Below are 72,089 nucleotides of genomic sequence, written 5' to 3'. Positions count from 1 at the left end.
AGAAAGAATGACATTTCCCCATTTGTTAGGAAATGGAAAGGCTTGGAAAAAATTATATTAAGTGAAGTAAGCCAGGCCCAAAGAAACATAGGTCCAATGGTTTCCCTTATTTGCAATACCTAGTATATGTCTGAGTCAAGAAGAAAAGGTCAGATGAGGTGATGTTAGGAAAATGAACCCTTAGATATGTATTTTAATGCTTTTTTATTTCATGCATTTGTTTCTAACGCATTTATAAGATTATCTCTTTGTTGCTTTGTATGTCCCTCCCCCACAGTATAACCCCTGCTTTCACTATATTTAATGTCAGTATAACTTGTGGAGGAGATGGGGAAAAACAAGTCGTTTAAGGATACAGGTGGACCTGTTGCAACAATGAGAAGTACAAGGTCATGTCGAAAATGAGCTTTACAATGTTGGTGGGGGGGGGGAGGGGGGAGGATTGGGTGGGGGGAGAGGGGGGAGGCTGGGAAGGGATGTGAAGTGTAAACAAAGGAGGAGGCTGCAATGCTTGATAAGAAATGTATGCATTATCCTGCCCCTGTAATTGTAACCCCTCTGTACAGTATGTTCACAAAAAAAATAAAATTAAATTAAAAAAAATGTGATAAAAGAAATGCAAGTCACAACAACATTGAAATTCCACCTCACCCCAGTTAGAATGGCCATTCTCAAGGAAACTAACAGTAACATGTTGGTGACATTATGGCTAAAAGGGAATGCTAACGGGGAGGGAGATACAGTTACATAAGGTGATGAGTACATTTCTTTTTGGACAGTTATTCCCTCTCTCATTTTTCTCCCACTTTCCTCTCTTCACTCCACATCCTTCCTAACTTAGTGTCTAGTGAGTATCGTTATTGTATTAGTTCATTCTTTGTCCGGCTGTTTCTGTGATTCCCTTTTCCTTTGGTGGATCAGATAAACTTATTTATATATGGGACAAAGTGTACAGAAAACAAAACAAGCAAAAAAGAGAAAGAAAAAGAACTGCACATAGTGCCTTATTATTTCCAATTATTGGAATTCATTTTTATATACTTTGTTATATATCTTGTAATTAGGCTATTTTTATCATCTGCTAAGAATTTCATAGACATAATCTAATTATTACAAAGGAAGTAAGCCATGCAACCTACATTTCTTTAAGCCTGGTTTTCTTCACTTAATATAATTTTTCCAGGTCTTTCCATTTCTAGGAATGGGGCAACGTTATTCTTTCTGATGAAATTCTCTCTCTCTCTCTCTCTCTCTCTCTCTCTATATATATATATATATATATATATATTACGGATTCGTTTTTTTTGTCGGTTGTGGGGCTTGAACTCTGGGCCTGGGTACTGTCTCTCAGCTCTTCAGCTCAAGGAGGATTTATACCACATATTCTTGATCCATTCATCTACTGAAGGGCATCTTGGTTGGTTCCATATCTTAGCTATGGTAAATAATGCTTCAATAAACATGGTTGTGCTGCTGGCTTTAGTATGGCCTTATTTGTAGTCATTTGGGTAAATGTCCAAGAGTAGGATTGCTGGATCATAGAGAGGGTTTATGTATAGACTTTTGAGAAACCTCCATATTGCTTTCCAGTGTGATTCAGTAAGTTTACACTCCCACCAACAGTGTAGTGTTCCCTTTTGGCCATACCCTTACCAGCACCTGTTATTATTAGATTTCTTGATAATGGCTATTCTAACTGGGGTGAGGTGGAATCTCCATGTTCTTTTGATTTCCATTTCTTTTATAGCCAGAGATGTTGAACATTTCTTCATGTGTCTATTTGCCATTCTTATTTCTTCTTTTTTTCTTATGGTTTTTATTGTAACAATACTGTACAGAAGGGTCAGTTACATGAGCAAGGTAATGAGTACATTTTCTATTAAGCATTCTTGCCTCCTCCTTTGTTTTCCCCCTACCATCCCTTCCCTCCCTCCTCCACAACTACACTCACCCCTCTCCCCTCCCCGACCCCACCTAAATTGTTTGTTTTTCAACATAGTGTCTTGTACATCTCATTGTTATAATGGGTAACCTGTATCTCTATTTAAGCATTTTGTTTTTTCCCTTTTCCCCACCCCAAATTAGAGAAGTGTATATACAAGATGCAGGGCACCGACATCAAATACAGTGAAAAGGGGGGTTATACCATGGGGGAGGAACATGCAAAGAAACAAAAAAATCACACGGTACATTATAAATACGTTAGAAACAGTAGCAAGAAAGAAAAGACCACTTGTGTCCCTATCTTGGGATTCATTTCGCTTAACATCATAAAAGAAGTTTCTCTTTAAGTCTCTAGCCCACTTGTTAATGGGGTGGCTGTTTCTTTGAGGATTTGTTTTGGGGGGATTTAGGTTTTTGAGCTCTACGTGTATTTTAGGTCTGAGGCGCTTGTCTGTTGTATAGTTGGTGAAGATTTTCTCCCAATCTGTGGGCTTTCTATTTATCTTTCTAGCTATGTCCTTTGCCATGCAGAAGCTCTGAAGTCTTATGCAATCCCATTTATCCAATCTTTCTATGATTTGTTGTGTTTCTAGGTCTTTATTAAGAAAGTTTCAATTGTGCCAAGGAGCCATAGTGTGTCTCCTATTCCTTTCTGTAGTATTCTCAGGATGCCTGATCTTATGTTGAGGTCTTTGATCCACTTGAAGTTGATTCTGGTACAGAGTGATATATAAGGATCTAACTTCAATTTTCTACCTGTATATAGCCAATCCTGCCAGCACCATTTGTTGTAGAGGCTGTCTTTCTTCTATCCTGAGTTTTTGGCTACCTTCTCAAAGATTAGGTGGCCATAGGCCTGTGGATTCATTTCTGGGTCTTCAATTTCATTCCATTGGTCTTCATGTCTATTATTGTGCCAGTACCAAGCTGTTTTTATTATTATGGCTTTGTAATAGAGCTTGAAGTTTAGTATTGATCTTCCTCCTGCACTGTTCTTCCTGCTAATAACTGCTTTTGCTATTCAAGGTCTTCTATTATTGTTTCTTCTATTTCATTAAAGAATGATATTGGGATATTGGTGGATATTACATTGAATTTGTAGATAGCTTTTGGCAGTTTGTCATTTTCCTGATGATAATCCTCCCAATCCAGGAGCATGGGAGGTTTGTCCAGTTCCTTAGATCTGCTTTAATTTCCTTTTTCTGGTTTTTAAATTTTTCATTATGGAGGTCCTTCACATCTTTGGTTAAGTGAATTCCTAGGTACTTTTTTTTGAGGATATTACAAAAGGAGTTTTACTGATTTCATCATCACTCTTCTCGTTCTTGGAATACAGAAAAACTATTGATTTGGGGAGATTAATTTTATACCCTGCTACTTTGCCAACACTTTGAGTTTGAGTTTGAGTAATTTGGGAATGGAGTCTATGGGGTTCTTTATACTTCTATGAATCCAGCATAACCCTCATCCAGACAGAGACTCATCAAGGAAAGACAACTATAAACCCATTTCTTTCATGAACATTGATGCAAAACTTTTCAATACAATTCTGGTCAACTGACTTCAACAACTAAAAAAAAATATACACTATGATCAAACAGGATTCATTCCAGGGATGCAAAACTGGTTCAATACATGCAAGTCAATTAATGTAATTCAACACATCAACAGGAGCAAGGCCAATAACCAATAAATCATCTCAATAAATGCAGAAAACCCTTTATGGTGAACCTAGGAACCCATGGAACATTCCTCAATATAATAAAGGCTGTATATGACAAACCTACAGCAGGTATTATACTTAATGGCAAAAAGTTAAAGCCATTTCCTCTAAAATCAGGAACCAGACAATGATGTCCACTCTTCCCACTTTTTTTCAATATAGTATTGAAATTCCTAGCTAGAGCAATAAGGCAAGAGGAAAACATAAAGAGGATCCAAATAGGGAAAGAAGAAGTAAAACTCTCCTCTGATAACATTATTCTAGATGTATACTAATGATTGCAAATAAGGGAAACCATGGGACCTCACAAGCTATGTACATATAACTTTATAAGACAATGCTAAGTGAAATAAACCCCAAGAGATGGACACAAGAGGTTTTTCTTTGTTGCTGTTGCTTTAATGTATATGCCAATTTTTTGTTTCTTTTGCATGTTCTTCCCCCTATGGTATATCCCATGTTGTCACTGTATTTGCTTTTGGTCCCCTGCAACTTGTATATACATTTTTCTAATTTGGGAAAGGGAAGGGGAACAACAAAATGCTGAAACAAAGACACAAGATGACCCATTGCAACAATGAGACTCACAGAAACTATGTTGGAACTGAACCTTACAACTTTGGAGGGTGACCGTAAAGGGGGAGGTAAGGGAAAAAAAGGGAAAGTAAGAGAAAACAAAGAAGAGGGTAACAATGCTCAACAAGAAATGTACTCATTAACTTATGTAAATGTAACCTCTCTGTACAGCATCTTTACAATAAAATAAAATTAAAATAACAGAAGTAAAATTTCCCTCTTTGCAGATAGCATAATCCTTTCTCTTTCTTTCTTTCTTTCTTTCTTTCTTTCTTTCTTTCTTTCTTTCTTTCTTTCTTTCTTTCTTTCTTTCTTTCTTTCTTTTCTTTCCTTCTTTCTTTCTTTCTTTCTTTCTTTCTTTCTTTCTTTCTTTCTTTCTTTCTTTCTTTCTTTCTTTCTTTCTTTCTTTCTTTCTTTCTTTCTTTCTTTCTTTCTTTCTTTCTTTCTTTCTTTCTTTCTTTCTTTCTTTCTTTCTTTCTTTCTTTCTTTCTTTCTTTCTTTCATTTTTGGGTCCGGTCGTGGGGCCTGAACTCTGGGCCTGGGCACTGTCCTTCAGCTCTTCAGCTCAAGGCTAGTGCTCTACCACTTGAGCCACAGCGCCACTTCCGGCTTTTTTCTTTTTGCTTATGTGGTGCTGAGGAATCAAACCCAGGACCTCAGGCATGCAAGGCAAGCGCTCTACTACTGAGCCACCTTCCCAGCTCCATAATCCTGTATTTAATGTACATTTTGTCTTATATGTAAATTTATCTGTTTGGGGCGGAGGGAGGTAGTGGGGAACACAGAAGTTGTGGGACAAAGAGAGAACAAATGCAGCAGTGATATTCACTAGACACTAAATTGAAAATGAACTATGCAACTTGTAGAGGAAGAGGGTTGGAATGGAAAAAACTGGGAGAAAAAGAGAGAAGAGGTAACTGTTCAAAAACAAATGTACACATTACCTGACCTACGTAATTGTAACCCAACTGTACATCACCTTTACACTAAAAATGAATAAATAATGTTTAAAAATATGCCTTAAAGCCGGATGCCGGTGACTCATGCCTGTAATCCTAGCTACTGAGGAAGCTGAGATCTGAGGATCATGTTTCAATGCCAGACCAGGCAAGAAAGTCTGTGAGACTCTTATCTCCGATTAACCACCAGAAAACCGGAAGTGATATTGTGGTACAAGTGATAAGAGTGTTCACCTTGAGCTGAAGAGCTCAAGGTCAGCGCCCAGGCCCAGAGTTTAAGCCCCATGACAGACAAAAAATAAAAAAATAAAAATAAATAAGAATGCCTTATGGTCTAAGTGCATTAAATTCTAACTGAATTAATCCTCTAATAAAGAATATGATCTCCCTTTTACAGATGAGAGAGCCTCATCTCAGAAGATTTAAGTGACTTATGTGTGTGGTTCACACACCCAATGAAGTAGGGTAGAAACTGGATTTAAGCCCAGGGCAGAATAATCTTAATTCCAAAGCATTCCAATCACTTCAGCACATTTTCCCCCTAACCCCCCCCCTACCCCCCCCCCCCACAAATTCATAGTGACCCATAATGCATACATCTTTTGCCTTTTAGAATTATATCTTCATGCCATACGAATGATTGGTTGTGAGTTCCCTAACTTGTCAAAATGCTTCCTTGGCTCCTTTCCTTCAAACTACCAAAGAAATTAAAAACAAAGCCACAAGAAGCTAAAATGTGGAGTTCTCGGATGAATGGGACTAATTCTGGGCTAGCCAAAGAGAGTAATTCGTGACTCCCAGTATGGTACTTAGAAGCTTTCTTGAACCACCCAACAAGAGCTAATGCCTGAGTACTTACTTCTCTTGACTACTTTTAGTTACCACTTGGATCCTTATCAAGCCTGAATGACTGACCCCAGGTCATTCATTTGCGTCTCCTCACAGATTCAAGGCCCTTCTTGTCTCATCTAGAAACATTAAAGAAAGCTGCCGGTTGCTGGGACATCAAATTGATTTCATGCCAGGATCTCACTCAACCACGGGTGACAAACATTGATGTGTCAAAGCCTTACAAGAAAAATAAACATGTCGGAATGCAAAGAGTCCTTTGTTTTTGATGCCATGTTGAATTATGCACCTTCTCTCAGATCTGACACTGGCTGTGACTGCTTGCTGGCAGCAGAGTGGAGGCATGTAGGGTCTCAAATTGGAATGGCAGAGAAAGTCAAAGGACAGTGCATTCAAAGGTGACCACCAATTTAATGCTGAGGGAGAACCCCTCTCTCCCCCCATATCTTCCTTTATTTTTGACTGCACTTCATAATTCTCGGGCTCCTGCATCTGAATGCTTGAAGTCACTTATTTGTCTGTCTTCCCCAGAAAACAAGCCTGCTGCTTAGGAATAGCTGAAAATCACCCATAATATTGTTCTCTTCAGTCATGTTTGTTCAAGGTGACATTCATCTCAGTACAAGCATTTTTAGCAGGCATCCCAGCTGTTTGGGCTTGGCTAAAAGAAGAGATTGTCCAGAGTTAAGGCTTTTGTCTGTGACTATTTCCTCTCTGTCTCCCCAGTCCTCAGGATGCAAAAATCTTCTCTGATGAGTTTGCTAGCTTCTAGTTTCCTTGAAATCCTTTCATCCAGCTGTGTTTACTCTTTTTTTTTTTTGTATTCTGTCTGAAGAAGATGGAGAATTTGCATAATTAAGAATGACCCCAGCAATCTCTCGTAATGCTTCCACTAAAACCTCTGACTATGCTTGTTAACTAATTACATCTATCATTGTGTCAGACAGGTAAAAGACTCCTTCAGTCTGTTGAGACAACATTATTCACCTGGGATTCTCAAAGGTTTCAATTCTGGCCATTAGCTGAAATTGCTAGGGTCATTCATTATAGCAAATACTGCATCCTTTCCAGATAGAGCAAAGTAAATGCAGAATCAGGAATAGATTAAGTAGCCCCGTATCAGGAGCCTAATTCAGAGCTTCAGCATCTTCTGTTCCTGAGAGTATAAGGTTGAAAAAGGAACAGAAAGACTGGGTGATTCACTCTCTTAAAGCTGTAAATATTCAAATTTTTGTTTTGGTGTATGGGAAGGGACTATTTCTTCCCCCGTTTTATCTGTGAATATCTGGTTTGACCAATGAAAAAACACAGATTTGCAAATAATTGTAATTTGTTATTCAATCCCAAAGAAGGCTATCACCTTAAGTCCCTATTTTCAGTTGCCACCACTAAGTATGAGAGACATAAATAGGACCTTATTTCATTATTGGGCCAGGGATGTGTAGGGTAGAGGTAGTCTTTCAGTTAAAATTGTTCAATCTACACTGGAAATAAGACAAAGAGAGGCAGAGTAAAGGTTAAACTTAGACAGAAACCATGAGTAAGAGAATGATGAACACTTCATTGAAATGTACGCATGATTGTTACCGGATGGGGTAGATGCAGAAAGGGCAAGGCAGTGCAATTAATTCTTCCTATAGATGCCATTCATTTTCTGAATGGCATATGGCTGCATTTTGTCCTCCTCCAGAGAATTCAGCATTCTTGTCACAAGTCGATGAATATATGTTTATATTGATCAGAGTCCATTATGTACAAAGCTAGTGTGGACTTGGTAAAAGGCTATCCATTGATGTGTTAAAACATAGGTAGTTTACATTTGATTGAAAGGACAAGTTATACAAAAATAAAGGTAATTAGCAATTAAATCATTTTGTTCATGAATGGTATGATATGACAATTTCTTGGGAAAAATTCACAATAGAGTCATAGTGTCCAATTGGTCCTTTTTAGACACATTTGCATGAGGAACACATGTGGGCACTGTAATCATTCCATGTGTGCTGGTCTTGAAAAAGACCAAACTGAGAGATGGTAGACTGAATCATTAGTGAACCCCAAGTATTGGTCAGTGAAAATGTCTATATAAATGACTAAATGTCTATATAAATGACTATGGCTATATAAGTGACTAAAATCAATTTTTTCCTTTAGCTTTTGGAAATCTAAGCTAAGATCTATTTTTTTCTATTTTTCAAAGAAGTTTTCAGTCAGAAGGAGAAAGGAAAATAGAAATTTAGAGTCAATAAAATGCTCCCCTACAAGCATTCATTTAACAAACATCTATTGAATTCCTATTATGAGTCCGTCAGTTGGATATCACACTAAGGATATATGAGTCAACAAATGAACAATAATCCCTACCTTTTCTGAGCCTGCTCTTTATAATTTGGAGAGGCACACCAAATCTTTGATATAATAAATTAAAGAAAACTACCCAGTATATTAGAAGATGACAGATCCTAAGAAAGCACATACATGGAGAATGGGGCTCAGGTATTCCAAAAGGTACAAATAATGCAGGGACAGAAGGGACAAAAATACAGTTAGAACCAAGGGCATCATTGAGATGGTGGTATTTGATCAGTGACTTGAATCTGATGGAGAGGGAGAGTCATGTGGCTCTGTGAAGGAATTGTCCTGGCAGAGGAACTAACCAGTGATAAAAGCCCTCTGATCAAAATGTGCCTGACCTACTCAACCACCACCAAGCAGGCTCGTTTTGAAGGCTGGGATGAAGGAGGATGGGCAAGGTTTTTGGTAAGACATGTAGTGAACAGTCAGATCCCATGGAGCCTTTCAAGCCATTGTAGGAACTTTGGCTTTTACTGAAGTAAAACCGGAAGGCATCGGTAAGTTATGCTCATAGAAGTAAATGCATTGATTTTCCTTCCTTCCTTCCTTCCTTCCTTCCTTCCTTCCTTCCTTCCTTCCTTCCTTCCTTCCTTCCTTCCTTCCTTCCTTCCTTCCTTCCTTCCTTCCTTCTCTCTCTCTCTCTCTTTCTTTCTTTTCTTTCTTTCCTCTTTCTTCTACTTTTGGTGCCACACAGCTGGATTTTGCATATGAGTAGTTGTCTACCTCACCAAAAAGAGACACAACTACATGTTATGTGCCATCTTTGTAAAAAAAAAAAATACTCCATACCTACAGTCTTGCTGAAGAGATCAGACAGAGTGGAACTACATCAGGCTGTACGTGCAGGAAAAGCAAAGAGCAAAAGCCCCAAAATGTTGAGCTGGCATCATGAACATGCTATCCATAAAAACCAGGCTGTTGGAAAAGTTGAAGGAAGACGCCCTTAGGTTTTTCACTGGGGATGGTGCATGTTGCGTATTGCACGGCAAACAATGTTTGATTTGTGAAGGAGAGCGAGCAATGGCCTGTTTGTAAACTGGTGACAGTGATCAAGTAGAGAAGGGAAGCTAATGATACAGGTGCCATGAAGACATTTGCAGGAGCGTTGGAACTTCAGATGCAAAGCAGAGGATTAGGAGGTGGTGTTGGCTTAGCAAGGAGGCTGACAGAGAGAGACAAAGGAGACACACAAGCATGCATCTGTGCTACGTTGTTCAAAGTGCCTCTCTTTCCTCAGTGAGGTAGAAGTGATCCTCAGTTGAGGATGGAGAAGAAATGTGGAGTAGAAGAAGTGAAATTAATTTGGGGGAAAGTAAAAGAGATTCTTAGACTAGGGATATATTGTATGATTTTTCAAAAAAAAAAATTAAAGCTCTGTAAGCTTGGATAGCTGTTGGTAACATATTTTACTAGTGAAAGAATTTTTAAAAAAACAAAACTATTTTAGTCTAAATCCTGCCAATATTTCTCCAGAACTCGGTCATCATTGAATGCCACCTCTGGTTTGTTCCGTATTTGCATGAAAGAAATCATCATTGCTACAAAGCCATTGTATTTAATGTGTGTGTGCATGTGTGTGTGTGTGATTTGGTTGGTCAAGGGGCCAGAACTCAAGGCTTGGTCTCTGTCACTGAGCTATTTTGCTCAAGGCTAGTGCTCTACCACTTTGAGCCACAGCTCCCCCTTCTGGTCTTCTGGTGGTTAAGATAAGAGTCTCACAGACTTTTCTGCTTGGGGTTGGCTTTGAACTGCGATTCTCAAATCTCAGCTTCCTGAGTAGCTGGGATTATAGGTGTGAGACAATGGCACCCAGCTAATGTGATATATATATATATATATATATATATATATATATATATATATATATATATATATATATGCCTTTGTACAGTGTTGAATTATCTAGACGGGAGCATTTCTCAGAAGCCTCTTCTTATATGGCTCTTGTAGTGTGACCATTGAAAGTCAAGAGATTTGGAAGGTAGAAATGAGACATTGGTTATGTTCACTCTCTAAAATGGCAGGGCAAGTTGATGTTGACCTGTTGGTTCATCATCTTCAGGCAGCCCAGCTCCCAGGCCCCAGTTCCTCGAGAACATCCAGATCTTCAGTTTTCCTGTGTCTTCAGCCAAGCGCACACACATATCCAGGTTCAAGGCTAGCAATCTCCACTTGTCACTTGTGGTACCACATTTGGAGTAGTAAGGAATGAGGATTTTCATTTGTTCTTCTGGGTTGTAACTCATCCTCATGGATTCCAGTTTGCTTCTGCTCTCATCCACATCCTGCTGGTCTATTCCTTCAATAGCAAGTTCAGACCTCACAGCAGCTGCAAGACTCCTAGGACGGCATGTGATTCAATCCCTTACTCTATATCCTTGAAAGCAATTTTTTGCTGCTCTAACCAAAACTTCACTCATCCTGGCTGCTGCCTACTCTGTCCTTGCTGTTATGTTTGCGGTATATTGGTCCTGCTGGCCTCCAGTAATGCCACCCCAATCCAAATGTGGGCTCCTTTTGGCAGTCAGCATAATGTGAGGGACCACTGGCCTTACAGATTCACTCATCTTCTGGCAGCTAGAGGCCAAGGCCTTTGTCTCTGTGGATGTCTCTTTCCTCGAGTGAATCAGACATGCAATTCCTAATATCAGAACAATGTAGTTGCCATGGCTGGGCCCGAGATGAAATGCTTTTTATAAGAGCTAATCAGATTCTACATTAATGAGAGAAATATGAAGCTAATCAACACCACAGAAGGTCTCTAGGCTCAGGCCTATTAAACTTCATAAAAAATTAATGACTGAAAGAGCAGACTCTTTTGTAAGGGGTCTCTTGTGGTAGGATAAGGGCCTGAAGTCCCATTCACCTCTCATTACATTGAATTAGCCTCACTTTCCAACCCAAAATATAATCCATCAAGTGGCGTTTTCCACTGGGTGTTAGATGGCCAGTGTTTGAAAACACTTGTAAAATATTTATTGCTTTTTTTCCCCCCTCTTTTGCTTTCTTCATTTCCTCTCCCCTCCCCTTCCACTGTCAGCCAACCTCCTCCCATTTCATTTGCTATGGCTTTTCCCATTTTAATTAAAGAGATTTGTACTCCTAAAGCCTTCTGGGAAATGTCTTCAGTGATTGTAGTTTGTAGCTGCCTCTGCAGCTGCTTGCAGGAAAACCCTAGCCCTTTGCTCAGAGCATCCACGGCAACTGCTGGCAGTAGCCAAAAAGGGTGGAACAAAGATTGGGAATGACCGGTTCCGAAATAATCCCAGCACTCTCCTCCCAAACTCAGGCACTCTTTTATTCATGTGCTTGGTGACTGGAAACATGGAATAAAGTCCAAATCAAAGACATTATCCACACAATAGGGGGCTCTTCAATTAAATCCAAAGGCACACCTCTATGTCCTGCTACCTTTGCCACACTATGGCTCACCTACCTCAGATGGTTGTTTTAGGTTAGAGACGCTCCATTTGTTCACCTGGCAAAGATATTACAGGAAGTACTTGACTCTGGGAGTGAGGAAGCAGGTAATTATATACACTGGGATAAAAGGGGGAATTCTATGTGAGGTCTAAACACAAAACAGATGACTATAAATGCAATTCTTTACAATATTAAGGTTTTTTTTTTATCTTTAAGTAATTGTACAAATAGGTTTAGATTCCATGTATCTGTTTGTAAGTGCTTTGCATCCTAATCAGTATTACAAATCATTCTCCTTCATCTCTTCCAACAATTTTTCCTTACTGGTGAGACTCCTGTAAACATGACACTCCACAGAAGGCATCCTACCTTTAAGGATAACTAGAGGATGCCATCCAGGAGGCTGTTACTGGAGGGCTAACAAGACAAAGTCCCAGGGAAATCTGAGAAAGTGTGTTGGCTGAAGATAACTGGAAGAGATAGAAGGGGAATGAAGTGAAAAATAGAAGCAAATGAGACAAAATCTACCAGCATATTTTGGCAGAAAGAAAAATTATCCCTTGCTCAAAGCCTCCCTGTATTCACTTTTCTGTCCAGGATATATCCACCATAGCTCTCCTGTACCTCCACACATGTTCAAATCTTGTTTTGTCTTTCAAGATTCTAAACTTGAACTTAGCTCAGGGGATTCTTGTAATACAAGCTATTAACAGGTCCCTGCAGCATGTGCTGGAAGAGGTGTAAAAAGTGGAGGTCAGGCTCCATTGGCAGAACTTTTGTCAGGGTGTGTGTTTCCCTGATTGCAGTGTCAGCTCACATTTCTGTTTCCCTGCTGACATGTGCAGGAGGTCAGGAGGGAGGGTGGTTCAATGCATGAGTTCCTGCCCGTGTTTCAGAAATCACAGTACACTAAAATTCAGTGTGTCTCTCAAAGGGCTCGTAGAACACACATGGCTTGCTATGACAGTCCCTAACATTACACTTAGCTGTTCCGTTGATGCAAGAACAAATATGTATGTCCTTTGTCCTCTATATGCAACAGTCATCTTTCTAACAACCAAAATCCGCCAGAATATCGAACTTGGACTTAACAGGAAATACACAAAAAATACCATGAAGTCTATGCATTTTAAAAGAGAAACAGTAGGCCACTTTCAGGAGGGTTAGCTTAAGATCACATAAGCTATTAACAGTGTTTAATTTCTTTTTTTAATTTTATTTTGTTGTAAAGATAATATACAGAGGGATTACAGTTAGATAAGTAAGGCAATGAGTACATTTCTTTTTGAACAGTATTACCCTCTCCTCTCCCATCCTCCACTCTCCTCTCCTTCAAGTTGTAAAGTACATTTCCCACATAGTACTTAGTTAGTATTGTTTGCATTGGTTCACCCTTTGTCCCACTGTTTCTGTGATTTCTCCTTCCCTTTCCCAAATCAGATAAACTCACATACAAGACAAAGGCGCAGAAATTAAAAAGAGTGACAACATGGAATCAAACAAAGGGAAAAAATTAGAACGAAAGAAAAAAGAAATAACTGTAAACAGTACAACAGGAAAACCTCTTTTTTCCATTTCTTGGAGTTCATTTCAATAAGCATCCCTTTATATGGTCATGACCATGCAGCCTATGTTTCTTACTTTGCTTAATTTTTTCCCCAAGTTTCTCCATTTTCTTACAAATGGGGCAATGTCATTCTTCTCATAAAAGCATAGAATTCCATTGTGTGTGTGTGTGTGTGTGTGTGTGTGTGTGTGTGTGTGTACCACATTTTCTTGATCCATTCATCTACTAAGTGGCATGTAGGTTGGTTCTCTATCTTAGCTATGGTAAATAATACTGCAATGAACATGGTTGTGCTGGTAGTTTTAATTTGGCCTTGTTTGTGGTCATTTGTGTAAATGTCCAGGAATGGGACTGCTGGATCATAAAGGAGCTCTATGTGTAGTCTTTTGAGGAACCTTCATACTGCTTTCCAGAGTGGTTGAACAACTTTGCACTCACACAAACAGTGTAGTAGCATTACCTTTTGGCCACATCCCTAACAACATCTGTTATTGTTTTCTTGATAATGGTTATACTAACTGAGGCAAGGTTGAATTCCAATGTGGTTTTGATTTGCATTTCTTTTATAGCCAGAGATGTTGAACATTTCTTCATATGCCTATTGGCCATTCTTATTTTGTCTTTGGAGAAGTCTGTCTTTGAGTCTTTAGCATATTTATTAATGGGGTTGTTGTTTCTTTGAGGATTTGTTTTGGAGGTAGAGGTTAATTTTCTAAGTATATTTTAGATATGAGGCTCTTCTCTGATGTATAGATAGTAAAAATCTTCTCCCAATCTATGGGCTTTCTATTTATCTTGATAGCTACGTCCTTTGCAACACCGAAACTGCAGTTTAATGCAATCTCATTTATCTAGCCTTTCTTTGATTTGTTGTGTTTCTAGATCTATGCATGGGAAGTTTTGACCTGTGCAAAGGAGCTCTAGTGTTTCCCCTATCTCTTCCTGTAATATCTTTATTTTCACTGAGGTCTTTGATCCATTTGGAATTGGTTCCAGTACAAGATGATATACAAGGATCTAACTTCAGTTTTCTACATGTGTTTAGCCAAAATGTTTAGCCAAATCTTCCAGCACCATTTATTGAAGAATCTCAAAGATTAGGTGGCCATAGGTCTGTGGGTTCATTTCTGGATCTTCAATTATATTCCATTGGTCCTCAGGCTTGTTCATGTGCCAGAACTTTATAATAGCTTGAAGTTTGATATTGATATTCTTGCAGTACGGTTGTTCCTGCTAAGGATTGTTTTTGCTATTCAGGATATGAATTTGTGGATTGCTTCTTCTATACCATTGAAGAATGTTGTTGGGATTTTGAATTGAATTTGTCAATAGCTTTTGGCAGTATTTCCATTTTCATGATGCTAATCCTCCCAATCCAGGAGCATGGGAGGCTTATGCAGAGCATTTAAATATGAGGAGGAAGATGTTCCCAGAATTTAATACAATATTCAATAATAGCTGACAAGAGCAGGGTAGGCTCTAGAAGAATTTCTAAGTGTTACTAGACATACAAGTATTTGTGGAGGAAGGATTAGGGAAGAAGATAAACTCTATCTTTTCTTGCTAAAATAACTTTAGAAGGTAGTTATATTAATGGCCAATAGGTTAACTGATGCATGTGTTCATGATCTCTCATCGAGAAATGTTTATTTTCTATCTGCTTAGCTCAGTAAGGCTAATTTTGTTAGAGCTGTGTATACATTATGTATGCACATATACAGCCATACTCATGCACACAGTGACACTCTGAACTAATAGTCATCTGCATAAATGCTGTGGAAACCTGAGTCCAGGTTTTACCTATTTATTTTTTGTTCCATTTCCAGTCAGGCTTTATCTTCTCAATGTATTTGCATGAGGACTGTAGCCATGCATAAGAGGTATATAGAAGTTTTACTATTTCTTAGGATAAAGTTAGGTGACACTTCAGTTTTCAATCAAATTATGATGTCTCAATCAAACTTTTGACATCTTTTTGGGCTTCTTTTCTCTGGCAACTCTGAGAGAGGTCACTTAGAAGTGGTGATTGTTCATTGATGCTTCCGAGTCTACTACTACCTCTGCCTTGGGTTAGGGTGCTCTTCAGCACTGGGCCACTATTCTTGGCTCAGTTTATAGCTCATATGATCACGAAGCTGGGAATATCTGGCTCTCCTAGAGTAGCATAGATATTTCATTTAACTTCACCACAAGGAAAAGTTCCCACTAAACCTTTAAGAAGATTCCTAAGACTTGGGAAGTGATAGAAATTACTGCACAATATAGAATGACTTACTTATTATTCAAATACTCGCTACTTGAATGCAAGGATCTCAGTGTTTATAGGCCCATGCTATGCTTACCATCCAAGTTCCTAGATGCCTCTGTCTTGCAGAGGGCTTTCTTCATCTTATTAATTGTTTTCTCCTTCCTTCCAGAGAAATTCTAGTCTTCACTGGTACAAATAGGATCATCTGAATAACATAATGGTCCAATAACAGTGCATCTTTCATAAACCCTATGTCATTTCAGTCCTATTTTATATTCATTGTGAATATCAAGTTGAATTGTGAACCCTGGACTTCAAGTCAGTTCTAAAATATTTTAATCCTAGCCTACTTCCTGTTAACAATGTTTATAAGCTATAATTTGCAGAGCATGTATAATATCAATCACTGATTTTAGTATATAATATACATCATCTCATTTAATCCTCACAAACCTATGATCTATATAATTTCTATTCTCCTTTTATTGATTAGGAACTACAGGATTTCAAAAGATTAAGTGTCTTATCAAAGGTTATACTTTAAAGCTCAGATTAGCTGGGCACCAATGGCTCACACCTGTAATCCTAGCTACTCAGGAGACTGAGATCTGAGGATCACGGTTCAAAGCCAGCCCTGGCAGGAAAGTCCATGAGACTATCTTCTATAAACCACTAGAAAACCAGAAGTGGCACTGTGGCTCGAGTGTTAGAGCACTCGCCTTGAGCTGAAGTATGCAGGGACAGTGCCCAAGCCCAGAGTTCAAGCCTCACAAATGACAAAAAAAAAAAAAAGCTCGATTATTTCATTTCTCAAATTGACCGATTTAGCTTCAATAACACCTAGGCCAGTATAATTAGATCCACATAAATATGAACAAACAAATAAATAAAAGTTGAACCACTGGGCATCAGTGGTTCATGCCTGTAATCTAAGCTATTTAGGAGGCTGAGATTTGAGGATTGTAGGGTTGTGGGCAAGAAAGTCTGTGAGACTTTTATCTCCAATAAACCTGCAAAAAGTCAGAACTGGAGCTGTGGCTCAAATGGCAGACTGCTAGCCTTGAGCATAAAAGCTCAGGCACAGCTCCCAGACCCTTAGTCAAGCCATAAGAATGCACAAGTTAATTAATTAAATGATTTCTTTCTCTCATTGATATTTAAAGTAACAATAGACATATTTCTGAGTATGTTGTTATGCAAGCCTATTTCTTCTATCCCTAAAAGTTTAAAGGGATTTCTGCCTACTTTGCTCAGTAAAGCACATCACTGTGACTAGCCATTCCTTAAAGATGTCCAATGAACTACCATCCCAATATTCTAGTTCTTATGCATCCTCTTCTTTCACTAGATTAAGGATGCCTCTTGGACTCACGGTAACCAATAGAATGCAGAACCGGATGGCATGAAAACACTCCCACAGGACAAGACTGAATCCCAGGAAGAAGCTAGCAACATAGATCCAGCAGCTTATATCCATCATAATTATTGTACATTGACCATGTCTCTGTTTTATGCTTTGAAAGGGGAAATTTCTTATATCTACCCAACTATTATTTCATTATTGGGCTGGGTGGGAGTGTGGGACGAATAGCTCCCCTCTTTAGCTTATAATAGGTCTCCTCAAAGCTGTTCTGCTTTGCTTCTTAGGGGGTTTTGATGAACATTTTTACATTAAAACTTGGCACAGGTTTAGATTTTGAGAAGGAATGAGGGATTAGCTGAGACCTCCTTGAATCTCCATGTAGGCCATTGCATCTTTAACCAGCCTCTGGACTCTCTGCTGAGTTCTATCATCTAGCATTAGTTCTGTGGCAGAGAGAGTCAGTTATTTGTCTATCTTTAGATTCATCAAATACCTCCCATGGAAAAAGCAGTGCTAGATTTCTCACTTTTCTGGAGCATTTACCTTTCTAGACATATAGGTACAATGGTCTAAATGGCTCCAGCATCTCATGGCAGCATTAAACAAATGATTTTTATGTTTTATATAGATAGAGATGATTTTCCCTCACCTGAGACATTGATCTACTAAAAGTCATTCCATCCTGTCAGAACCATTAGTCTCTCAACCACCCAACCCAAGGTAGCTAACTCTAGCCTAATTCTACATGTACTACTCTCTTACTGTCTTATTGAAACCTATGATGAGCTTTAATGATTGTACCAGATATTTTTTGTTCCCTTCTCTCTCTCTCTCTCTTACTCTCCATAATATCATGTAGCTCTTTCTAGTTATTAAAAAAAAAAAGCATCGGGCATCACAGTTTGAAGACAGCCCAGGTAGGAAAATCCGTGAGACACTTATCTCCAATTAACCACCAGAAAACTGAAAGTGGTTCTGTAGCTCAAAGTGGTAGCCTTGAGAGGAAAAAAAAACAACTCAAAGACAGTGCCCAGGCCCAAGTTCAAGGGCCACAACCAACAAAAAAATCTTGTCTGTTTTGGCTAATTTCTGACTATATGGGCAGAAAGAAAACCGGCCATATAGTACAAGCCTTTAACAAATAATATTGAATAATAAACATTGAATCAATTGAAGAAATCAACGTTGAAAGAGACACAGATCTCAAATCAACAGTACTATTTGTTCATTGGTTTGGATTCTATGACCTCAAATAAAATTCTGCCCTCTTACAGGTACAAAATCCATTTGAAATAATTTGTGTCTTAAGGAATTATGAAGCAGAGTACTTGTATCTGACAAGAACAAATTCTCTCTTGCTGGATAACCAATTTATCCAGCAGCTTGTTTTAGAGACAGACTGTAGTCAGTTTTAGTTTCCTGGCTTCTTTTTTTTTAGATTTTCCTTTTGTTGTGGTAGTGGTGGTTGTAGTGTAAGCTTATTGTCACTAAGGAAAATGCTATTACCCCAAACACAGATTTCTCTATGTCTAGTTCCATTAATTTTAACTCAGTTTTGTTTTCCTGCAAAAAGGTTTGAAATCTGATGACTGTCTAACTCTTCTATCTGCCTAGCTTCTCATTTCTATGTCACCTGTGCTCACAGAATTCTACTAGCCCTCTTTCGGCTTCATCAATCATGGGTAATACCACCAACTGATCATCAATAATATTATAAAGAGAAAGTAGAATCACCAGGATGATGGATGAAACAATCTCTGAAAACTGAAGTCACTATTAGTCAGCCCTCTGTCATTTTCCTGGTGACCAAAAACAGAAAAAAAAAATAAACAACAACAACAAAAAGCATCAAGGGTGGAAGAATGGTTTGCAATTCTTTTTTGTTTTTGTTTGTTTGTTTTGTTTTTTGGTCTGGTCGTGGGGCCTGAACTCTGGGCCTGGGCACTGTCCCTCAGCTCTTCAGCTCAAGGCTAGCGCTCTACCACTTGAGCCATAGCGTCACTTTCTGCTTATGTGGAGCTGAGAAATCGAACCCAGGGCCTCATGCATGCAAGGCAAGCACTCTACCACTGAGCCACCTTCCCAGCCCTGCAATTCTTATTGAGCCCTGATGGCCATGACATTCCTCGTTTGAAGATCAATAATTGACTAGCAATGAATTCTGCTCTTCAGCTTGAATTTCAGATGGCATTTAAGCTCAATAATTATAATTTTCTAGGTTGAAAGTAAGAGAGCTCGTTGGAGACTATTGGTCCCCTGTTTACCGGCTATCACACAATGACAACAATACAATGCCAGACACAGTATGGAAGTGTTTTCTTGAAGAAAACGAAAACTAAAAAAGCTTAATCTTTGGCTCCTCTGCTCTGTTTTCTCTATGAATAATCTCTGGGGGGAGATTCCATAGATCCTAAGTCTGGCTCACTTTTTATCCTAGTGAGCCAAGAAACTACAGAGTGAATACAGTATTCCCATTGTAACTCTTCTTTAAAAATTAATTTCATTAGTTGCTAAACAGTAGAGGCCAATAAACTGTCTTTGCTTCCAACCAGGCCCATATTATTTGAATTGAGAAACAGCCTCTTCTTCCAGTGAATCTCCATAAGCACCCACTAGGAGCCACCCCCGGGCTCAAAACAGGGAATAGGGAACAGTTGGGAAGATATCATTTGGAAAGCTAGGCAGATATTCTCACCCAGCAGCAGGACTTTGCTACAAAAATATGCTTTTGATTTTTCTCACCCTCAGGTGATCTCAGGCCAGAGCTGAGAAACAATTCTGCTGGGAATTGGGAAACAATTCCATTGTACTGCAAGGGGTTTTACCTTGACAGTGGTGCCAGGATGTGTTCTGCCATTAGGAATGGGGGTGGCATAGCTTCCTGTTGTTAGGTCATCTCTAAGAAAAAAAAAAGTTGAACTTTGTTGGGCAAATGTCAGGACTGTGAAAATCATGACATGTTTAACAAGTACATGTCTCACCCTTCAGAGAAGTTGGACTCTTACCAACAAGATTGAAAGGGCTTGTTTATTGTGTGCCATATCTCTCTTAAGAGAGCACCAGTGTCTTGAGGGGAGGAATGATGATTCATCGTTAGTATGGGTATGAGATGCCTAAAGGCATCTAAAGGCAGCAGCAGTTACTGTTAACCCCTAATGTTCTTGAGGATCACCATGAATTTACAAGGCAGCAAATGTGTCAGCATGATGATTGTGGATAACGCCCATGAGTGGAAGATGGCATACCTGGATGATGAGTTGGAGTGTAATCAGGACAGGGTCCTTTACTTTAGGGATTTCAATCTGCTCCCAAGTCATTGTACATGACATATCCCTGAGAATGGAGCAAGACAAAAGATTACTAGCCAGGCACTGGTGGCTCATGCCTGTAATCCTAGCTACTCAGGAGGCTGAGATCTGAGGACCGTGGTTCAAAGCCAGCCTGGACAAGAAAAGCCATGAAACTCTTAGCTCCAATAAACCACCAGAAAACCAGAAGTGGCACTGTGGCTCAAGTGGTAGAGAGCTAGCCTTGAACTGAAGAGATGAGGGACAGCGCCCAGGCCCAGAGTTTAAGCCCTACAACTGACACACACACAAAAAAAAGGTTGTTATTTGACATGGACCTTGATGCTCATTTGCCAATAATGAGTAGAGAGGCTTGAAAAATTAAATAATTACAGGATGTATTACCAGTTGAATATGCTTAGATAAACTGTTGTTAATAGATATGCTTAGATAAGCTGTTGTTAATAGACATTTTATTAAAAATTGAGGAGTTAAAATGTGCTTGAGGATTCTGGATTAAGTCTGAAATTTCCATTATTTTAAGTTGTATCTTTACTGAAATGTCTTGTGAACATCCAATATTTTATACAGAAATTGAATACAAGTAAATATATGGTTGATGTATATATACATATATCTGTATATCTGTACAAGTGTATATCTGAATCTGTGTACAGGTATATGTATACATATTTGGGTATGTGTCTATAAGAAAATTTCAGGGGCTGAGAAGGTGGCTCAGTGGTAGAGTGCTTGTCTTGCATGCATGAGGCCCTGGGTACAAGTCTTCAGTACCACCTAAGCAGATAAAGCTGGAAGTGGCACTGTGGCTCAGTGGTAGAGTGCTAGGCCTTGAGCTGAAGAGCTGAGGGACAGTGTCAAGGCCCAGAGTTCAGGCCCCATAACCGACAAAAATAAGAGAAAATTTCAGTAAATTATGCATAGCATATTTGTTGTGGAAAAGTAGTACAGCATTTTCCTGGAGGAAAATCAATGGTTTAGACCATCTAGAAGCTACCTTTTAAAAGTTCCAACTTAATTTAGTCATTGGTCATTAAAGATGAATATATTCTATTCAATTGTGTGTGTGTGTGTGTGTGTGTGTGTGTGTGTGTAGAGGGGGGGGGAGAGAGGGATTTTCTGGCACTTGGATTAGAGCCTATGCCCTGTCCCTCAGTTTCTGCCCCCCACCCCCACCCCCTCAGGGCCTGAGCACTGACCCCTTAGCTTTTTCACTAGAGGCTAGCACTCTATCACTTTGAACCACAGCACCACTTCTGGTTTTCTGGTGGTTAATTGAAGATAGAGTCTCATGGACTTTACTGCCCGAGCTGGCTTTGAACTGTGATCCTCATAACTCAGCTTCCTGTGTAGCCAGGATTACAAGTGTGAGCCATGAGTACGTGTCCCTATTCCTAATGTTTTTCACTCAGTGCTGGCACTTTACCACTTCAGTCACATCTGTACTTCCAGCTTTTTGGTGACAAATTGGAAACTAGAGTCACACTGACTTTCCTGACAGGAAAAGAATGTTTCAGGTCTTGGCATCGTGGATAGCTAGGATTATAGGTGTGAGCCACCAGTGCTGGGCTCATTTTATCTGATTTTAAGGGAAGACTTATTACCAAAAAGTATAAGGCTTATGGAATTCAAGAAAACTGTCCACACATCTTTAAAATACAACAAAAAATGTCAGTCAAAATTCAAATCCACACTCATTTCCCTATCCTCTACTGAGATACATACAGTCAAGTCTCTGACATATTTTTTCTGTACTTGGATATTTCAGACTAAAATCTAATTGGAGCTCAGTTAATGTTTGAATGAATGAATGAAATGCATCTCAGACTACACTGCAAAATGTGGAGGAGGATTCCACATTCGGGATCTTGATTACTAAGCATGTAAGGGACCAATGAGGCAGAAGAAAGTAAAAGGAGCATGAAGATTAACTTCACATGAACTCCTCACCTCTGTGTTTTTCTCCAATAACCATGAGCTTTTGCATTCTGCAACGGCATCCTCCCAGACTGCCTGTGGGTCCTTGAGCCCTACTAGCTTCTTATGGATAAAGAGTATGCTCTAATTCTCCCTTGGAGTAAGGATGGTAGGATCAGCTACAGAGGAGTTGGTGAGTGAAAAGGAAGAGGTGGAAATGGGCATAGAAAAGGAAGACAGCTTTACAAGACAGGTTAGCTCATTTCTAAATCATCATTTGTTTTGTATTTTCACACACACACACACACACACACACACACACACACACACACACACACACACACTCCTTCATCTGTGGCAAAGGACACCATAATTTTTTTCAAGGAAGAAAAGGGAGAAGACTGATGAAGAGATACAGAGATAAAGCCAGTTGCCTTAGCTAAATTTACTGAATAATAGAGTGCTTAGATTTACATGGACAACATGCACACACACACACACACACACACACACACACACACACACACACACACACTCATGTTTTCAGATACACTATTCAATTGTGTCATGAAAATAATACTGATCCTGAGTCTGCAAGAAATCCAGTATCAAGCCTGGAAGAAATGGAATGTTTCTTGCATTTCCCTCCCCTTCCATTTGTGTTCGGTTTCCATGGGTAACTACAACTGAAAGACAGTGGGAACTGATGTCCTCCTCCGAGGTAACATCATCACTCAGCTGAACTGACCGAAAAAGAAAGTTTATCTTCAGTAGTAGATAAGGCAAAGTCCTGGCCATTTGTCTGAGTGACAATAGCAACATCTATTGAATTGTTCCCAGTAACTCTAGATATTTAGTGCATTATACCCAACAGTTATCTGTGTAAATACACAAATCATCTTGCTCATATACAGGTCTGATTCCTGAGATCTGGCCTGAGATTCTGCATTTCTAACACACCTCTCAAGTGGTGATGATACTGTTGTTTTGTGGCCCATACTTTGAATAAATAACAACAAAAATAAACAGCACATTGGTCTTTCTACAGATGAACAGGGTGTTGTGAGAACTGAAATAAGTCAGAGTACCATAGCTGCCAAATCACTTTCTGCCATCTTCTAAGAAGATAGTTGGAGTAGGAACCCATCAACCCATCAACTTTCTCATCTCCAATTTCAGAGATTATTCCCTCTCTCAAGATGTGAACAAATCAGCTTTACTAAAGGACTCTACTCCCACCTTTACTCTGTTTTGGGAGACATAGATGCACCTCATGGCAGCTTGTGGTCCATGACTGACAGGGCTGTGAGCTTGTCACTATCCAGAATGACAACTGATTGGTCCTTCCATTTACCTCTGCTATGAACAACCAGATTAAATTTATATAGTCCTTCACCCTGTGGAGGAGTAAGCTGACATCCAGGGAAAATTGAGGGTAAGGAGGTCATGCCATTTTATTTAAGGCCCAAAGACTATTCTCAATGCTGTTTGACATTATCCCAGATACATTTTAAAATCTGTAACTGGAGCGAAGAGCTGTAATTAGTTTAAGGTACCCAGAGACTCCTGTACACACCAGATCTATGTCCTTGCTCCTGTAAATTACCAATCACCAGAGTGTGAAACACAAGATGTAAAGCTCTTGGTATTAGCTAGTAGAATCAACTTCTGCCCGTGAGTGAGTCTCAGAACCCCAAATCCAGAGACCCAGAGAGCATAATAATCCCCGTCTTTGGTGTACCCCAAGTCTGTCAGCACTTTAAGGAGTTGTCTCTTTTTCAACCCTCTGAAGGAGATCATCTAAAAATCCCCTCTCCTGTCTCCTTTGGTTTCCTAAATATACTAAATTCAGCAAGAGTCAAGTCCATGCTGAGCCTGAAGCATTCAACGACTCCTCCATCTGAAAACATGTTTTTTCTTCTTAATTCTGTCATTAGCTGTATGTCGGTCACAACCTCTTTTCCCAGCAGCCTCTTCTATTGTGGAATAGGAGACACTTTTTGCAAAGAGACAAGCTATTAATAACCTCCCAAATGATTATTCTTCCTAGGGTCTATTCTAGCCCCAGAACCAAATGAATGCTTCAGAATATGTTTCCTAAAGACAGCATTACCCTGGAGCTCTGCTCTCTTCAGACCCTGTCATCCTCTGCAAATAACAATTGATTTCATTTCAATAAGCACCATTTTATATGGTCTTATGCATATAGTTATTAAGCTATTGTGATCCTCTCCTAAGAAAATGCTAGACATATTCTGGTTATTACAAATGAGGGCAACTATGGAGCCTATGTTTCTGTGGGTCTGGCTTATTTCACTTAGTATAATTTTTGAAATGAACTCCAAGAAATGTAAACAAGAGTTTCTTTATGGTACTGTTTCCAGTTATTTCTTTTTTCTTTTTTCTTTTCCTTGGGTTTATACCCTGATGTCATTGTTTTTTATTTCTGTACCCTTTGCCTTGTATATACGTTTATCTGATTTGGGAAAAGGAAGGGGAAATCACAGAAATGATGGGTTAAAGAGTGGACCAATGCAGCAGCGATACTCATTAGATAGTATATTGGAAATGAACTTTACAACTTGGAGGATGAGGAGGACCAGGAGGGGAAAAAGTGGGAGAAAATGAGGGAGAGGATAACACTGTTCAAAAAGAAATGTACTTATTACCTTATTTATGTAACTGTAACCCCTTTGTACATTGCCTTTGCAATAAACTTAAAAAAAGAAGACAACTGCTTTCAGTTATGAAATAATTTCCCCATGATTCTTCCTTCTCACTTCTTCTCTCCTTTTCTCTCTCACTTCTCTGTTCCTCCTCCCTCCTTTTAAACACACGCACACACACACACACACACACACACACACACACACACACACACACACACACACTATGTCCCCATCCTTTCCTCTATTGCCTACTGTCTGTGGAAGAATGGAGACTATATAGATACTAAAAGACCCATTGAAATTGCCATGAAGAGAATGGACATGTGCTATCTTGGACTCAGGAAGTATATGAGCCATAAAATCAATAAAATACATTAAATAAATTGCTTTCAGTTTTCTTCCTCCTCTGGGAATGTCTTAATTTCTCATCTGCATGCAGCTTGAGCCCAGCTGCAGGTCTTTCAGGAAAGAGTTGAGACTAAGCAGAGAAATTGAATCTGTTTCTAAAATGTTATTGTCTCTTGGGACTTCCATCATCTGTGTCTCCCCTCAAAGAGATTCTAGTCCTTCCTGGTCCATCCCTGACTCAGGACCAACTAGTTCCTGAAATGGTTTCATTTGTTATGAATACACACATATGAAAATTCCTTCTGGAAAAAGAGGTAATCAAGTCCATGTCAAGGTCAACCTCAATCTACACAACTGGATCTTAAGAAAGTCTTTCTCGGTCATCTTGTGGGGATGTGAGATCCAGGGTTAAGACATGAATTCATCCCATTTCTTATCCTGTGTCATACTTAGAAGAGATACTCAGTTCCCCACATAACTTTATTTTTATTTTTTTATTTTTTGGGGGGGTCCTGTCGTGGGGCCTGAACTCTGGGCCTGGGCGCTGTCCCTCAGCTCTTCAGCTCAAGGCTAGAGCTCTACTAGCTGAGCCACAGCACCACTTCAGGGTTTTTTCTTTTTGCTTATGTGGTGCTGAGGAATTGAACCCAGGGCCACAGGCATGCAAGGCAAGCGCTCTACCACTGAGCCACCTTCCCAGCCCCCCCACATAACTTTACTATTCACCTTGGCTACAATTTGCATTTTTCTGCCTGATTATTGGCCTGCAAACCCACTCAGAGACGACAGATTTGTTTAAGCCAGTTCTTCCAGAAGTTATTCCCACAATGCCCATGCTGACCCTAACCACCAGAACCAAAAAGAGTTTTTACTTAATTTGAGTGCTGTTAATCACAGGCTCTTATTTTAATAAATCCAGGCAACAATTTTATACATCATAATTTGGTTTTATATTTATTTACTCATCATGATTCATTCATAATATCATGGTTCTTGTTAAATTTTGTTCATGATGTGGACATTTTCTGCCTTTTACTGATGTTGCCATCAAGAGTCACCATGGCGAAGACACAAGATGGATTTTTTTTTCAAGGGCATTGCTTTGAGAGATGATTCAGATTGGAGAGGGGGTAGGGAGAGAGAGAGAGAGAGAGAGAGAGAGAGAGAGAGAGAGAGAGAGAGAGAGAGAGAGACTGTGTGGTAGAGAGAAAAGATCCCCCCTGAGGAGACAACGATTTTAGGTGGTGGCTTCATAGTCATATCTCCATTTAATTATGTATTTTCATTAAGATGTTATAACTGTATTGGACTTGCCTTAAAAATAGACACATAGTGTCTTGAACTCATGGAGTAAAGGCATGCTGTACAATCAATAAAACACATTAAATTGATTGCCTTGACTTCCCTTAAGCCCTCACCCATAAGAAAGTCTTTGCTTTGACTGCACATTGCACAGTCCCAAGTTACTGTTGTTAAAGGAGCTGAATAGGGAGAGAAGAAAATGGAATAGGTTACTGAACAATTACCTCAAACTAGATCTCTGTGTAGCAAGCTGTACAATGAAAAGCATGGTTCCCTGCTGCTGATGCTCCAGATGTGTGTAGGTTGCAGACCTCATGCTTACTGAAGACCCACCAGAATTAATGCTCAAAGCTGAATTAGTCCAATGTTAAGTATTTGTCCTCTTACAAAGGTGACTGTGAGCTACTTGGTTTTTCAGGCCCAGAGTATCCTAGCATGAAGAGACAGTGTTGAGAGGACGAAAGATTCCTTCAGTAGAGGAACACCTTGCTAAATAATCATCCAAGAAGGCTGAGTTCTCCTAGGAGTCATGACCAAGGAGTCTGAAGGGCCAAGGTTTCAACAGGGTGGGAAGGGATGAATTGTAAGCAATTAAAAATAAAAATAAATGACTGAATGAATAAAAAAGTTAAAAAATAGTTTGACTAGTTGAAGGGAGGTGAGCATACTACCTGGTCAGCCAAATATAGCATCAAACACCATCATTTTAATATTTAAAGCCTTCCTGTGTTAAGTACTACACTAATTAATACTTCTTATTCTATCTTGTTTTATGAGATTAATACTTTACCTTACTGGCTCCACTTTACAGATGAGAAAACAGAGGCAGAGACAGTATATTTTTCTCCCATCGTGTGGCAAATTCATTCAGAAATGAAATTTCAAACCAAGGCAGAGTTGTCTTCCAAAGCCATACTGTTGAACCCTGCAAAGTACTGGAACTATCAAGAAAGATCCTTGCCTTATTTTCCTTCTTAGATTTCAGGGTTTTTTGGCATGTTATTGCAAGCTGACATGGTATAGCCACAAATACCACATACTATAGAAAATCTTTGTTGACTAGATTTCTCACATGAGCACACCTCCTGAAGACACAGAAACAAGAGATAATAGAGGCAGGATACACATTTTAACATCAACCCCCACCTCAGGGAGGAGAATTAGGAGAGTTCTAAGCAAGAGACCTTTCAGGCTCACTCTGACACTGATGGAAAGATGCCAATTAGCCTGGGACTAGCTTGGTCTAAACAGAAGTCTCTGAAAATGCCATTAATGCAGGCTGGCAGGGGGTAGGGGGCAGGGGAGGGAGTTGATTGCAGGATTTCATAATTAATCGTGTGGCATTTGAAGTAGTGTGACACAAGATTTCCACTCGGCTCTCATTCCCTAGGGAGAGGCTGTTGCTTAGAATCCGTAGAATGCAGGCATTAAAGAAATAGAGATGAGCTCCATCAGACCCCTCAGTTAATAGATGAGGAAATGGAGAGCCAAAGGCAGGCAATCATAAGGCCAAGTCTATGGAGCTGGTCAGTACCGAAGTTAGGATCTAACCCCAAATATCTGGCTTTTATTCTAGTGTCCTCTCTAGTCCACTGCTGTTTTGCCATATATCAGAGAATTCCCCCAAGTCACATCACCAAATAGCACAGGAAGAATTTCATTATATGAATGGAGAGCCAAGAGGTCAAAAGACTAAAAATAATATCCCCATCAGTTATTGTAATAATAAAAGGGCAACAATGCTCAATAGGAAATGTACTCATTACCTTGCTCATGTAACTGTAATCCCTATGTACAGCATTTTTACCAAAAAAAATCTACAAAAAAATTCTAAATAGCAGGAAGGAAAGAACTCCAACTAACAGGTGAGAAAGTGTGTTGCCCACTTTGGTATATCATAGACATAGAGACTCCTAGCATTTTAAGATTGCTCTTGGGATTAGAAGGCGTATTTGGGCATCAAAGAATGCATAGATTTCTTGTATATAGAAGATGATCTGGAGGGAGGGGGGGAAGGGGGGGAAGGAGAAGGATTGGGATTGGGGGGGAGGGGGGAGGCTGGGAAGGGAGGTGAAGGGTAAACAAAGGAGGAGGCTGCAATGCTTGGTAAGAAATGTACGCATTATCCTGCCCATGTAATTGTAACCCCTCTGTACAGTATGTTCACAAATGAAATAAAATTTAATTTAAAAAAAAAAAGAAGAAGAAGATGATCTGGAGACCCAGGGAAGAAGCAAGTTATCCACATAACTCAGCTATCGATAGTGGAACCTGGCAGATGAATTTATTTTTTCATTGTGAAAATATTGTACAGAGGGGTTACAATTACATGGGCAAGATAATGAGTACATTTCTTATCAAGCATTGTAGCCTCCTTTGTTTCCCCTTCCCATCCCTTCCCATCTTCCCCCCACGCCTCCCACCCAATCCTCCCCAATCTGCCCCCCCACACACCAGAGTTGTAAAGTTTGTTTTTGACATAACGACTTGTACATCTCATTGTTGCAATGGGTCCACCTGTATCTCTATTTAAACGATTTGTTTTTCCCCTTCCCCTCCACAAATTATACCGACATCAAATACAGTGAAAGCAGTGGTTATATTGTGGGGGAGGGACATACAAAGCAACAAAGAAATTATCTCATAAATGGGTTAGAAACAATCGCATGAAAGAAAAAAAAACATTTGGATACATATCTTAGGGTTCATTTTCCTAACATCACCTTATCTGACCTTTTCTGCTTGACTCAGACATATAGTAGATATTGCAAATAAGGGAAACCATGAGACCTATGTTTCTTTGGGCCTGGCTTACTTCACTTAATATAATTTTTTCCAAGTCTTTCCATTTCCTAACAAATGGGACAATGTCATTCTTTCTGATGGAGGCATAGAATTCCATTGTGTATATATACCACATTTTCTTGATCCATTCATCTACTGAGGGGCATCTGGGTTGGTTCCATATCTTAGCTATAGTAAATAATGTTGCAATAAACATAGTGGTGCTGGTAGCTTTAGTATGGTCTTGTTTGTGAACATTTGGGTAAATGCCCAAAAGTGGGATTGCTGGGTCATAGGGGAGCTCTATGTGAAGTCTTTTGAGGAACCTCCATACTACTTTCCAAAGTGGTTGAACAAGTTTACACTCCCACCAACAGTGCAGAGGGTTCCCTTCTGTCCACATCCCCTCCAACATCTGTTGTTATTAGAGTTCTTGATTTTAGCCATTCTAACTGGAGTGAGGTGGTATCTCAATGTTGTTTTGATTTGCATTTCTTTTATGGCTAGGGATGTTGAGCATTTCTTCATGTGTCTATTGGCCATCCTTCTTTCTTCTTCAGAGAAGTTTCTCTTCAAGTCTTTAGCCCACTTATTTATTGGGCAGTTGTTTCTTTGAGGATTTGTTGTTGGGGGATTTAATTTTTTGAGTTCCAGGTATATTTTAGATATGAGACCCTTGTCTGTTGTATGGCTAGTGAAGATCTTCTCCCAATCCGTGGGCTTTCTATTGATCTTGCTAGCTATATCCTTTGCCATGCAGAAGCTCTGCAATTTCATGCAATCCCATTTGTCCAACCTTTCTTTGATTTGTTGTGTTTCTGGGTCTCTATTAAGAAAATTTCGGCTGGAGCCAAGGAGACCTAAGGATTCTCCTATTCCATCCTGTAATGTTTTCAGAGTGTCTGCTTTGACTCCGAGGTCTTTGATCCATTAGGAGTTGATTCTGGTGCAGGGTGATATATAAGGATCTAGCTTTAGTTTTCTACAAGTAGTTAACCAATTTTGCCAGCACCATCTACTGAAGAGGCTGTCTTTCTTCCATTATATTTTTTTTAGCTCCCTTATCAAAGATTAGATGGCTATAGGTCTGTAGGTTCATTTCTGAGTTTTCAATTCTATTCCATTGGTCCTGAGGTCTATTCTTGTGCCAGTACCAAGCTGTTTTGATTACCATGGCTTTGTAGTAGAGTTTGAAATTTGGTATTGATATTCCTCCAGCACTGTTCTTTCTGTTGAGGATTGTTTTTGCTATTTGGGGTCTTTTATTGTTCCATATGAATTTTTGGATTGCCTCTTCTATTTCCTTGAAGAATGAGGTTGGAATTTTGATAGGTATTGCATTGAATTTGTAGATAGCCTTGGGAAGTATTGCCATTTTCACAATGTTGATCTTTCCAATCCAGGAGCATGAGAGTTTTAGCCACTTTCTAAGTTCTGTTTTGATTTCCTTTTTCAAGTTTTTAAAGTTTTCATCATAGAGGTCCTTTACTTCTTTGGTTAAGTTAATTCCTAGGTATTTTATTTTTTGTGGGGCTATTACGAACGGAGTTGCTTTCCTAATTTCAGCCACACTTTTCTCATTGTTGGTATACAGAAAAGCCATTGATTTTTGAGGGTTAATTTTATACCCTGCTACTTTGGCAGATGAATTTAGATCTTGAATTCCTCTTACCTTATATTATGGTTTCTCCTCCAAAGCTAGTGGTTGTTGAGGTTGGGAAATCCATGAAAGGTCATTCAACCCAGGTTTTGGCTCGTTTCAATGAGCCTGAAATCATCCTTTCTCCAACAAGTAGGTTTTAGAGGGTAAAGAACAAAGTGAATTTGCCAAGCTTGGATTTCCATGAAAGGGAAGACTTCAAGCTGTTGTATAAAACCAGGATAGGGCTTTATCAACTTCACCCTTCAGAGGACAACCTGGAAATATCCCTAAGATTCAGATGATCTGGTTGAGCACCAGTCAGCCAGGGACTCACTGGTAAACCAGAACTATGGATGTAAGGTGTGTTTCACGTGTACAAAACACTGTTCCCTTCCATTCCTGCCCATGATATGTCATTCAGGGAAGATACTATTTAATGAAAATGAACAAATAGTTCAATTTTACAAATCACCCTCCCTAGGCTAACCAATTCTTGTATTCTTAACCCAGCTGTGTGCTGGAGTGTGATTTCTCTGGGATCTACCACCTGCGCATTCTGCTGTGAAAAACTATGGATAGCTACTGGAATGTGTTCCTGTATTTTTCTATATTTTGTCTGAATTATGATGGAACAATCACCAACATAAGAAGAACTAAAATGGCATTATGTTTTACCAGAAAGAAATATGGAACAAAAAATACAAGAAATCAAATGAGAGCGATAGCCCCACTTTCAACTTGCCATCTTTTCCCAGTGAGGAAATGTGTTGTGAGAGGGAAAGTCAGGTGGGGTCATGAAGAAAATCATTCCAGAAAGGCCAACACCCACAACTATGTTTCAGCTTGCCCTGTCCTGAATCTTATCTCCAGTTTCTGTGTCTACTAGGATTTACAAGAAAGGTTGAGTCTTATGTCTCCTTAATAATTTCTGGGTGAGGGATGGCTCTCAGTTTTTGTGTAGAAGAAAGTCTAGAGTACAGAAGCCAAATTGAGATGCTCATAATAGGAATCAGAGAGTTGGTATAGGTTCTGGCCCCTAGTTCTAGTGCCAGTCTGATTTCAGGCAAGGTTTCTCTCCCTCCCTCTCTCTCTCCCTTTTCCTCTCCCCCTTCCTCCCTCCCTCCCTCCCTCCTCTTTCTCTCTCCCTCCCCCCTCTCTGTCTCCTATTTAACAATACTAGAAAGAGTTTCCTCATTATCCTTTATATCTCTAGGAGTGTTCATGAGTTTAAAGAAAGATCTAAGAGAAAGCTGTAGAAATGTCAGCTGTAGCTTCCCATTTTGCATCAAATGGACAGCCGAGAGGAATATGGACTGGCTTTTGCCCCACACACATCTCATGCCAACTTTGGAAAAGGCGAGCAAAAATATGTGTGGGGTCAATTTCATGGGTCATGCTTTCTGATCCAATGGGTAAAATATTTGAGAGGAAGATAAAACGCTGCCGTGATATAAGCTGTAGTAACATATTCATGAAGAAGATGGCTTCAGGGAGCTAAAAATGGACAGAGATCAGAAAGTCTTAGCACCATTTGGATAAAAAAAAATATCCCCATGGGGCATCTGTAAGATGGTCATATTATGGTTCCTAAGATCTTTAGGAAACTGGGACAAAGTCCAAGTTGAATGAAGCTGCCTGTGTGGATAAGAAGAAATGGAAAGTTTTGTTCAATATCTAGCATCTTTATAAAAGATGGAAAAAATTGTGAAGAAAAAGCTCAACTTTAACCCATCTTCTCCAGTGCTAACTGATTGGTTTCTGTTGGAAAAGAATTTGAAGAAAGATCACGGGAAGGAAAACGCACAAAATATATGTATAACACTTATAGGTACCATCCCTTCGCATAGACTGGATGCTCAAGAATCTCTTTCCTCTCTTCTATTTTGTTATTATTATTATTATCTTTAAGTAGTTGTACAAATGAGTTGCCATTAACAAAGAAGTGTATGGATTTTTTGATCAATGTCACCCCTTTCAATATTCTCATCCATTCCTTCCCTACTTACCCCTTCCCTCCCTCTTAATTTCGTAGGCTATATCTTTGATTCTTGTGTTTTCCTCTTCATTTGACTACATCTTTCACCTTGACCCCACCCTAGTCCTTTTGAGTAGCCACTTTCCCATGTTTGATTTTGCTGAACTTTGATTTGGGCCCTCTAAGGAATTACTATGCTTTTTAGCCTCTTCTCTTCCCATGAGATATCTTCGTCTAATGGAATTGAAACAGAAGACATAATTTACATAAATCTATTATGACTCAGAAAACACAGCCTCTGCACCAAACCATAATATGAAAGGAAATGATACCAACTCAATGTAAACTCACCCTTTTCTGATATCACCAGTAACTTCTTCCCCACATGTTCTAGATGATTTAAGAAAAGTTGTCCTTACAGTAATTCTGTATATACCCATGTGTTCTGAAGACTAGACAACAGGACAAGCAACTTGATCATTGATGAATTCCAACCAGTTCTTGCCAGAATTGTCATGTGGCTAACTGTAACTGCCCATAGTCTTCAGAATCTTTCTCCAGTTGAAATATGCACGTATATCAGTAGTGTATGTGTCCCTTGCTGCAGCCATCTGATGAGTTGAACTCTGATGTGTACTAGTACTTCTTGCCTGGTGGCCCTAACTACTGTGGCTCTGACACTGACACTGGGGCTGATCCTAGAGGGAGTGGCATGGTCCCAGTTTACTCCTGCTTCATTTTTCTCTCATTCTCCCAGGCTGGCTTTGCAGCTGGCTTATATCTAGCCAGAGAAAGTCCATGCTTAATTTTCTTTGACTTGTTCAAGTTCTTCTTCCAATTATTTATTAACTGAGATCCAGATTATATCACCTGCCTTGTTTTCGGGCTAAAAGCTATAAAAATGTCTGTGTCATCTTTGATCCCATCTTTCCTTTTTCTTTTTTAATTCTTGGGAAAGAAAAGAAAACACACATTCTTAATGTGTCTCTTTGATGCCCCTGCACTTCGATAGAAGTATAGACTCTGGAGTGGCCACGACTTTCTCCATTCAGATTGCATTCAAAGAGTAGCCTGGTCACAATCCCATTGAGATCTGAAAACTGTTTTACAGCCCTGATTGCCTGGTTCATTACCAGTGATGTCAGTTCACACACTCTTTTTATTTTAAAAATAACTTGCATCGTTATATCTTTATAGTGCCATATCTTCAATATTATATATTTAGAATACACAGATATTCATATTTGCATTTATGTGAACATAAACTCTACTTTACTGGATGTGTTGGCCCAGCACTTGGCAGGTAGAGGCCAAAAGATCACAAGCTCCAGGTCAGCCTGGGCTAGATAGTGAATTCAGAAACAACCTAGGCTACATTGTAAAACACTGTCTCACCCAAACTAAGGGCTTTGATGTAGCTCAGTGGTAGAGCATTAATACAGTATATAGAAGACCCTAGGATTGATCCCTGGCACCACAAAGAAAAAAATAAGAAGCAGCAAAATTTATATAAAAGGAAAGAATAAAATCTTACCATCTGGATTTTTAATTTTGGCACATTAACTTGCAAAAGGTTTGCGTATGTATCTACGCCATAGAATGTGTGTCTCTAGATGGACAGTTTATTTTAAATAGAAATGTACTTATCTATAAGAGATACAGAATGATTTACACATATACCTTCACATCAGGTCTAAACAACATGCTCCTACCAAATATCTGGCTCTCAAATTCCTGGAATTGGTCTTCTTGGTATTAATTAAGATAATACCTGATTTTACACAGCAGTTTAACATGTAAAAAAGAAAAATTTTTTACAACCATCATCCCATCTAATTTTCACACTACCTTTAAGAGACAGATACTAGGCAATGGTTTTCTTCATACTATCAAAAGACAACTGCCAAGGGCTAAGACAGGGTTGAGCAGGGTGCTGAAGGTGTGGATGGAAAAGGCACTGTCTCATGGCCATGCTCACATGGCCACACAAACTCAGAAAAGAGGGTGGGGCCTCCTGAGACATTCCGCAAAGCAGGAGTCGTCTTCTTATTCAGATATCACCATCTACACACACAGGTTCGGAGACTTTACCCTCTTAGTAGCTAATACTGGATTGATCTGAACTGAAGGATGCTAGATCTACAGACCCCACTTCGAATGACACTCAGAATCTCAGAGGAATTGGTACACGGGCGGGTGACACATTCACACTGTCCAATCAGCACATCCATTCCCTATCAGCTAGATGGATTCCAAGATCATTATTTTGATAAGTTAGTTTGATCAACGTCAAAGGAAAATGACAGCTCATGCCTGTCATCACCCGCCACAAGCCCTAGGCAGCCTTCCTCCGCGCCTCAGCTCCCATCAGCAGAGGTTGCCTTTCTCCTTATTTTGTCCTCTAGTCTCACATAACTCGTACTCCTTCCTTTTTGCTTCAAACATGCTCAGCTGGAATGGATTCTATTGTTAGCTCACCAAACGAGAGGATCGTGACTGCTTAAGATCATCGCCAGCTAGCTTTGTTTTGTCTCAGAGTATGATCCAATTCATTCATCACACATTTACATCATCTCTTGGTCTACTCCTACAAATGGTTCATCTCACACCTGAATTGTGGACTTTGTTCATTTGAACCTGCAGTTTACACTCTAGTCCTTGTTTTGCTTACAATAGGTATGTCACTACTTTAAGCTGTTCTCAATGCCTGGAGATTCTTCACCCCCAGCTCTTTATGCAAATGCCACCTTCTAAAGAGGCCCCTCTGAGTACCTGTGCTGTAATGGGTTCCCTTCCTTGGAAATATCCCTCTTCCTTGCCTTAGATTACTCTTGGTCATTGATCTTCAAATTACTTACCTTGAATGCTGTTTATTTATGAATCTTGTTTGTTGTGTGTAAGGATCCATTTCATTGGGTACACAAGCTCCATGAAGGCGAATTTTTGTCGAAATTGTTCCTTAGGAGATTGACTAATATCTAATAGGTGATAAGTTTACACTTACACAAACCAAGGAATGAATGACTTTCAACAGTCACAGAAACACTACTGGGGAAATTTGGAGCTCTCCTAACCCCACCTCCCAGAGATACTAATTTGATTTAATCTCTCAGAAAATATCAGTTTACCTCCAGTTTTAACAGGGAGTACACAGCATTACCTCCATCTATCAAGAGCCCTGAAATTCACCTTTATCTTCGGACTTCTCTCTTCACATCTGTCCTTGTAAAGAATATAGAACAATATTTGGAGGAGGCATACATTTTCTTTCTAGAGTAATGCACACATACGATACAATGGAGCATATAAATGATGGAAACTTTACCGAAGTCTTGGAAATGCCTAAGCCACACCTAGGTCTAAGGCTCCAACCTGGAATCCTAGCCTCTCAAGAGGCAGAGGATAGCAGTTCAAGGCCAACCTGGATACAATAATCCATGAGAATCTATCTCCAATGAACCAGCAGAGAAGTTGGACTGGAGACCTGGCTCAAGGGGTAGAGCATCATCTGTGAGTGAAAAAGCTAAGTAAAACCGTGAAGCCTTGAGATCAAGCCCCAGAATTGGCACACACACACACACACACACACACACACACACACACACACACACACACAAAGAATGACTGACATGAATGCAGAGGGAATTTCAAGGAAGAAAATTACCCAACTATAGACATGTTTTATGTTTCTGAAGACCATACATGCAAACATCCATGTTTGTGATAATAATAATAACAACAACAACAATAATAATAATAATGTTCCTTGTAGTAGGTAAACAAATGAAATTTCTGGAATCAGAAACGGGGGCCTCCCCGCCCCCCCTCAGGGTACCCTCCTAGCTACCCTAATTGAGGCAAAACTCATTAAGCTGTAATTGCTGCTGCGCAGCCTGGTGCTAAGGAAGGTGTTTGAACAGGCACCAAGAAGTAATTCTGATCCTCACCAGTGCTCCCCTCTGGAAGGAAAAGACTCACTTCTTGGCCACCTCATGCTGAGCACAATCTATGAGTTAAAATTAGGGTTAACTTTGCCAACAATGCAACCACCTCATTCTTTCATTCATCAGTTGTTTGCGCTCAGAGATCTGACAATGTCATCAGAGCAATTTTGCTTTTGGCACACAGAAGAGGGAATAAAAGGGAAGACATGGGGGAATTCTACCAAGGTAGTAATTTTCTAGGTAATCATCCTAATGTCTTCATCCTGCGTGCATTTGTATGACTAAGTTAATTAGGGGAGTTAATTTTCACAAATGGCCCAAAAATGCCCATTTGCTGGTACCACTGCCTTGTGCCAATGCCTGGCTCAAGGTAACCAGAAAAGATTAGTTGGTGCTCTGCATCCATTACTGTTGCCAGATTGGAGCAGGGAGAACTACATCTGCCAGCTTGGCAGATGTGGCCAGGTTTCGAGTTTTCTAAAGGTCTAGGGGAAGCATTCTACCAGCAGCTCCACGGCCATAGTGAATGCATTCTGCACATCCATGTGACCAGCAGCTCAGCTGTTCAGCTCATAAAGGATAGAGAAGCAGCTGCCTGTAGGTATGACCCAGACAGCGAGGTTCTGCATGTTGCTAAACCAAGTTAGTAATGGTCTCTGAATGCCTAGGGTCTTCCTGAGCTGTGAGTGGTTTCTTTCAAGGACTTGGAGCTGTGGTTGTAGGAGCCACACACAGCAGCAAATAAAATCCTTGCAGCTCAGGCTTTTCATGCCTGCAATCTGGTGACTTTGGCATCGCACCAGATGGTAACAAAGCCATTGCTTCTCTCTGAGAGAAAACATATTCTTTTGTCATGTGGAGGTTGAGGAGCAAAAAAAAGAAAGGGTAAAATTCTCCATGCTATTAGTGTTCAGGAGAAAGGAGACAAGATACTGGTGAAGAGATGCCCATCACAGGGACAGTAAGAGGACAGCTAGCCAGTGCAAAACTGGAGCTCACACCTAACTTTAAACATTTGTTTGAGGAATTCTCCAGAAATCTGGCTCTCTGGAAAGAAACAGATGACAGTGGTGAAAGAGCTGAGTGAGTTTCTGTCTTGTCTCCAAATGAGTTCTGTCACAACATGCACCATTTCCATTGCTGACTCAATTTCTTTATTTTGGAAGGGAAGGTATTAACACTCTCTTGAAGAACCTGTGGGCCAATTATCTGAGAGTTTATTTGATTTGGAGTACCTTGCACATGGTAGCCGTTAATAAGCCTCATGGTTATTCTACCGCTGCATCTTCATCCTTCCCCTTCCAAAGGCAGTGTCCCATGCTTTCATCCTGAGTGAATTCCTAGAAGGGAGAGATTCCAGCCTCTCCATAGAGTTTGATGGACTTTGTTATTAGGAAGTAACATTTAATTCACACATACCTAAAACTTTGTTTTGAATTTGAGAGAAAGAGAGACATGAAGGAGGAAGAGGAGGAGAGAGACAAAGACAGAGCTGATAGATACTACAAATGATCATTAATGGTAGAGATCTAGTAGGATGGATTTCCCTAAGACTGCTAATGGGTTTTATGTGACAAATGCATTCCGCCCTCATGTGGGGGAATATGTGTGCAGAACACATGACTATCAAGTGTCAGAATGCATGCTGGAGAACAGGCAGGAAAGCTCCTGGCAGAGTACATTGGAAGCCAGATATATCTTGTCAGACATTGGTTGCTCAAAATGCCAGCACTCTGTGAAGTGTTTCACAAAGCAAGTTTCCACAACGCCAGTCAGCACCTGCACCCACGCCACCATCGTTTGTCTGGTACAAAGTTGTTTTCCTTTATTCCATCATCAGATTCAACAACAGTGTAACATTACTCTGAAGATGTGCCCTAGTAAGATTACTCTCATGCCCTGTGAAGGATAAACTTTGAAAATGAAAGACAGAATCTGGAAGCAAGGCTGCCTGCTCAAAGAAAACATTTTTAATTTGCAATAACTAGTATACGTCTAGGATAATCTTACCAGGCAAGCAGAAAAGGCCAAAAGCTATGTACACAGGACCATATAAGATGATGCTAAGGGAAATGAACACAAGAGGTTTTTACTTTGTTGCTGATGTTTTTAATGTACTATGTGATTATTTTTTCTTTTATATGTTCTTCCCCCTATTGTATAAGCCATGTTGGGCACTGGTGCCTTGAATCTTGTATATACATGTTTCTAATTTGGAGGGGAAGGGAAATAACAAAATGCTGAAATAAGGATACAAGTTGCTCCATTGTAACAATGAGACTACAACACACTATGTTGAAAATGAACTTTACAACTTAGGGGAGGGAGGGGTGGATAGGGGAAGGAAGGGGACAGTAGGGGAAAAACAAAGGAGGGGGTAACAATGCTCAATAGGAAATGCACTCATTACCTTACTCCTATAACTGTAACCCCTCTGTACAGTGTCTTTATAATAAAAATATTTTAAAAAGCATTTCTGAAAAAATTCCAAGAAAAAACAGAAGAATGTTGGTTTTGTTTCACTTCCTTTTATTTTATTTTGATTCTTTTTATTTTTGTTTTGCCTTCTTCCCACTCTAAGTAGTATTTCTTAAGTTTTCTTCTCCTTTAAGAACTGAAGATTTAAATTGGCAGTGGCCCATACCTATAATCCTGTCTTCTACTCTGGAGGTAGGATTTGGGAAGGTATGGATTGGATTCAAGTCCCAGCAAGACATAGAACAGACCTCCCTCATCTCAACCAATAGTTAGGCATGGTGGTACACCCCTGTCATCCTAGCTATGCTATACAGGAAATATCAATAGGAAATCATAGTCTAGGCTGACTCAGACAAAATACAAGGCTTTATGTTAAAAACATTATGTTAGATGAAGCAAGCCAGACCCAAAGAAACACAGGCTGTATGGTTCCCCTCATTTGTTATACCTAGACTATGTCTAAAATATTCTTAATGGGAGATCACAATAACCCAATAGTTATGTGCATACAACTATATAAAATGATGCTTATCGAAATGAACTCCAAGAAATGGAAACAAAAGTTTCTTTATATCAGTGTGCTGTTTGCAGTTATTTCTCCTCTCCTCCTTTCTGGTTATTCCCTGTTGTCACTGTTTTTTATTCCTGTACCCTTTGTCTTGTATGTTAGTTTATCTGAATTTTGGAAGGGAAGGGGAATCATGGAAGTGGTGGGACAAAGGCTAAACAATGCAACAACAATACTCACTAGAAACTGTGTTGGAAGGGGCTGGGAGGGTGGCTCAGTGGTAGAGCGCTTGCCTTGCATGCTTGAGGCCCTGGGTTCGATTCCTCGGCACCAAATAAGCAAAAAGAAAAAAGCCAGAAGTGGCGCTGTGGCTTAAGTGGTAGAGTGCTAGCCTTGAGCTGAAGAGCTGAGGGACAGCACCCAGGCCCAGAGTTCAGGCCCCACGACCAGACCCCCCCCCCAAAAAAAAAGACACTGTGTTGGAAATGAACTTTACAATGTGTGGGGGAGAGGAGTTGGGGAGGGGAAGCGTGAGAAAATGAGGGAGGGGTAACACTGTTCAAAAAATGTATTCATTTCCTTATGTAACTGTAACCCCTCTGTATATCACCTTTATAATAAAGTTAAAAAAAAAACACAACCTAAAAGCAAAAAGGGGTATAGATACGGCCCAAGTAGTACAGCAACTGACAGGGAAGGCAAGTACAAGGCTAAACAGGAAGACACTGTCTCATAAAAAAAATAAATAAACAACATAAACAACACAAATTTGAAGCTACATAGAAATACTTTTGCACTTGTAGGTGCTTTAACATTAATGTTTCACAAACACCCCAGAAGTCCTGGACACACGAAAACCCCATGAAATGTCTCACCCGAGGAGTTTCCTTTTAAAAACAAGGTTCATATTCCTGGTTTAAAAAATACAATGAATATCTTAGGAAATGGAAATATAAGAAAGATGTAGTCCACATCCTTTCTTTCATAAGGACTTCTATCTGTCATTTATTTAACCTTTATGACAACTTTGTGGGAGAGAATGTTTTCTCCATTTATTTGACATAGGAAGATATTTATGTGAAGAATGATTTACTCACTTGTCCATCATTGCCCAGCCCAGCAGTGAGAGCTGCAAACTTCAAACCCACATCTGTTCAACTCAAGAAATTGTACTTATTCTCATTATTTAACTCTCAATGGGATTCTAGATACGGAATCACTGGAAAAACGAAGAGAAAGCCAGACCAGAAGAAAGGCAATCAAAGCAAGGCTTGCAGACAGCAGTTTGCCTATGATTCTCTCCAACTTCTTGCTGTGATTATTCTTAAGAAGCTAGCAATCCCAGAGACACATTTCAGACAGCGATGTGCAGTACAGCAGGAGAGTGACATTCAAGTCTCAAAGCACACCAAGTTCCAGTGAAGAACTGAGCTTTCTTCTTTCTTTCTAAACTTCTTAAATAACAGTAAATTGAAGGGCCTTCAAATGTGCCTTCTGTTTTTCAGGGAGCAAGAACTGGCATAACCTCTATGCATTTGCACATTTTTAAATACATAGTACATGTAGACATTTATTGAGTACCTTGTCCCTTCCCAGGCATAGTACTACAGCTACTCCAAGGTGAATAAGATGTGAATCCAACTCTCAGAGTAAATAATAAATTCATAGGGAAAAAATACCCTGAGAAATATTCAGATGCAATGGCAATTCAGGGTATACAGTTAGTAACTATTATAAGGAAATGATGAATCCAAGGCCTTACAGTTCACAGTGGAAAGAGTTTTATTAGTTATATTGATCAGGGATGGATTCATGGAGGACATGGAATATTATCAGGGATTTGAATACATTTATGTATATATTTCATATATCTAATGATGGAGTATAATACACACAAAACACATGTACACATATGCAAAAGAGTGTTAAAAGAATTTTTTAATCTCATGAAGTAATTAATTTCTTATTCTGGGCCTGGATTCTTTCTATGCACATATAAAGGACCATTAATCCTGGCTCAAAAATGTTCTCATAATAGCCTTCTTCCTTTACTTTGCAGAAACCTTAAATATTTGGAGCACGTTTTGGATTTAAGTGGATAAAGATTAACAGATGTCACCACCTAGACAAAAACAAACAAGAAGCAAAGTCTGCATTCCATAAATGTAGGGCACCTGTAACTCACAATCAGAGTGAATAAAAATGAAGAAGAGATAAAAGTAGTAATAAATCTGAAATCCAATTCACGGAGAGAAATATTCCAAAGAAAAGCAAGACTCTTTACCCAACAGATATCCACAAAAGCAGCAGAATCAGCAGGAATAAAGTATGGGGCATTTGTACTAGGTATTTGCTGAAACTCTCTTCCCTGTAAAGTCCCAGTTCTCACCTTGTGCAGCCAATCAACTGCTTCTCCATGGCAAAAGATGAGATATTTTGGAGAGTTAACTCTACTGGCCAAGAACAAAGACCTCCAGGTACTAATATTGGTTATTATTTAATATAGGCCACCATTATTACACACCAAGTTGCATGACATTTTTGTTTTAACGCCTATTACTTTAAGTAAGAAGACCTTTTGTTTGTTCAATCATAAATAGAACTAGACATCCAAACATTATCTAATATTAAAGACATGAACAAATGGGGGGGGGGAAGGAACTCAATAGAGAGATAAATTAGAAAACAGAAAAAAACATGAATTATAACTAACATTGCCAGAGTGATAAAGAAAAAATGGCTTCCATGAAGCCAGAACAGATATTTTAAGAAAGAAGAAGGAATCAGAGAAGGAGGAAGAGGATAGGGAAGAGAAGGGGAGGGAAGGGAAGAAGAAATGGAAGAAGAAGAGAAAAGGGAATAGGAAGGAAGAGGAGTAGAAGAAAGCAAGATGAAAATCCACAAAAACAACTACTAGAAAGAGGAGATGGAAAGCCCAGCATTGGTGGCTCCCACCTATAATCCTGTTAATCATGAGGCTGAGATCTGAGGACTGTGATTTAAAACCAGCTCAGACAGGAAAGTCTGTGAAACTTTCATCTATAATTAACCACCAAAAAAAAGAAAAGAAAAGAAAAGACAAGAAAAAAGAAAGCCAGAAGTAGAGCTGTGGTTCAAGTGGTAGAGTACTAGCTTTGAGCAGTAAAGCTCAGCAATAGATAATTCCCAGGTCCTGAGTTCAAATACCAGGAGTAGCGCGCACGCGCACACGCACACACACACACACACACACACACACACATACTCACTCTCTCTCTCTCTCTCTCTCTCACACACACACACACAATAAAAGGAAGTAGGAGGAGGAGTATAGATGTTGTTATGTGTGGCAAGCTGAAGAAGATGAAGAGAAACATTCTTTTGGTAGTACTTAACTATTTTGATAGGAACTATTTCTGTGTTATTTTGATAAAATAAATCCAATTTCCACAGATTTAAAATTAGGCTCATTTCTATGTTATTTCCTTTGCTTATTGTGTCAAATTACCTGGACAATTTTTTTTCAAAAAGAAAGATTTATTGTGGCTCACATTTTCATAGCTTCTAGTCAATACTTGGCTGGTTGTGAAGCAGAACATCATGGCTAATTGGGGTTGGTGACGCAAGCTGTTCACTTCAGAGAAGCCAGGGGCAGAGACACAGGAAGGAAAGACTGGAGACATACCCTTCAAAGGACATACTGCTTGGGGAAGTGCATCATCTGCCTTCATTTTCACCACCTCCCAAATACAACATCAAATTATTAATCAATCAATCAATGATTGAATCAGAGCCCTCATGATCCAATAACTTCCCTAAACCCATCTTCTGATCATTGTGTTAGGAACCAAGCCACTAACATATGAGCTTTGTGTGAGGAACATATCATCCCCAAATTTAACAGCTTACAAAAGCAGAGGCTCGTGGTGATCCCAAAAATTCCATTCTCTCCCTTCCCTCCAAATAAACCACTAAAAGAAAGGTTTTTTTTTTTTTAAAAAAAATCACCAAATGAAGTGCTAAATATTCCCAGGTAACAATAATTTCTGACTTAGAATAACTGAAAAGAAGCTTTTTAATTATGAAAATTTAGGTCACATATTATTAATGTTATTGTATATTTTGTACTAACTCCCATGTGTAGTTCCAGTTGAAAAGTACCTGTTGGTATTGGGGAAAACAAAATTTGAATGAATGCTAAAGAAATATATATATATATAATTGGATATCATGTGAGACCAAATAGTTAGCTAGTGAATTAAATAAATACTTATAATGTTAGATTCTGTACACTAAGGTAATTGTATGCTTTTCATCTTAGACTTTTAAGTAAGCCATAAGAAATAAAAATGTTTCTCCAAATAAAGACGTACATATACAAAATCATTTATCTCAGCATTGTTAGACTAACAGTTAAAAATTGAAAGCAGCCAGGTGCCAGTAGCTCATAACCTGCAATCAAAGCTATACAGGTCACTGAGATCTAAGGATTGAGGTTTGAAGCCAGCCTGGGCAGGAAAGTCCATAAGACTCTCTCTTATCTCCAATTAATCACAGAAAAATCCAGAAATGGATTGCTCAAGTGTTAGAGTACTAGCCTTGAGCAGAAAGAATCTCAGGGATAGCACCAGGCCCAGAGTTCAGCAAAAGAAAGAAAGAAAGTAAAAGAGGAAGAGAGAGAGAGAAAGAGGGAGGGAAGGAGGGAAGGAAGGAGGGAGGAAGGAAGGAAGGAAGGAAGGAAGGAAGAGAGAAAAGTGAACAACCTAAAAGGCTGCTGATGAATTATTGATTGAATAATGTGATGTATTTGTATAATAAGATATACCCATCTGAGCCCTATAAAGCTACTAGTTATTAAAAGAAAAAGTATGTGAGGTATGATGTAGTATTTTAAGAGACCCAAACATTGTATTCAGTGTGATATCCTGTTTTACTTCATTTGTTTTATTTAAATATTGTTCTATTTTGCCTCAGTAAGAATATCGCTCTATAACTTAGTAATTTTGTGCCTGAATGTAACCAAAACTCTTCAGCCTTCAATTTATTATGTACAAAATAGGAATGCTAATAGCCTCTGTACCATGAGATTGCTATGTACAGTAAATGAATTTGCATACGCAAAATGCTTTGAACATTTCCTGGTACGTGGTTAAGCAATGTGGGTCAATAGAAGGAAAAGGAGATGAGAAGAACTATAATATGGGCCTTCAGTGTTGCCTTTGAAAGTGGAATTCTGGGGACCTTCATTTCTAGTCTAGACTTGGCAATGACTTTTTAAATTTTCGGTGACAATTGTATTACTTCTTTATAAGAAGAATTATTTTATTAATAATGTTAAAAGACAAATTTAGTAATAGGAAAAAGAATCAGATGATGCATCTCCAACCAATAATCTCTTATAGCAAGGGAGGACAACAATTCTATTTTCCTTTGCTTTAAATAATTCTTTTCTTATTAAATAATTTCTTTTTCTTATTATAATTCTTTTCTTATTAGTGTCTTGACATGGTTACTCAGCCAGGGATCTATAGATAGATTTTTGTTGTTGTTGTTGAGCATGGGGCTTGAAATCAGGGCCTGGGTGCTATCCCTAAGCCATTTAGCTCAAGGCTAGTACTATACCACTTTCAGTCACATCCCCACTTCCATTTTTCTGGTCATTAATTGGAGATAAGTATCTCATGGACTTTCTTGCTCAGGTTGGCTTTGAACCGTGATCCCCAGATCTTGCCTCCAGAGTAGCTAGGATTACAGGCTTGAGCCACAAGCACTTGACTTAGGTAGATTCATGATGATCCAAAAGCCTCTTTAGAGTTTATTTTAATTTGGCTCTATAACTACAATATTTATCCTTAAAAAAAAATTGTAGCTCACACTTCAATTGTGTGAGCTCACACTTTAATTGTGGCTCACACTTTAATCCTAGCTACTCAGGAGGCTGACATCTACAGACTGCATGCAGTTCATAGATACTCTGGGAAGGAAAGTCTGTGAGACTTTTATCTCCAACTAACCAGAAAAAAGTCAGAAGTGGTCCCATGGTTCAAGTGATAGAGCAGGAGCCTTGAATGAGAAAGCTCAGGGAAAGCACCCAGACCCTGAGTTCAGGTCTAGGACTAGTGTGTATGTGCGCGCACATGCGCGTGTGCGCGCGCGCGCGCACACACACACACACACACACACACACACAGACCAAAAAGAAAAAGACAAAAAAAGAAATTAACACTAGCTTATCTTAATACATGAGATGACTATATGACCCCAAACACTAGCAAATGATTTCAACACTCAGGCCAGGGAAATAAAAGAAGATACTGTTTTGCTAAATATGGTCCCACATTGACCTGATACCACAATTTGGGAATGCAGGATTTTACTGCTTTGTGTACTGAACAAGACAGAGTAGTGTACAAAATTTCTTTTACTAAGTTCAAAAGCCCAAAGAATTCGGATAGCAGTAGTTCTGAGACAGGGCTTGGTTATGGCAAACATGATTTATCACAATAAACCAATACTGTTCACTTGAATTTCACAGTGGTGCTTAAACTATTATTTACATTTAATTTTATAAGCTCATTTGGGATTTATAGTAGCTTAAGAACCTTAATCTTTTATTAGGAACTTATATTTAGTTTTATGTTTACATGATTAAGTGACAATAAAAATAAACATTGAATGTTTATGAGAAAGAATTTTTTTTTTCTCTAAAGGGAGATCGTGCATCCAAGATTGGTAAATAATATATCATGTAAACTTTAATTAGAATAGAACTTTAATATAATTTGAATATCTAAAAAAATCTCTATTATCTTCTCAACACTGAGCTAGCAGGGTATTACAGAAAGCATTTATTCTACGGCCTTCGTACTTGGAGAGTTTACGAATTTCAAGATGTTACTACAGAACTATTAGATTACAATATAAGATAGGTAGGTGGTTGATACCTGGAGTTGCTCAGCCAGTGCCTGGCAGTTCATTCAGCTCAAAGCCCAGAAAGGTAACGGAGCAAGCTGCAAGGGAACTGGGGCCTCGACCTTTATTCTTACCTTATTTTATTGTAAAGATGCTGTACAGAGGGGTTACAGTTACCTGAGTAAGGTAATGAGTGCATTTCTGGTCAAGCATTTTACCCCCTCCTTTGTTTTTCTCCTACCATCCCTGTCCTCCCCCACTCTTGAAGGAGGAGACAGGAAGTTGGCAAGCCAGAGAAACTGCCTGGAGAATGAGGAGGGTGTTTTATGTTGCCTAGGTTGATGATGGGGATCTGATGGGAGCTTCTATATGGCCTGAGGGCAGGAGACAGGGAACTACTGTAAGTGTATCCAAAGTCATAAGATAAAATGATATTATGAGAAGATGCTTCTGAGAAAAGCATTTAACAAGGTATTATTGCATGCCAAGCACTATGCTGAGCATAAACACATTACCTCAGTCCAAGATGGACTTAAAATGGAGACACCGAGGCCACAGCTTGTGACCTCATTCAAGAGTATGAACCAGGTCTGTCTGCCTGCTTTTGCACCAAACAACAATCACCAAAATAAAAATTTAAAGGCAGAGGAAAGAGAAATGACCAAAGTCTTAGCTTCCAACTGCCCAACACTTCCTCAGTCGGCCTGTATCTCTGCAGTGGTGCCTAGTGCCCTACGCATCCTAAGGCTGTCATCCCAAAGGGGCAATGAATATGCAAATATGAGTCTTACATTTGCATAAGTACCTCAGTGAGGGAGAGAGGCAGCGTGGTACATGCATACATGACTGCATGCTTGCATGTGTGTGTGTGTGTGTGTGTGTGTGTGTGTGTGTGTGTGTGTGTGTGTGTTGGGATAGGCATATTATATGTCTAGTTTATCCCTTGTCCTTAAGGTTTCCAGAATTCTCTATAATTAGGTCTTGATCTAAACAAGCTACACATTGTAGTATCAAAGTCCTACAGGAAGAGCTTGGGTTTACATTCCAGTCCTGACTTATACTAGCTCTGTGACCTCAAACAGATCACTTCACTTTTCAGTTTAGTCTATTTTCTGGACTATAAAATTTAGGTTCTCACACTTTACCCAATTGGTAAGAAGAGGATGCTTAGAGTCTCTTGTGGGCGCATTACAGGTTTCATCCTTTGCTCTGGTAGTTTTCTTTGCAGAGTTCTTGAGCTTAGCAGGGCACAGCATGGGTACTGGGACAGGCCGGGGTGTGGCACTGATCCCAGGCATTAGAGGGATGCAGGAAAGCAGAGGCAGACAGCTGCCACAGGATCACCACTTTGGCGCTTAGGGAGCAGCACAGTTGGGTTATAGGAGAGCCCCAGTGTAAACAACTGGGCTGTCAAACGGCCCACCAGCTGCCACTTTGGAAGCACTGAAGTGAAGGTGACAGACTCACTTAGAAAATGGCAAGGGATGGAGCCAGGCTTGTGAGTGGGAAAGCAGGCTTAGCACGGCCACACGCAGGGCTGAACTCTCTCACAAGCTTTCTGGCCTTTCTCACAAACTACTGGACTGAAAAAAGCAGTCAAGCCAGTCAGTGTGAGGTCTGGAGCAAGGTAGCCAGGGTGCATTATGCAACATTTGCCTGCAACAGAAATGAAACTAAAGCAAGGGCTAGCAGGGGGCTGAGACTAAAGAACTTACCACTCTCCTTACCATGTGGGATATCCCTTTCCTTTCCATCCTCCCTAGGTTTTCTCTGGTAGCTACAACCAGCAGCTTAGAGCAGAACTGTGTTCCTTTCTCTCATCTTCCTGACTTCTCCTATCTGTGAAAGGTCACTGATTTTATATTCCACAGTCCTTCATTTAGCCCCTGAATTAGCTTGATAAAAGACTAATTTTTTTTTAATATGAAAGCTACAGCTTTCAGCAAGTCTTTCTATTTGGGGATAAATGGATTTTTACACACATGCCCTTGAATATAATTAAAACGTAAGACAGCTTTAATGACCACTCCAGTATGTACGCAAACCCTAATGGAGAAGAAATGGGCAGAAATTCCAACATTGGAGGGAAGTTGAAGGCTTCTTTCCATGTTATCCAACCAGTTTTTTTTAATTGGATTTTTATTTGTTCTTGTTTTGCTTTGCTTGACCATTCTATCTCCCTGTCCTTATCAAACACAGTTTATAGAACATAGCCAGCCTGAATGTGACCAGAAATTTAGAATCAAGCTTTCCAGGGACATTAAAGGTGACCAGGCATGGAGGGCAGGACTTCCCTGGTAAAAGTACTCCACCAATCCTATTAACATGCATGACTTGAAGGAAATTACACACACTTAGATTTCAAACATAATTCATTGTCTCAAGGACGTGTTAGTAGAGGTAGGGGACCGAGAGTTTTCCAGAATCTTCTAAGTGAATCTATTTGAAGACTGGAATGAGCCAGTGATCAATCATAGCAAAATGTTTCCAAGAAGAGACTGCATAATAGAGTCCTTGGAATCAGATCTGCACTTCAATTGAAACAATTTAATTATTAAAAAAGGGGGAAAAAAGTGACTTCAGCCACGTCGCAGGTGCATATACAACTGACCAGATTTTTTAAAAATTAAATTCCTTAAAAAGTGGGTAGAACATAGGAAACTGGAGTTCTTGAAAGGAGAATGTTATATGCAGTCTTTAATTCAACCAAACTTAATTAACAGGACACCTCCTGGTGCCTAACTGTTCAGCTGTTAGTGTAAGATAAATTGCATCATCACATCCAACTAAATTTAACCAATCTACTCATTAAAACCCTTTAAGTGCATATCCTTATCAAGCGCTTGATTCATTGGACCAACTCTGACACATGCCATACATCCCTCTACCTGGAAGAGAGATGAATAAAAGGTCATCCTTGAGTTCCTCCAGCACCATATACTGTCTTATTTTTCAAAGGACCTTTTAGAAGATCAGTTCAAACTTCTCCAACACAACGTATAGGTCCAAGAGGCCCCAAATATTTCCTTGGTCCCCACAGGGTCATGTTTTTCCTCCCCTCTATGCTGCCTGGGCTAGAGAGGAAAGAAGTGTGTTCTTATGTGCAACTCCTTAGGACTGGATTGGGGTTACAATAGGTGGTGAACCTAAGAAGGAAACAGGAAATCCAAACTCGACTTTGTCTTTGTTCTGAGCAGCATCGTGGACCCCTGTTCGGCCCCTCTGCACCTCGTGGTGAAGATTTCCACTCCACTTACACAGGAGTGCTGGGGGAGCCAAAACTCCATGGGTGATGGAAAATTACTTCACCTGAAGCACTTACCTACCCCCTGACAGCCATTTCTTAGAACTCTCCTTGCTGCAGACCTCGCTGAGCCTTGTCCCCTCCCCTTGAACAAATGTACCAATGGTATTGGAAGAGAGCCTGAGACCAAGGTCACGTCTGATGCTGATACTCCTGACTGACACAGAGACTGTTGAAACCTTGACACTTGTCAATCAAAATAGCATTGCTCATCCACCCCCCTCCCTCTCAACCCACTTCCATCTGACCACCCCCACCTCGACCCTACTCCTTCTGCCTAATATTTAAAGAGATCCTAGTTGTGAGTGGATTACACCATTTCCCCTTGAGCCAGACTGAAGGCTGCCCTTGGTTGTCCTTCCCAGATTCATCCCCCCCCAAAGTCTATTGGTTTGTTGAGTTCACTTTCTGCCCTATCCTCATGACTCAGTTTCCTTACAGTGGGGGGCGGGTATTCAGTTTCCCGTTCAGATTCTCAGAGCCAAGCACTGATCCAAATCCTGTAGTTTGGCTATCTGCTGTCTACATTTCTTCAGAATGTGTCTTTGGGGAACAGGGGAGGAAATGGAATGATGAAATGAAATGAGCCTAGAGGGAGGAGATGGAACTGACTAAATTGTGACTTGCATAAGGCATTGAGCAAGTTCACTATGAATAGCAGAACTGTGACAGGCCTTTGTGATGAGGGCATGAGGGTGGGTGTTATGGGCAAAGCCACACAGGCCGAATTCTAATTTAGCTAGAAGAGTTAATGATTTTAATGATTTGTTGTGATCTCCAAACAACAGTTAAAAGATAAATCCACATCATTAAGGCTATTAGGGTGTTTTGCTTCATTTAGCTAATGGTGGTGGGTTGAGGGGCTTGGGTTGAACGTTGGAGGTTGTTTTGCTGTGAAGGCACCCACATTTAAATAATAAAAACAAGCTCCTGGGGCCCACGAGCAATTGGATACCAAATCCTTGTAGGCACACTGGAAAGATGTCCTTGAAACTTAACCCCAAAGTTTGCTCAGATGTCCTTTCTGTGTATTCTGGGTAGAAAGTAAACAAGCACAGAAAATTGAAAGTTGATTGTTTTTCGTCTAGGCTGGAGGGTCCAGTCCAGGGAAAAAGACAAAGGTTCCCAGTACTTTGATACTCTGGGGAAACATGTGATTATGCTCCTAGAATGAAAGGCCAAAGGCCATGCCCATTGGTATGTATGGGATCAGAAGGAATCAGAGGAGGGGGCTGCTCTTACCATATTCTTTTTTCACAATAAGGACCCAGAACTGTCAAACTAGTAAACCCAGCAAAGGGGACTATTTTGAGTTCTGTATTAACCAGCATATAAGCATATTTACCGTACATTGGCCATCAGAATTTAAACAAAGATTCCAAAGCACTAGATATGCATTGAAGCAGATCTAGCGCCATCAGTCAATGTCTTGCCTGCAATCTCTACTTTGAAACTCCATCTTGATGGGCACTCAGTCTTTCTGAAGCCCTCATGTGGATTAACTAAGTCTGAGAAACTCCAGGCCTGCATTCCACTGTAACACAGTCAGGAGACAGACTTTGTGGCTTCCATTCTCCCCAACTGCCACCTACAGAATTTAACCCTTATGCCTATTAGCTCCAACTTTCACTTCTCCAGTTTTGGTATTGATACCACCATATTATATCATCCCCTACCCCTACTTTTCTCCACAGATCCTGAGATGGAGTAAGCATCTTCATTCTTCAATGCTTTTCATCCACTGTTGTTTACTTTTGATTTATCCTGCTCTGTTTTAGTGTCAACTTGAACTTAGAGCCTCTTGCTCTCAATTGGATTTTACTGTTCAAAGATGGCACTCTGTCACTTAAGTCATACCTCTACTTCCAGCTGCTTGCTGGTTAATTAGAGATAAATGTCTCACGTAGTTTTCTTGCCTGGGCTGGCTTCAACCCATGTCCGGTAGATCTCAGACTTCTGAGTAGCTAGGATTAAAGGTGTCAGACAGCTGTGTCCCCCTTAAGAACTGTTTTAATTATACTCTTGCCAACATAGTATATACAATCCCTCCTCATTTTAATATACTCAAGGATGTTTTCAATACCTTGGCCCCTCAGTTCTATGACTTAGTCTCTCATTGTTTCAGTCACCTAAACCCATGGTCATTTTCTAGACCTTGTCATTAGCAATAACCTCATCTCTTGCCAATATAAGCTTAAAGCATCCCATTATTCACCAGTACGTCTTGTCTTTTCCACAATGCCCATAATTCTTCCTCTCAGACTTGTCAAACTACATATAACATTCCCTAAGCTCACAAACTTTTCAGGGTTTCCTCATTCTGGATTTAAATTTGATGGTGATTAATTGAAATCATTCCCTTGACTATATTCTCAATACCCTTACAATCTCCTTTTTTCCTCTTCACCATAATCTCCCAGCAAAAGTCACATCTAAGCATTTGAATGTGTCTAGAGAAAAACATAATTTTGTTGAATATATTCATGATCCTAACTATGCCTTTGGTTTTTTTTCTAGTCTATATTTGCCATAGCCTTTCTTTTATTTTTGTAAGCCAGTTCTTGGTTTTTTTTTCTTTTCCTCTCATTTCAAATGTCCATTATCTCCATCCTACTTATCGTTGACTGATGGCCTTGGTGACCACTTGACTAAGACATCAGAGGAGCCTTCATCACCAGGGAAGCAATCCCAACCACTCACTGGCATCTGTCACGGAATGGGTGCCTTGCCTTTCTGTGGGTTTAAGCTTTCCTACTCTCTTTTACCTACTTCTCCTAATTGCACAATCACCCTATAATTGCCAATCATTTTTCTATTCAATCCAAGATGTAGGAGTCATCTTTCTGACCCTACTCCTTTCCTTTCCCCACAAATATTCAGAATCTATCGATTTTTTTTCACCGCCTCCACAGCTACCATGTTGCTCTCAGCCACAAGATAGCTTCCTGGGATTAGGATAACAATGTATTAACTAATTAAGGAACTTCCTTGGCACTTCCTTCATGATCTTTTGCTTATTCCCAACACAGCATTGAAAAATCTCTCTTTTAAAATGTAAGGTAGTCCATTACTCCTCTCTTAAACTCTCCAATGGCTTGCCTCTTTACCAAAAGTAAAATATAACATGCCTTCAATAACCTTCAGGTATGCTTCCCCCCACTCACCCCCAGCCTCTCTGACCTTGTAGCTACAGCTCTCTACTATGTTCCTTACATAGTAGTTATAGTGGCTTCCTGGATTTTCCTTGAATCTAAGAACTAAAGCATATCTCTGCTTGAAGCCCTTTGTGTTTGTCACCTGTATCTATTAGGACATACCAAATACAATAATTGCTTCCATTTACATCTCTTCAAGTCTCTCCTTACGTGCCATCAATGTTTTTTATTTTTAATGTTCTAATTATAATAGAAATTCCACTTTTCTCAGTAATTCCTGCCCTAGAAACTTACTCATCATTTGATATACTGCACATTTATTTATTTTCTCCTTGCCTACCTCTATCACTGGAATGTAAATTCCATGAAAGAAGGTATTGAAATCTATATTTTCTTATTCTTTTATTCATCATCAATATTATTATTATTACTATTATTATCTTTAAGTAGTTATACAGATTGGTTTCGGGTTAACATGCCAGTTTATGAGTGCAATACATAATACATGTTGATCAATGTCACACCTTTCATAATTCTCCCCCAAACTCTCCAAATCCCAGAAAACTAGGTTTTCAGCGCTATTGTTTAGAAAAGGACGTGCCATATAATGTGCACACGTATCACATATACTAGCTGAATGAATCAGGACTTGACCAAAAAGATGAACAAGAATTTATTAAGAACCAAGGATACACACAAAACTCTTCTATGGAAAGAAAATAAGCATATGTACTCCTAAGTCCTTAAGTGAGCTACAATCTTGTTAGGGAGCAATATCGTCATTAACGTATCTATCAATACCTTTTTATTTGTAGTGCTGGTCCTGGAGCTTGAACTCAGGGCCTCTACCACTTGAAGCACAGCCCTACTTAAATCTTTATGCTCTTTTTTAATTGGAGATGTGTCTCCTACACTTTCCTGCCCAGGCTGGCTTCAAACCATGATCCTCAGATCTCAGCCTCCAGAGTAGCTAGGATTATAGGTGTGAACCACCAGCATCCAACTATATCAATACCATTTATCATACAAGACGAGGGTCTATTTGAGCCCACTGTAATCACTTGAAGCTTCAATGTAAAAGTAGATGTTTTATGAGGCTATATATGAAATATGTTTAGCTCAAAATTTAAGAAGCAAATAAATAGCTTTGCAATAAAAAGAGTAAGATAAAACCTTTTTCATCTCCTTCAGAGTGCCAGAGGAAATGTAGAGAACTCAATAAGAAGAAGATGTGGAAGGTCTGACAGGATCCACAGTGTGCAGATAGAAATGTACAAAGATGACATAGAGTATATGTGTGCTAACTCCAAAGGACACATACAACACAGACAGCATTCACTGTACAAAAGCTTCTATAAAAATGTATACTATAATCCAAGGTATACCAGGTCTGCTCTTATTGGAACATAGAGAGACAGAGATAAAGAAAAAGAGTACACATGCCCAGGATTGGGCAAGAAGCAACATCCAATCTGTCCAGATATGAAACTCTCCTCTTGGCCTCACATTGAGAGGTTTTCAAATATCTAGCATTTTTGAATACTAGGCTTTGTATTTTGTTGTTATTTATTTGCTTAGTGAGGAGAGACCAGCAGTGATAATAAAATTACATCCTGGCCTGGTGGCATATATCTGTAGTCTCAATTGCCCTGTAGGAAGATTGAAAAATCAAGCTTTTTCTGGGCTACATCATGAGTTCAGCCTGGTCAGGTAACCGAGACCCTGTCTCAAAATACAATAATAAAAAAGGACTAAGAATATAACTTAGTGGTAGAGTACTTGCCTAGCATGTATAAGGCCCTGTTCAATTCCTAACACACAAAGAAAGAAAATGAATTTTAAGAAAGCACTGTCGTTTATATGTTTCCAACAAGAAGATTGTAAAAGTGAACTATGTAGAAAACTCTGTATGATTTCCAACTAGAGTAGAGCAGAGTGCCATTGATGCTTAGTACTATCCCTTTACTGCCCATTTGTTCATTTAATAACTGTTAATTGAGAACCTGTGATTCCCAGGCTCTCATCTCAGCTGTGTCATCATGGAGCTTACAGTCTAATGGCAAGAGATAGATTTAAAGGTGTATAATATGCCTGCTTGTTATCAATGCTATGGAGAAAAGGAGAGAGGGGGGAATTCTGGGGGAATTTAGATGGTTATCTGGTTAAAGAGCTTATTTAGACCGCCTACTGATATGTGACATTTGAACAAAACCCCCAAAAGAGAAGGAAATGGTTATTTGAAAATCTGGACTAAAGAACATTTCAAACAAAAGCATACACAAGAAATAGACGGAGGTACCCTAGAGCAGGCTCTCCTTAGTTGAGTCCCAGTAGAGTTGTTAATGTGACTACAAGCATTGGACCACAGAACAGGAAATAACCACCAGCTCCATCATCTAAGAACTTTGACTTCATTTGAAAGAACTTTGATTTCATTTTTATTTTTATTTTTTTTGTCAGTCGTGGGGTCTGAACTCGGCCTGGGCGCTGTCCCCCAGCTCTTCAGCTCAAGGCTAGTGCCCTACCACCTGAACCACAGCCCCACTTTGGCTTTTTCTGCTTATGTGGTGCCGAGGAATAGAACCCAGGGCTTTGTGCATGTAAGGCAAGCACTCTACCACTGAGCTACCTTCCCAGCTTTGGCTTTTAATTGGAGTGGTATAAGAAACTAGGTCTTCGATGAGACTAGTTCCATGATGGAATATATCTTTGATTCTGAGTGTACTGTTGAAAATACACTGTGGTTGGGGCAGAGGGCAGAGTCTGAACTGGGGAAGCCACTGAAAGGGCCATTACCAAAATCTGCAATGGTAATTGCGGCTGTTGTGTAGTTGGTGAGAAGTGACTGCACTCTAAATGTCACTGAAACTTAGATGTTTAGGATTTACAAGTGGTTTAGACAGCATTGAGAAAGAGGAGAAAAGAATGGATCCAGGCTTTTAGACACAGCTACTAGAAGGACGAAGTTGTCATTTAGTGAGATGGAGAAACTTTATGAGAAACAGGTCCAGTGAGGTACAGGGGAAACAGATCAGCTCTGGATATACTGTGTCACAATGCCTATCAGACATCCACGGGACAAAATGCAAATGTGGAGCTTTGAGATGAGGAACTAAACCTCTTCTGCTACTTTCATTATACCATATGACACATGGCTGAATTGACTTTTCTGCCTGTAACAATCAACTGATTTCTAGTTGGGCAAAACTAGGGGAACTATACCCGTGAGATTCTTTCTTAACGATTAATTTACATTACAATATACATAGACATTGCAATATACATTACATTGTATAATGTGTATTGCCATGATTAGGTTCTAAATCATGTAGATTGATTCTTACATGATAATCAAGTGTGAAAAGGGGAAAAGTCAATGGAAATTGGAGTCGCCAAAACATGACACTAGGTCATTGTTATAAAAGATGAGTGGTTTGGGAAGAACAATGTGGGCACATGGGGGATTTTTTTAGCAAGGGAACTAACTGGAACAGATGCCAGCATATTATCCAATATATTTTAGTATTAGTCTCAAAATGTTTTCCTGTGCAACCTTCTACCTACCAAACTACTCTAGGGGTAATGATTATGTAGCAGGAGAATAATAATCTGTGTCTGGACAAGACTAAGCTTGAAAAACAGCCATTTTGTATGCTACCAGCCACCCTACATCAGAGGTTTGAGGTATGTAGGATTGATTCAGGCCAAAGATCTACGTGTATACACAGTTATATTATAATAACACACAAGAGTGTATACACTCTGGTTAACTAAAGCAGACTAAGGAAAGAATGTCAGATTGTGAAATTTCTTCAAAATCAGAGCCAAGACAGTATTTCCAGGAAGAACTGGTTAATTCATAGCATCAGTATGTACATGAGAAGGATACCATTGCCAGAGTGCAGAGGTGTGGAGTATTTGCACTCAAGACCTTGCTTCTCCCAGTGGCTTTCTAATCCCTGGGAAACCACAGCAGAGCACGCCTCTTCTCCACACCTCCTGTTTGTGTATCCAAGGAGTGTGAACAGACCCATTTCATGTGTTGTGTGTTCATCTGGTCAGGAAGCTTGGTTATGGATTGCTGCCTGAAATCCCAAGGAGATACAGAAACCAAGTCTGGCTTCTACACTGGGACAGAGTACAAAATGTACAGAAGAGAAGGAAAACAGTATTATCACCACAAAAAACATGAGTAGGAAGTTTGGTCAGAAAACCACAGGCATGAAGCTTTCATCCTTCACCATACCTCAGTCTGGCTAAAACTAATTTTTGTTCCTCTCCTATGAAAGGATAAAATTTAATATATCCAAGAGAGTCGATTTTATGACACTAGTTTCATGACCAGAAAGGGAACTTTGCACACATCCTTTTCAGAAAGCATAACAAAGAAGAAATCACAAAGAAGACAGGAATTGATAGATCACTGAACATACCTCTATAAAACGACGTCTGCTGTCCAGCATTTTAGATCCCTGAGGGAGAAGATACCCTTCAAAAATTAAAAAAAAAGGCTGCAGGCTGATTCCTCAAAATCAGTAGCATGAAAAGAAGAGAGATGACCAAGAATGCTGAGGGTCAGGTGTGGTTCTAGGACATTATGAGGGATGAGACCAAGAGGTGCTGTAGGACAGCATGACAATTGGTCTGAAAAGAGAATTGCTGCAGGGCGAACAGGGGAGCAAGGATGAGGGAGAATTGGGAAAAGGCCAGAGTGAAGAAGAAACAGAAGAGAGATCCTTAACAGCCAGGGAAAGGAAAATCAGACTTATTGCAGGAGGAAATAGGAAGTGAATAGCTTTTGTGAATAGCCAGGACGCAAAGAGAAGTCTCAAAGTAGGGTGTGCTGTTGTGAATTAGAAAGATGTAAACGCAGACTCTAAAGACCATTACAGAACTGTATGGTGGACATGTGGACTGATGGGAATGGAAAAGAGACCATATCTGAGGCATTTCAGAAAGTGATGGAAGATGTTGTGCAAGAGAGGCTGTCAAGGAGCAAATGAGTGAAATATGATCCACAAATTCAATGTTCTCAATGGACGGTAAGCTGAAAAAGAAATTGATATCTTCTTCCTCCTCTTCCTCCTCCTCCTCCTCCTCCTCCTTTCTCATCCTATTCCTCCTCTGTCTCTTTTATTTCTCTTCCTTTTTCCTTGTTCTTCCTCTTCCTTTTTCTTCTCTTATTCCTTCTCTTCCTCTTTCTCCTCTGTCTCACCTTCTTCTCTTTTCAGAATCTTTCGACATCTTCTTCTGATCGATGGAAGATTCTTTAAAAAAAATTACAGTGCGATTCTTGAAATAATAGCCAAGAATAAAATCTTGTTTAATCTGATAAATATGTTTAACACTCGTCCAGTGAAAATATGCAGATGTCTCAGTTCCTCATACCTGCTGGGTTACAGATTCTGTAATATCGTCATTGATCCAAGCTCACCATGGCATCTCTGCTGGTCTTTTCTCATTGTGGAATTATTTGTGAACAAGAACTTGGGGGAAGTAGTAGAACCATTTATAACATAAAGAACAAATAAGTCCGCAAATTGTCCCAATCACGCAAGGCATCTCTAGGGGGGAACCATCGTATTTAGAATTCCTCATTCTTTGCATACAACCACAAGATTGCTTGGCCAAAAAAAACCCCATAATTATATTTTTCCTCTCTAAACAATGGAGACCTGGAGAAGCAGGAAGTATTCTTTTTTGTTTTGTTTTGTTTTGTTTGCCAATCCTGGGCTTAACTTGAACTCAGGGCCTGGGCACTGTCCTTGAGCTTCTTTGGCTCAAGGCTAGCACTCTACCACTTGAGCCACAGCACCACTTGCACCTTTTTCTGTGTATGTGGTACTGAGGAACTGAAACCAGGGCTTCATGCATGTTAGGCAAGCACTCTACCACTAAACCACATTCCCAGCCCCGCAGGAAGTATTCTTTTGATGCACTTCTAAGTGGATGAAGTACTTCTGACCACAAGTAGAGTCAGTGCTAAAAAGAGAATGAGCCTGAATGGGGACAAAGCTAGGTCATGAGGCATGGGTTTAATTTGTCTCTGTAAGTTTTGTAACCAGGTGCCTGGTTTACAGGGTTACAGTGCTACAGTGCGGTCTCCAGTGAGCTGTTCACTGAGTTAAGGGATGGAGCATCGGCAGCTACTCCCCTATTGCGTAGTCATCAATGGTTGCTGTACAATAGCCACCTCAAGGTCCTTGTTGCTCTGTATCAAACTCACATGACTTGTGATTGCCATGTGGCCTTAACTCAAGATCCAGACTTTGTTATGGACACCAAGTAGGCTGTGTGACGTGGTTAGCTTGCCCAGAATATACATAAATATGTTTTATATTAAAATATGGTTATATATTATATGTATGTATAATCTCTCCGTTTGTCTAGTCTAGAATATGGTTAGCATGCAATAAATGTGTATTTAACTGAAGAAGAGGATGCTGTGTGGTCGATTTTGGAGTGTGTTAGACACATCGTTTGTTATGATTTCATTTTAATTGCATAGGATGGTTGGTTGGTCCCACGTGTTTCAAATGAACAGTGACTCACAGAAGGATGGTGTGACTTGCCCATGTTCATCTTTGTAAAGAAACTGAGGTTGTCTGTCTCTACTGTCACTGCCATCTCTCCATCACCCCAAGCTGCCTCTCAGGCTGTCAGGAAGATTATCCTATACGTGTCTCTGATGCTTTCTTTCCTTGAAGGAAAGGGAATTTTTAAGGTGCCAGTCTGTGCCCCCAAAATACCTCGGTGAATAAATAGGAAGAGAGAATTGAGTCTGGTAGCTTCTCCATAGTTGCTTGTGCGCAAAGCCTTTGTAAACGTGCAGATTCTGGTGTGCCTGTGTGAACAATTGCTGGACAACTGAGAAATCAGCTCCCAACCTTTAAGGTAAAAATTGAAATAAGTCATCCAGAAATCCAGATACTGGGTGTTTCTGATTTAATCTTGAAGCTTCCAAATTGAGATGGGAAAAGTGAGGTGGCATCCATCAGCAGAGACTACGGGAAACAAATCCACCCATGAGAATGCTTTGAAAGAACATCCCCCTTATGATTTGGTTCCCACTGCCTTTCTCAAGACCTTTCTTTAAGAAAATTATGTTAAAACCATGCCTGAAGAATTAAAGTACTAAAAAGCAGGGCTTTACATGAAAGAAAAGCTAAAATCTGCACAAAATTCAACCATGCTAGCATATAGCTATTTTCCTTTATTCTTATTCAGCACTTAACCATTCAAGGACATAATTTTATATAATTTAAAGCATAGTATGGCACAATTTCATTGTTTAATGGGAAATTACATAATAAGTATGTTCTATGCTACAAAATAAGCCTCAAATCTCTCATCTTAATGGCTGTGTAATATAGAATTATATTGCTTGAGACCGTCATTGATTTAATGATTCCTATACTGTTCAAATTGTTTCCAGTCACTCAGTATTGTAAACAATGCTATAATGAATTAACTTTGTGAATATACATGTTCATTTCTAAAATCATTTCTTTAGATTATATTCCCAGAAGGAGGATTATAGAGTCAGTTTCATGTAAATATTTTGGAAGTTTTGATTCACATGGAAAATTTTCTTCCTGACAAATACCATACTAATTTGGTATTGCTGTCATTGAAATGTTTGTAACAATTTCTCCAAGATTTCACCATTGCTGCTGCTAGGTTCTGGATTGAATTGTGCCTTCAACTCCCTAATTCTTACATGGAACCCAGTAAGGGTTCCACATAATCTGAGGGTATTTTGAAACAGGACCTTTGGGAAAGGTTTAGATGAGAACAGGAAGGAGCAACCCTCATGGAGGAATTAGTGTCTTTTTAGAAAGAGACTCTGAAGTGCTTGCTGCGTTTCTATCATGCAAGGATACATAAGGAGTCCATTTGCAAGCCAGCAAGAGTTCTTATCAGGCACCAAAGCTCCTGGCACCATGATCATCTACTTCTCAGTCTCTTGGACTGCAATAAATAAACATCCGTTACCTAAGCTACCCAGTCTATAATCATGGGAGCTGGCAGCTTGGGGTGACTAATGCCCATTGTCTTCTCCATTTGAAAACCTTGGTATCAAGTCTTTTTCCTTGTGTATCCTCTTACTTAACCATTTAGACATATTTCTCTATGACTTCTGGCCTATATTTCCCTACCTTATTGATTCACATTTGAGCACCTTCCATGGAATTAGAATGTGCCTACAAATCTACAAGTAAACACGCACGGGTGGTAAGCGAGGGGTTGCAAATGAAATAACTGAAGTGGAATAGACTATGGAGAGCACAAATAGAATTCTTTTAAAAGACTAAGTCAAAGCTCAACAAGATAAGAACCAGGAAATGAATGGGTACTTGCAAGAGAAGAGAGTGGGGCCAAGGGGAGAGGAGTAGAGGAAGGAAGGCAAGAATTCATTGTATATACCACAGAACTAAGAAATGTAAGGGAGGTGTTGTGTCAAAGGGGGAACGAAGGTGTTGAAGTGGTAACACAGATCAAGATGCACTGGACACAGAAAGTGCTTAGCTAACTTACAAAAAAGAAAGATAACCTAAAAGTAAGATAAGCGAGGGAAGGGATGGGTTGGGGGGTGGGGGTAGGGGAGAATGTTGAAAGGGATGACATTGACCAAGATGCACTGTATTCATAAACCGCTTGGGTGAGTGGCCATTCCTTTGTACAACTACTTAAAGATAATTTTTAAAAAACAAAAAAAAAAGAGATAAGAAATACAACATCAGAGCAACAAGTTTCCTGTTTCCAATTACCTGATAGTCTAGTGAGGGAATTAAGTAATTATGTGATGACATAAGGAAAAAAACTATCAGAAATAAGTTCAGAAGGGATCAAATCAAATAGCGAACGGGAAGGAAAGACCTCCCTTGAGAGGTAACCTCAAAATTGAACTTGAGAAAAGAGTTGGAGTTAGAAGATGCTGAGGGAGCTTGGAGGAAGATGCAGTCTATAGGGGAATTGATAGGACTCCAAATAGGCAGGAAGAACTTTAGCAAATACACAGATGAGAAATAGAGTTAGCCCGTGTGCAGACATAACTTATTTTTTACCTATGGTTTGAACTCAAGAAAGTTGGTGCTCTACCACTCAATCCAGTCCTGCTTTTGGCTGGTTATTTTGGAGTTAGAGTCTCACAGATTTTTCTGTCAGGGCTGACTTCGAATCAAATGGTAATCCTCTAAATTTCACCCTCATGAGTATTTGGTGGCGTGAGCCACTAGTGTGTGATTCTTTTAAAAAATACTAACATGGCCTGGCCAAGTCTTTCAGGTATCAGATAAGGGGATGATTCCAGGTCCTTTGCTCCCCTCTACCTCCCAGATGGTTTCTAATTTGTACCATCCAGTCTGCACCTCTGCTCATTTTACTCCCGCAGAGCAGTCTTGCCAACTTCCAGTTGTATTAGCAAATGGAGAAGCTGAAAACCTGTGTTGCTCTGGGGTTGATATGAGGTGATAAGCCAGGGAGTGTCTGGCTGGGCAAGTTTTTACTTTTTTTTCCGTTATGTGTTGGAACAGAAAATAATATGCATAGATAAGCAGCACACCACAAATCACAAGCCCAGCAGTGACAATAAAAGCATGGTGGGCCTTGTAGCTCCGCTCCAGGCAAGCTCGCTCCATTCATTTCTTCAGACATCACTCAGAAATTGCCAGAGTGGTTTCCCACTGGCAGACTTCATTGGTGCGATGTACATCCCTCCACCACAAAGAGGGAGATGAGGCTGAGACAAAGCGACAAATGGATTTATGGGGCTGGGGAAGTTGGTATTTCATTCCCACTGAATGAGAAGCTCTGGCTCAGCACCCTCGGCACGGTGATGCGCCTTTAATAACACAAGGGAAATAAAGCCTAGAGACAGCGTTCAAGGTTGCTTTGTGGGACTTTCGCACACACACGTGTGTTCCGACCTTCTCTCACCCAGGAACACGGGACCTTCTCTTATTGCTGCTGAGCATCTCTAAGCTGGGGAGATTGACCTTCCCCTTCAACAAAGTCATAAAGTGGTCGGATCCCTTGGGGAAACCCACCCTGAAAGACTTCTGCAAATCCAAAATTTCATCAAGTCCCATGACCTGGGGAGGGCAGGCAACACATCAAACTGATGGAAACTTCAGTGGAATGACCCCCAGGGTGACATCTGCTCCAATAAAGAGGTGTCTTAGGAAGGATCATGACAGAGCTGTCTGGTGGCTTTTCACAGCGTCAGGAGACTCTACACAGCCAGGTCGTGATGCGTAGCCGTGGCCTGGCACATTGTAAGTCTTTCCCTTTCCTCACGTTAGCCCCAGGGCAGACACCGCCTTGCAAGTTCTGTCCTCTGCTCTTGAACTCGGCTTCCAACTAGCACAAAGGATTTTGAGAGGAACTGGAGACTGCAGGAGCTTTCTGAGGAGCTGCTTATATCTATTTTACTTTATTTTATTTGTGCCAATCCAGGGCCACATCCCTGAGCTTTTGTGTTCAAGGCTAGTGATCTACCATGAGCCAAAGCTCCACTTCCAGCTTTTTGGTGGTAAATCAGAGATAAGAGTCCCATGGACTTTCCTGCCTCTGCTAACTTCATCTCAGATTTCAGCCTCCCAAATAGCTAGGATTACAGGCATGAGGATACTTTAAGTATAGATGTTCCTAGAAAAAGAGTATTTTTATGTAAGTTGTACTCCAAAACTTGAAAATTTATCAACTTTTACCAAAATGTGTATATTCTAATTTGCCCAACTTAAGAGTCATCTTACACTATTCAAAAGGAAATGTACTTATGACATGACTTATGTAAATGTGACCCCTCTTTTAAAAATAAATTTTTTGGGGGGAGGGGTCCGGTCATGAGGCCTGAACGCTGGGCCTGGGTGCTGTCCCTAAGCTCTTCAGCTCAAGGCTAGTGCTCTATCACTTGAGCCAGAGCACCACTTCTGGCTTTTTTCTTTTTGCTTATGTGGTGCTGAGGAATTGAACCCAGGGCCTCATGCATGCAAGGCAAGCACTCTACCACTGAGCCACCTTCTCAGCCCCAAAATTTTTAAAATTAAAAAAAAAAGAGTTATCTTGCTGAGCTTGGTGGCTTGTGCCTATAAGCACAGCTACTCTAGAAGCAGAAGATGATGAATAGAAAGTTGGAGGCAAGTTTAGGCAACTTAATAGGGCCTTGTCTCAAAATATATTTAAAAAGGGCTTGGAGTGTAGCTCCATGGTAGAGTATCGCTTAGCATATATAAAATCCTGAAGGGCAATGAACATGGTAAAAGTAACTATAAATATGTAGGAATGGAACAAGGAAGCTTGTTGAAATTGGTTTGGGAAGGGGAAATGAGGATGAAAGAGTGGTTGAGGGAGTGAGTCCTATCCAGGTACACCATATACATGTATAGCCATGGCAAAATGAAACACCCTGTACAACTCATTGAGACTAACTATGTAGCAACAAAAATGATTCACCTACTGTATGCAAGGGCTCATTTTCTGCATGTATGACCAGATATTTCCCTGCATTCCACAAACTATAAAGGACTATTATCCTTTCTTGAACTGATTGGTTTACATGTCTAGCATTCCTACTAAGTCATCTGCTACTTGTGGCAGGCTACATTTTACAAAGATGGCTGCACAAATACCTCTCATGATCCATATTCTTCTACAATGAACATTGACATATCTTTCAAGAGATTAGATCCTTGTCCCCATCCCAAGAACCTTTCTTTTCTTTTCTTTTCTCTTCTTTTTTTTTTTTTTGTCAGTCATGGGGCTTGGACTCAGGGCCTGGACATTGTCCCTGAGATTTTCCCCTCAAGGCTATTGTTCTACCACTTTGTGCCACAGTGCCACTTCCAGTTTTTTGGTGATTAATTACAGATAACATTCTCATGGACTTTCCTGCCTGACCTAGCTTTGAACCACGATCCTCAGATCTCAGCCTCCTGAGTGGCCAGGATCACAGCTGTGAGACACAATTGTCCAGCATCTCAAGAATCTTGTAGGCTTGTGACTGGTTTGTACAACCCTTAGAATGCTGAGGAGTTAGTTCTGCTGCCTTACTGCTAAGAAAATAAGTCCCAAACATTGACACAAGGTCTCTTATAGTTAGAACTTCTTTAGGAATCCAATGACAGTTCAAGTACACCAACACCACCGTGCATCAAGGAAAGCCAAGCTGATGAAGAGCTCACACACACACACACAACACACACACACACACACACACACACACACACACACACACACACACACACACACACACACACACACACACACAAAGGGCAGCATCCCCAATGATGTCCCAGTACATCAACAGACTCTATCACTAGACATGTGCCTGCTAAATACACCTTTGGCTGATGTCAGTACCAAGCCTAAACTTTGGGGCTTGAACTAATGGCCTGGGCACTGTCCCTTACCTTTTTCACTCAACACTAGAGCTCTACCACTTTGAGCCTCAGTGCCACTTCCAGTTTTCTGGTGGTTAACTGGGAATAAGAGGCCAGCTTGGGCTGGCTTTGACTCGGTCCTCAGATCTCAGCCTCCTGAGTAGCTAGGATTAAAGGCAGGACAGGCCCAAGCTCAAACTTTTGTCACCCCAAACTTTTGTCAGCTGAGGCACAGATATGGTGGAAGGAAATCAAATCATCCCCACCTCTCTGTTGCGCTCTCTCTTTCTCTCCCCCGTCTCTTTCTCTCTCTCCCTCCCTCGCTTTTTTTTCTCTCTCTCTCTGAATTCTTATCCATGGAATCCATGAACCAAATTTTTAAAGAGTGCAATTTCTGGGTGGTTCATTATAAAGCAGTAGCTAACTGGACTACTACTCAAGAGAGGAACTTTATCCTTTGTGCTTGTACTCTCAAAATGAGGGTTCAGTTTGGCAAGTGTAAGAGTATGCTTAGGCTTTAAAAAACGTCCACTCCTGAGCCCAGGTGTGATATACACACATTGCGACCTTCCCAGCACAGACCTTCCCCTAAGCTGCCCAGCCCCAGGGAAACTAGGAATAAAAGCTATTATTGTCAAAATTCATCAAACAAAGCTGCCTTCTGCTGGTCAGCTAATGGGCCTTGCTGGAGGCTGATATGTATTTGCTAAGCCAGATAAGGATGTTAATTGTTGATATTTAATAATTTATACATTCCTTACCTTGCAGCTTAGTTTATGATTTCTTTAATTTGGGTTGGGATTGCAAAGGAGCAGAGTGAACATCAGGTCCGATGCATTTCTCATCTCTCTTGGATCGATTCCCAGAGGTTCAGATGAGGATGGCCCAAGGTCTTTTCCCTGTAAAAATTTTGAAACAGATGGCTAAATGTTTGGTGTTCACTGATTAAACAATAAAAATGCAGGTTTTCTTTCTGATAAGTAGAGGGGAAAGAGGAAGATCCCTGTGATGCGGGAAAGATCGGAGAACAAGAGAAGGAAAGGAAAAGGAGAGGAAAGATCAACCACCGTGGGCATTGTTGGGACAACATTTTTAGTTTTTCCTCCACTCCTCCTCTCTCATTAATTAGACACTGGAGCCCAGCTATTGGGAAAAGTCTAGGAGACACAGTTGTACTTGTAAGAGTGAGTAGGACCTCTCTTCTTACATACACCTCTGTATAACTGGGCCTGTCAGTTCTGTGATGTTGGGGGAACTTTCCCTGGAGGTAAAACAAATGTTGTTTAATTTGCTGCCTGGCAGTTTCCTTAAATAAATCATACATTCATGGAGGCAAAGGAAATTAACAAGAAACTTTGCCTGGGAGGTCAGACATATTGTACAGGACTTTAAATATGCTGGAGTCCATATTACAATTCTGAAGCTGTAGAAAGGCTGGAATGTACAAACGTAGCACTGTTGAATCTACGCTTTGATGCATGGGTAGCTGTATAAGGGTATTCCTGGGTGCATATGTACAAATATAGATTTAATCCTTATGTCGATAGACGTTTTCTTTTCTTCTCAACAATGAAGAGAAAATACATGGTATTTCAATGAGTATGTGGAGGGCATCCTGTACCAGGGAATCATCTTTATTCCCTTCACGATCATCCAAGAGACAATGGGTTACACTTGGTGTTACACAAATAAGAAAAACAAATCAGAATTCCTGTACAGGAGCAACTCAATTCTACTGGGAGAGTAGAGAAAACTCAAGTTGACCTTAAATTAACTTGCACATACAGTGGTCCTGGAGTTACCTTCAACTCACCAAGTATTTATTGAGTACCTACTGGGTGCCAATCATTGTGCTTCATGTTGCAATTGCAAGGACTGAACACAGATCTTTCCTTCCAAGAGGCTATAATTTAGATGAGAAAAAGTTATGCCTACAATCAACAGAATTGTAATCCAGTGGGATTACAGTGCAAAAACAGGAGTAGGGACGAAGTGATTCATTTAGACTTGGGTGTGAAAAGAGAAAGGGAGAGGGTTAATGCACAGGAAAGTCTTACAAGAGACAGTAACATTTAAGCTGGGTTTTGAGGAATCAATAAGAGTTTCCCCTGGGGGGGGGGGTGGAATTTTTCATGTGTGCGAATTGGGATACTATTTTCCATAGCATGCTTTGTTTAGGGAATTCAGATAGCTTTTTGCTGCTGAAGTGCAAACAGTGTGTATTCCAAGGGAAAGAAAGAAGGGGAGAAGTATGGTGGGAGAGGGGAAGGCAGAAAGGAAGCCATGCTAGTCTGGTTGTACATGGCTGGATGGTTTAAGCAGTGGGTGATGGGTGTTGACGGTGACAACCTTGAACAACCTCTTTCCTGGGCTTTCCCATGTGGCAGTGCCAGAGGTCAAACAAGCAAGTCACTCTAGAAGAGCTCCAAGGATCCTAGCCAAAGGAGATGTAACAGGTTAGTTCAAATATTTGCTGATGGACAGTTTGACAGATTTCATGTATCTTTAAAGGGCAGGCCAGAAATTTTGAGTGGGAAGTCACAGCATACATATCTTGACTCCTTAAAAAGCAGAACTTTCTAATGGTCCAAACTGCTCAGAGATTGGCCAGGCAATATTGAGAGTTGGCTCCAGCATTCAAGCAGAGGTGGACTGATCTGTCAGAGACTCAGTCCAGACAATGCCTATAAGAAAGGGTCACAGAGACATAGACCAACTTCTTGGTGAAGATCATAATAGGTAGATGTAGGGACCAACTAGCTACGATCGAATACAGTGCCAACATAAGAACAAAGGAAGTCAATGGAACTCTGACAAATCACTGACACACAGTTCATAATCATTATCCTGTTTCTTTACAATGGTAAGACTGCACTTGGGTCAAGGAAGATTGTTTGGGGCCTAATTTGGCCTGTTGGCTTTCAATCTAAGCTTTCTCTTCTGCAAGTCTGAGGGTCTACGTTTTATAACTCGATGCCCTAATCTTAGATCAGTTCTCTCCCTGTAGTTCTCAGTTTCCCCCTCTATTCTGAGAGGGGCTTAGATAAGCACGGGGTCCCACCTCAGCTCCAGTTTAGCTCCTATCTTCAGGCAAATGCTAAAACCCAGGGGGACAGAGTGCAAGCTTGCTAGACAGCAGGCTCCAATTCTTATTATTGTTATTCCAACTGTTTAAAAAGTTTCAGCTTACTTACAGCGCTATGTGTCAGAATGATAGAGGTAGGTTTACAAGTAAAGAATTTATTCACTTATTTTTGACAGAATTGAAGTTTGAATCCAGGGCTTTGTTTTTGCTAGGCAGGTGCTCTGCCACTTGAGTTGTAGCGCTAGCCCTTTTCACTTTAGCTATTGTTTCAAGTAGTGTTTCAGTAACCTCTGCTACTCAGGGGTTACTGAGTTCTGCAAGATCACAGTTCAAAGTCATCAGAGTTCATGAGACCATTTCCAAGATAACTATCCAAAAAGCAGAGTTGGAAAAATGGCTCAAGTGGTAGAGTTCCAGCCAAACAAGCTAAGCAAGTGAGCCAAGAGATCCTGAGTCTAATTCTGTAAAAAAAAAAAAAAAAACAAACAAACAACCCAAAACCAAAAAACAGGGCTGGGATGTAGCTCAGTGGCAAAGCCCTTGCCTAGCAAGTGCAACGTCCTGGGTTCCATCCCCAGTACCAAAAAAGAAAAGACAAAAAAACAAAAAAAAAAAAAAAAAAAAAAAAAACCAAAAAACACTAATCTATATAAAATAGTAGTGTATGCCTCTTAAGACTCATTTAATGTTCTTTTTTTCCTCAGAAATAGCAACTACCAACTCAGCCTTCATATATCTTCATTTCATGTGTGTACATGAACCACAACAACATGCAGTATTTTCTCCCATGGAAACTTACACAAATAGTGTCATAGTCTACAGATCTATAAGGCTGGCATAGTATTTCCTGCCATCAATACTGTAATCTTAGAGGAGCCTACAAATTGAGACATATAAATTTAGTCCATTCGATTTCATTGTTAATGTACATTTTTTTGCATCATATCATTTTACTATAATTTATTGTGCCCACTCTACTCTTTTCATTTAAACTCTTTCTACATTATATGTATATATTATGTATATATGTATTGCACAGATTATATGTATATATCATGTATATATGTATGTGTATATATGTATGTTATGTATATGTATACACATATGCATATATTAATGCATTGGGACACTCTTGGACACATTTCCTTTGCCTGAGACCAGACCAGAAGTGAAACTGCTGACTCTCCAGAAATGTACCGTGCTGTTTTCACTAGATGTTGTCAACTTTTGTTCTCCAAAGTCTGTATTCCAATTTACACTCCCCTCAGCAGCCGTTTTCAATTCCTATTCTTGTCAAATCTGGTCAACACTTGGCATTTCCCAGACTTTTGAAACTTCTGTCAATCTGATGGGTGAAAAATCTCACTGAGGTTTTAAATTGCATTTTCCTGATGAAGGAGGTTGAGTATTTTTATCTTTATTGGCAATTCTGGCTTTCTCGTAAAAAAACCTACTTAAAGCTTTCACCTACTGTTCTGTGGTTAGTTTATAATTGATTTATGTTTTATTTTGGTATCCATCCTGTGCTATCAGGATCAAAATCAAACTAAGGGTCTCTGAGTTAGTGCTCTACTGCTTGAGCCACAGCTCCACTTCTAGCCATTTTGCTTTTGTTTTTGTTTTTGTTTGTGCTTAATTGGGGATAAGTCTCCCACACTTTACTGCATTGGTGGACTTCGAACCCCAATTCTTAGATTTCAACCTCCTGAGTAGGTAGGTACAGTCAAGATACACTGGTGCCTGGCTTGCTTTTACTTTTTAGCCCAATATTCTGGTGTTGGTCAACAGAAGTCTCAAATACAAATCTCTCACTAAAGAGTTGTGTGTACTTGTATCTGTGATTTAACACCTTTGTGGCTCAGGTTCTTCAATGGTAGAATGAAGATACAATAGCATCAGACAATGTTGGTTTTGGTGATTCTAAGGTTTGAACTCAGTGCCTTGCATTACTAAGCAGGCCTTCCATCCTCTGGGCCATGCCCCTGGACCTTTTAGCTTTCATTATTTTTCAGATAGGACTTAGCCGTTTTTGCCTTGGCCAGCCTTGGGCCACACTAACTTTTGGATCTCACTAACTTTTTGCCGAGGCTGGCCTCAAATCACAAACCTCTCAATATCCCTCTACTAATTAGCTGAGATCACAGTCATACTCCAACCCATTCAAACCTCATAGTTTCCTTATTGTGGTTAAGACAGTTAACAGATGAAGACATCCTACCCAATTAGGAGAAATCCCAGAACATAATTTGATCAATAAATGCTAGCTATGATTATTTTGCATGTGAAAGAAGGCTTTTTAATATTCAGGATGGGTTACTTTTGTCTATAATGTACACTTCAAAATGATGGACTTTGTTGAGCTTTCATGTTTGCCATGTAGGTATTTTAATTTTTAATGTAAACTTGCCAAATTCATATTGTGCACTTTTCTATGTAAACATATTTCTCATGATAATGGTCTCTGAATGATCATAAAGTTGTCCCATATTATATTTTATAGCTATTTTTAACCAAATTTAAGCCTTTAATCTACCCAGAATTAGCTTTTATAGAAAGACTATGTTCTAATTATCTTTGTTTTTATACAGATAACTATTTCAAAAGGTTATGATTTGTGAGGCTACCTCTGTCATAAATCAAGCTCCCATATACTCTAGGGTCTATTTCTGAGTTCTGAAATCAGTCTTGTTACTATGCTTTTAACCCTATAACATATCACATGATTTCATTTGCCATAGATTTAAAATAATTTATTAATTTATTCAAAATAATATCAAGGGAAAAGTTCTTGTAGTTCTCCCTCATGCATCTCCTGCTTATTTTTGAACATTTATTCATAGACAAAAATTTTTAATTTCCTGTAGTTGGCAAGGCTTTTGCTGGAATTGCATTGAATTTGTTGAGTAACTTTGGGAGGAATTTATGGAATATGCTCATGATATTGAATTTGCATACTTATAACCAGGATTCTTATTGACCTTTTATAGTTTTATAATTTTATCCTGTAAAACTATTAAAGACCATTTTTTAGATTATTTCCCTTGAGAACCATGCAATTTGAATGCAATAGTGAATGAAATACTTTTAAAGTAATGTTTTCTATTTCCCAATTATTATTACATGAAATCGAATTACTTTTGTGTGTTGATCCTCTTTCCAGAAAATTTCCTGAATTTGTCAATTGTAAGTACATTGCAGATTCTCACACTTTATATGTGAACAATGGTACATCTATAAACAACAATGATTTTTTCCTAATAATTCCATCACATTTCTTTTTACTGTGTTTTTGAATTGCCTACAGTGTCCATGGATTATTGGAGAGTTGGTATTATCTAAATCTCTCATCTTGAATTTAATTTGAATGTTTCTGCACCATGAAGTTTGGA

The sequence above is a fragment of the Dipodomys spectabilis genome, unplaced genomic scaffold (assembly GCF_019054845.1).
Source record: "Dipodomys spectabilis isolate Male_0828 unplaced genomic scaffold, ASM1905484v1 ptg000069l, whole genome shotgun sequence".
NCBI classification, from domain to species: Eukaryota; Metazoa; Chordata; class Mammalia; order Rodentia; family Heteromyidae; genus Dipodomys; species Dipodomys spectabilis.
Note: the sequence above shows the minus strand (reverse complement) of the source record.